The sequence below is a fragment of the Peromyscus leucopus genome, chromosome 9 (genome assembly GCF_004664715.2).
Source record: "Peromyscus leucopus breed LL Stock chromosome 9, UCI_PerLeu_2.1, whole genome shotgun sequence".
Lineage (NCBI taxonomy): Eukaryota > Metazoa > Chordata > Mammalia > Rodentia > Cricetidae > Peromyscus > Peromyscus leucopus.
In genome coordinates, this window is record NC_051070.1 from 76,833,548 (window position 1) to 76,896,758 (window position 63,211).

The 63,211-nt window shown below is 42.8% G+C and overlaps 2 protein-coding genes across 5 annotated transcripts; one reads left to right on the top strand and one right to left on the bottom strand.

Moving 5' to 3' along the window:
- Positions 1-1,795: 1,795 nt before the first annotated feature.
- Cgrrf1 (cell growth regulator with ring finger domain 1) lies at positions 1,796-24,891 on the bottom strand. Of its 2 annotated transcripts, none has more exons than XM_028873586.2 (6): positions 24,647-24,891; positions 16,029-16,168; positions 12,367-12,544; positions 12,088-12,235; positions 2,988-3,095; positions 1,796-2,773 (listed from the first exon to the last, which is right to left on the bottom strand). In XM_028873586.2, the coding sequence occupies exons 1-6, from the start codon at positions 24,748-24,750 to the stop codon at positions 2,453-2,455; spliced, it is 999 nt and encodes a 332-aa protein (XP_028729419.1). In that variant the 5' UTR covers positions 24,751-24,891; the 3' UTR covers positions 1,796-2,452. The 2 variants fall into 2 exon arrangements, with proteins under 2 accessions (XP_028729419.1, XP_028729418.1); XM_028873585.2 differs by having other exon boundaries at positions 12,088-12,274.
- Positions 24,892-33,659: 8,768 nt separating this feature from the next.
- Positions 33,660-45,744, top strand: Gmfb (glia maturation factor beta). 3 transcript variants are annotated; one of them, XM_028873587.2, is made up of 7 exons: positions 33,660-33,825; positions 39,539-39,635; positions 41,045-41,094; positions 41,611-41,660; positions 42,215-42,300; positions 42,998-43,071; positions 44,769-45,744. In XM_028873587.2, exons 1-7 carry the CDS (start codon positions 33,823-33,825, stop codon positions 44,838-44,840), a joined length of 432 nt encoding a protein of 143 aa, XP_028729420.1. In that variant the 5' UTR covers positions 33,660-33,822; the 3' UTR covers positions 44,841-45,744. The 3 variants fall into 3 exon arrangements, with proteins under 3 accessions (XP_028729420.1, XP_028729421.1, XP_037064494.1); XM_028873588.2 differs by having other exon boundaries at positions 33,661-33,825; positions 42,218-42,300; XM_037208599.1 differs by lacking the exons at positions 33,660-33,825; positions 39,539-39,635 and adding an exon at positions 39,655-39,909.
- The last annotated feature ends 17,467 nt before the right edge of the window (positions 45,745-63,211 follow it).

The following is a 63,211-nucleotide window of genomic DNA, read 5'->3' on the forward strand; positions in this document are numbered from 1 at the left end:
AAGGGAAACCAAGGTAATTTATCTTCAGAAATCATTAAAAATAAACAGAAAAATGGATATCGAAATGAGAAATACGATTTAGACTTCAAAGACAGAAAAGTGCAATGTGAAGTGCAGCATGGATAAACCTTGAAAACACTAAGTGATCCCACTTACATGAAATAGAATAGTTCAATCCTTAGCTATTACAGTGAACATCGGCTACCAGAGGCCGAGGGGAAGAGGGGCTGGGACTAAGTAAACACAGAAGTATAGCTTGGGATAGAGGCGTTCTGGAAATGGACAGTGGCCATGGTTACACAACAGTGTAAATAGACTTAATGCCACTGAATGTATGTTTAAAGATGCTTAAAATTGTAAATTCTATGTAGCATATATTTTACTTCAAAAAAAATCTATGAAAAACAGGAGAGCATTACTAATAAAATTGTAGTTACCAAAACTGTACCTCCACAAGAAGCAATCATCTAGGACGATTTGAGTACAAAGACATGTAAAGGACATCAGGGTAGGTGGGAGGCTATCTTGAGGACTCTCCCACACGACAGGGTGGAGCAGGCAATCAGGAATCACGACTTCACTGCTGGCTGCAGCAGGGACTGTACTTTAGACAATCCTGCTTCACTGACAGACTTAGGGCCTCTGCTAGGCGTGGGAATTGCTTCCAGCTAACATCCATGTTCCTTCCCTCTAGGCACACAATACTGAGTCTGCTCCACTGCAGCCCAGACCCAGAAAGTCCGGTGGCTTTTGTTTGTTTTGAGACAAGATCTCACATCATAGCCCTGGCTTGCCTGGAACTCATGTAGACCAGGATGAACAGGACTTCACAGAGGCCCACCTGCCTCTGTCTCCCAAGTGCTGGGATTAAAGGTGTGAGCTACCATGTCTGACTCTAGAAGATATTCATTACACAGCGATTGTAGGTAGAGAAAAGTTCAAATCATTTTATAAAATGAAGAACAGATTTTTCTTGCAAGTGATGCATGGGAATGGAAGGAAATGACATTTAAAAGTGGTGACATGGGCTGGAGAGATGGCGCAGTGGTTAAGAGCACTGGCTGCTCTTCCAGAGGACCTGGTTCAATTCCCAGCAGCCACATGGTGGCTCACAACCATCATTAACAGGATCTGATGCCCTCTTCTGGCATGCATGCAGTCAGAGCACTCATATCTAAAAAACACATAAACTGATGAATTTTAGCTGGCAATGGTGGCTCTGACCACTCGGGAGGCAGAGGCTGGTGGATCTCTGTGAGTTCAAGGCCAGCCTGGTCTACAGAGCGAGTTCCAGGACAGGCTCCAAAGTTACACAGTGAAACCTGTCTTGAAAAACCAAAAATAAATAAGCAAATAAATAAATCGGTAACACAGAGGCAAGGCATGAGTCTCACACAAACGTTACAGAGGCTTCAACATGCCCCTGGGGGTCTCGGCTTACTTGGTGTGACCCACTGTCCTGGGACACCCCCATTTCCCTTTCTGTTCTTAGTCACCATGGCAAGGGTAGTGGGGGGTGGGGTGGGGGAAGTGTCTATCAGATTCAATGCTTACAAGGTGTAATGAGAAATACGGGATACTGGGTTTATTTGGGATAAAAATTGTAGAAAAAGAAAAAAACGTGATTTGTTTCTTTTTTGTTTTTCTTTCTAGCTCTGCCCTTCCAGACCCCGACCTCTGGGTAGACTTGCTGCACAGGAGGAGACGTGAGGTGAGGAGGAGGCGGCGGCGAGGGCCCCACTGCCCTTCCTGGGCACAGCACATGCTGTTAATCTAATCACATCTGACAACCGAGTCTATAACTTAATTATGCACGAGATTTTATTATCCAGGTGTTATGCATCTGCCTCCTGTAGACGAGAGCCATCCACTCTCTGACACATGGGAGCAATCAGAACTGTGCCTTACGTTTATGACTTCAAAACCTACACGACGGAAAAGTTAAAGCATGTATTTATGTAACTTTGATAAGGAAAATTTGAAACCAAATGAATATTTATAAAAACAGATTTCAGAGGCAGTAGAAGGTAAAAAGCCCCTTCCAACTACTTTGTAAACTGGGGGACATTTAATTACTTTCAGCAGAATGCAGTCTTGTAATTTCACTCCAGATTACATCAATGGAAAAGCAGTCGCCCACCCTGAAACTTGGATCTCCTGCAATGTCAAGTGGATGGATTTTCTGAGTGACTTTTCTCACCCACATTACATGAAATCTTCCTGCTGGCCAAAGGCAGATGTTTACATTCTTCTTAAGAGCTGAGTGAGTTTTAGGTATCAATGAAGACAGTACTCCAGTGTTCGACATGCTGAGCAGGAAGAACATCTTTGTTCATTCAAGTACAATTATGACGTGAAAATAGAATTCCTTCTGACAGTCACCACTGTAGATTCTGTGTTATGATCCTAGGGACACCTTGCGTGGACAGTCCACTCTCTGGCTGTGACGGCTTTAGGAGGTTTCCAGCATGTCCTTGTCTGGCTCTTTCTGACTGCAAAGTGCAAAGAATTCCTGCACAAACTGCCGGCACATGGGACACTGCTTGAAGTAACACACACAGCTGTCGCACAGGCACGTGTGCCGGCAAGGCAGGAGCACCCAGTTGACGCCCCCGTTCTGGCACACCACACAGTCCTTGCTGCTCTCCTCCACCGGCTCCGCTTCGCTCCCAGCCAGACCTGCCTTCTCCAACAAGCTCTGCTCGGCCTTCCTGTCTGCAGGGGAGGGGTTGCTGGAGGGGCTGGGACTACTGTTTGCAGACATGAAAAGTTGCTGAAAGTCAAAGAAACCAGTAGAAAGGCCATTGTGAAAAACAGTTACTCTCTGGACCTGGGGGTCACAAAAGCTACTGAAAATTGATGAGCTAGCAAATTCAACATACAGGCAAGAGTAGTTAACTTCCATAGCTAACTAAAAACCACAGTTCTCTTTAAAACAGCCATTCCTTGAATTCTGTAAACAACAAATATTACATGGTATGACTTACCTTAAGATCATAAAATTGACCTTGAGCCAGGAGTAAATATTGATACAATATTCTGCAGGGAAGTTTGTAAGTCTTATCAGGAATATGAATTACCGACACCATGGAAATCTAAAATAAAAATTGGACACGAGTCAGTATTTAACACTCTTTCGCAGAGAAGTGAAAAAATGCTTCTCAAATAAGAGCTGTATTAGAACACTTATATCATTTGTATATTAATTTTCACAGTACTGAAAAGTAGCCAGCCACTGACACATTTAAATTATACTGAAATTTACAGATTCATGGTGGTCCCCATAAAAATATCAGTGTGCTTCACTACAAGCTACAGACATCGATTCTAAAATACTCACATAAGAAAAGGAACATATAAGAATAGGTAGGAGAGCATTCAACAGCCCAGAGCAGCCTAGCCTCATTAAATATTGAATTGTATTGAACTGACTCATAAGTAGATGAATGCAAGAGACAGAAGAAACAATCCAGAAAAAAATAACAAAACAATTAGTTATGTGCAAAACTACAGTGAAGGTGTCATCTCAAAGCACAAGGCACAGGGAGGTTTGGCTTTGTTTTCTTTAAGTAAATAGTTTAGGGACAACTAGTTAACAATCTGGGAAAACATGTAACTGGATGACTGCCTCACAGAGCACAACTAGTGTTGAAGGGTGGGCAGAGACAGGCAGATCCCTGGAGCTCACTGCTAGTCTTTGATTCACCGCGAGCTGGAATTTCAGCCCCTGGAAGGGGTGCCGAGCAGACAGTGATGCTCCTAACCTGCACTTTGCATCCTTTCTGTAGAGCTGGCAAGTGCACTTGTCTAGTTTCCACCAAATGCATTGGTTGAGTGGAAAAGTAACACTTTGCAATCTACTTTCAGAAGCTTGAGCATACCTAGTTCCCAATGTGATTATTATGTAGCAGTTGGCCACCACATCTTCTGATAAGCATTTATAAAACACTTTGTTGACCTTCGGCACCTGGCATCGTCCTAGCTCTGGTTTCTCTCTAGTGCTTTGGTTCCTTGGTTGTCACATTCCTCTTTATATGTCTCCTGGCCTGACAGTTCTGCTGAGTCCTTGACTCTGGCCTTTCCCTCCAGGCTGGTTAGTGCTTGACCGATACAGCATTTGGAATCCTTGAGATGCCTTCACTTATACAACTTAAGTAAAACGATGAAGCTAGGTTTCTTCTGTATCCCAGAATCTAATCAATATATGTATAATTCAGCTATTATTTGCCTTAAAAGGGTTTATTGGGAAATGTTATTATTGTCACTATTTTCTACAGAGAAAATATTTTCCAATTTCAAATAACCCTGGACTTTTAAATTATAATGTTTTTATGTTCAAAATAAAAATAAAACACTTTGCTTTTTCCTGACAATAATACATAAATGGGTAAGTTTCTCAAATTTCTGGTGCTTCCAGGAGCACCAATGGCAGATATTTGATAGATCAAACAAAACAGTGGAGACCACTTTGAGGGTGCCATAGCTAATCAAAGTGAGGCACTCCTCAGTTTCCTGTGCCCGACTCTGGTAAATTTGACTTTCAGATTTCTAGATAAAACTAGTTCACCATCTACTGTTTAGTGACCTGGAGGTATCCCTGTGTGAGCAGGTGTCCTTAGTTCAGAAGATCCCTGAGCTGCTTTTTTCTACATGGAGGGAGGGAGGCCTAGTACTATGTATGACAAGGCAGGTGGAATACGTGATATTTTAATAGCTTGGCAAGTACCCCATATACAAGTGAGGGCATACCAACGCATCCCAAAGATTTGGCTCTCCACTCCCCTCACTGAGCCACGCATCCACTGCTGGAAATTGTGGTTTGGGACTTATCATTTGTAGGTTTCCATCTTTGGGAGCTTTAGACTTTAGGGGCTTTAAGCTTTGAGGATTTTGGCAGTTGGTGGTGTTGGGGAATTCTGGCTGGCATCACACTCCATTATAGGGGTGTGTGTGTGTGTGTGTGTGTGTGTGTGTGTGTGTGTGTCCGTCCGTCCCCGGAGGTCAGCTGTGAGTGTCTTGTTCAGTCACTCTCCACTTACATGAGTGTGTTCTTGTTGTGTGTACATGTGGGTGTCCTTGTGGAAGCCAGAGGTCAGCATCAGCTATCTCCCCCAGTTGCTCTCCACCCTATTTTTTGGTAGGGTCTCTCACTGAACAAAGAGCTCACTGATTGGCTAGACTAGCCAGTTTGACTATAAATGCTCAGCCTGGAAAGAAGTGGTGAGATGTAATTTGAGTGCCAAAATAGTTAAATTCAAAACTGATATAAACTACTGAGGAAAAAAAAAAGAGAATCCATGAGGCCATTGGAATAATAGATATTCAAATAAAGGGAAGGTTCTGGTTTGAAGGAGCATGCCAAGAACTGACTAGAGAGGGCTAGCATGGGAAACAGCAACATCCAAACACCATGGTAAACATAAACGCTGACAAAATCATCAAGGAGTATTAAAGACAGGCAATCTGCATAGAAAAGCAGGGCATCTGCACAGTCCTGGAGGGTCTAGAAGAGGGCAGGGCAATCAGGACCCTGCAGTCCATCTGCCCCATTCCACAGAAAGATACAACAAGGATAGGAGGAAAAGGGGGGAGAGGAATGGAGGTCAAACTCTGTCAGCTTGACGGGAGATCAAGAGAGAGAAGCCCAGAGCATCAGAAAACAAATGACCACGAGACCAACATTTCTATCGCCAACACCAGCAAAGAGCAGTGGGCTTCAGAGGCGGAGCCCTGGAAGGGTGTCCATCACCTTGCAAGGCTCACTGGCCAATAAAGCCTAATTGTGACCCAATTACAAGAAAACCTCTATGCTTACAAAAAGGATGTGTGTATATGGAAGTAGTCTAAAAATGCTGTCATAAAAAGCAAGCAAGGCTGGGCATGACAGCACACCCTTTAATCCCAGTACTCAGGAGGCAGAGGCAGGCGGATCTCTGTGAGTTTGAGGTCAGCCTGGTATACAAAGTGAGTTCTAAGGCAGATAGAGCTATAAAATGAAACCCTGTCTCAAAAAACCAAAGAGTAAAGACAGTCAGAAAAAGCAAGGCTGTGAGCATGCCCAGGTTAGAGGAGACTAACAGCGTGGCATATACCAAACCTGACTGTAGACTAGAAAATACCAAGGTGTGACAGAAGGACATGGAAAATGGAGAGGACATGAGGAAAAGGAAGGAGCCAGGCTCTGATTTACATTTCCAGCTGGCTCAAAGTCAAGAAATCGGCAAAATCAGGGGAGACTGCCCCCAGACAGCAGTGTTCTCTCTGAGTGAGGCCGTAAGTGGAGTGTCAAGATGATAACTATGCTGTGACCGTGGGGTTTATCGGCACTTCTCCCCCATCCCTAACCCTGGACAGTGCACCTCACAGATGACCTCACATTTCCACCTACTGAAGAATTCCTTAAGTAAGCCACGTCATATTTTCAGCTCAATTTTAAACTTAATCTGGAAACTCGGCCTACTCTTTAAAAACTCACTATAAATTACATCACCCGAGTGGTGTAACTTCAAAACACAAAAGCACATGTAGATGGCTATCAAGATGTCTCTCCCTCTCTCTGAACTCGGAACCTTCTTAAATCTAAAGCATGAACTCTTTCTCTGACCTTGTCTAAATCAATCCAAATCTGATTCACACGAACTTGTCTTGAAATTCTCTTACGTGGTGTAAGTCAACACCTCAGCTTCCGGGGGTGGAGACCCTAGGCTAGAACTTCTCTGGAGACATTAGGAAGACCTGGCTGTCTTCTGCTGCCAGAGCATTCTAAATTGACCGGGAGGTTGGAATATAAGCACAGGTGGGATATGGTACACTGAAATTTGTTCAGCACATAACTGCATTATGGTTATATAAGAGAAGATCCGTATTAGGACGTACACTCTGAGTACCAGGATCAAACAGCCACCACCCTCCAAGTTAACTGTGAAATCGGTCATTTCAAATGCACATACGATACCATGGCATTTGCATACACAGGCAGATAATAATGCAGTTTTGGAAATGTCATTAGGCGGCCTGGGTCAAGTACACAGGTGTTCTTTCACTTCTTATTTTTGTAGCTTTTTGAAATCATGCACAAAAGAAAAGCCGTAAGACTACCACAGCTGTAAAAACATAACGTTCTTCACAGGTTTTAATATTGCAATCAGAAAGCCAGGATGGAAGAGAACAGCAACACTACCGCCTCATTCCACACCCCTGACATCTGAGGCAGTGCGGCCTCGGAGGCTATGACCATGACACTTACACACTAACGTATGGAGCTCACGTGATACGGACGAGATGTTCAAATGGACCACTAAAGAGGGCAATTCATGCAGTGCTCCATTTGATCCTTTTCTTTATGTGCTAAAAAGCTGGCAAGACATAGGTGCCTGTTCATAGCTGCCACCTTGGGATGACAGAGTACAGGCGATCACACTTTCTTTCCTTGAGCCTGCCTAGGCTTTCTAGTTTTTTGTTTGTTTGTTTGTTTTCTGCCACAAATGCATGTTATTTGGATAATATAGGAATAAAAATAAAGAATTACACTAAAAATTCTGGCTATTGATTCCTGGTATTCAATGTGTACTTTCTAATGAAGATATTCTCCTATACAATTTATGTAAATGTCGCCAGGTGGTGGTGGCGCACGCCTTTAATCCCAGCACTCGGGAGGCAGAGCCAGGCGGATCTCTGTGAGTTCGAGGCCAGACTGGGCTACCAAGTGAGTTCCAGGAAAGGCGCAAAGCTACGCAGAGAAACCCTGTCTCGAAAAACCAAAAAAAAAAAAAAAAAACAAAACAATTTATGTAAATGTCAAAACCTTGTAATAACAACTCTTGATTTCTTTCATCAACTTAAAACAATAGCAACAACAAACTAGCTCCAAACTGTCCTTCACAAAATGAATTTCGGGCTGGGGCCCTGGCTCAGTGGTAGAATGCTTGTCTAGCCTGCCTGAGGCTCTGGGTCCAGTCCTCAGTACTGGAGACTGACTATGAGGTCAGTGAAATTTTGTTCTGTCACGACGGGAACAGGATCATTCTTGTCTTTATTTAGTGGTCACGAGCCTCAGATAAAGTACTGGGAACCATACATGAGAAACAAATATGAAATATTTAGCTTGCCTTTAAAGAGAACCTGAGCATAAATGACGTAATGACAAGGATGCTCTACTGCCAATACCAGCCCAGATCTGAGAGATAATTAACAGAGAAAGGGGAGAACACCTAGGAGAACATCAGGAAGGCCACACAAGGATGCAGACAGGCCAGGCCGCCTTCCACAAGGGCAGAAGATGAGGCTGAGCCTGGAGGGAACAGGCTGCCCACAGCTTTGGCCCCCAGCAGCTCCATCCCAATTGGCTCAGGCACCTGAGAGCAGATCTTCTCTATATATGTCACCAAATGATGATGAAAATGGTAATCTCCCATTTTTCCCACTTTACCACATGTATGTGGTGATGGGGAAATCTTCCCTGTTCACATGGAACACAAAATAAGAAAAACAAAGAACACTGAATTTCACGAGGAGTGAGGTCAGAGGAGAAAGGACCAACCAGGAGCCGTGAGTCGGGGTGACTAGCATCAGACCCTTTGTTTTGAATAGATGGAAAAAGAGGGGACAGAACTCACGGAAATGATAAGGGACACACCGTGGAGAGAAGGGTGCCACGCCCAGGAGGTAAAGAACTGACAACTCTTGTGTATCCACACTGAAAATGCAATCAGAACTCACCAACTGCCTCATGGCTGTGCAACTAGGAAGTTTGCTGTCAAGTTCTGTGAGGTTCGCTAACATTGCCAGCAGCATCCCCGCCCTGGTCCCTTAGCCTTCACTGTGTCTTCCAATTTATTAGTATTGTGTGTGTGCATGATATGGAGGAGGACACTCAGGCGCCAGTCAGAGGACAACTGAGTGGAGTCACTTGTCTCTTTTTACCATGAATGGGTTCTGGGGATTGGACTCTGTCATCTGGCATACATAACAAGCATTTTATCAGATGAGCTGTCTTGAATGACTTTCTTTCAACTGTATATATCTAAGGTACACAATAGTATGTGCTGGTGTGATATGCATGCATAGCCAAATTGTCATTACAGTCAAGCAAATTAACAAACCATTACTTTACAATGATTCTCCCTCTCTGTGGCAAGAACACCTGTTCTCGTCACAAGCATTCTGAATATCACTAACTGTAGCCTTCATACTATGTACCACGCCTGTAGCTTTACAGCCAGGGACCTGCACTTCTCCATTCCTTCCTGTCTGCCTCTTTTAATTAGGAACAACAAAAAAAGCTTCAGTTTGATTTTTAAAAATAAAATTTGAAGTCAGGTATGGTGGCGCACGCCTTTAGCCCCAACACTCAGGAGTCAGAGGCAGGCAATCTCTGTGTTTGAGGCCAGCCTGGTCTACATAGTTTCAGGATAGCTACAGCTACATAGTGAGACCCTGTCTCAAAACAAATAAATTAAATAAATAAATAAATAAAATGAAATTTGAAATATTTATCTGCAAATAGCAAGTTATATTTTATATATACCTTTCAAAATTCAACACACGCTTATTTCATAAAGATATTCTGATTTTTTGTTTTTGTTTTTTCAAGACAGAGCTTCACTGTGTAGCCCTGGCTGTCCAGGAACTCCCTCTGTAGCCCAGGCTGGCCTTGAAAAGATGGGCTTGCCTCTGCCTCCCTAGTGCTGGGATTAAATGCATGAGCCACAACTGCCCGCCAGCGCTACTCCACTTTTTACAAACGGGTAGAAGTGGGACCATAGCTCAATGGTAGAGCACTTGCCTAGCATGAGTGAGGTCTCGAGTCTGACCCTCAGCACTGGGGTAGAGTGGGGCTGGGATTTCCTCTCCTACGGTTTAGTCTTTAAGACACTCGCTCTAACACCCTAGGTTGCTGCTGAAAGAAAACCACAGGCTAGGGGTTGGGGATTTAGCTCAGTGGTGGAGCGCTTGCCTAGCAAGCACATGGCCCTGGGTTCGGTTCTCAGCTCCAAAAAAAAAAAAAAAAAAAAAAGAAAGAAAAAAAGAAAAAGAAAACCATAGGCTAATTAATGGTAGTGAATATATTTAGCACATTACACAAAAGTATCAAAATGTCACTGCATCTTTACTAATGAGCATACCAAGCACCAAGGAAAGTAGCAAATTGCGTATAAGGGCACTCTTGCTATAAGATTTCCTTCCTTCCTTCCTTCTTTTTTTTTTTTTCTTCTAGACAGGGTTTCTCTGTGTAGCTTTTGGAGCCTAACCTGGAACTCACTCTGTAGACCAGTCTGGCCTTGAACTCACAGAGATCGCCCACCTCTGACTCCTGAGTGCTGGGATTAAAGGCATGTGCCACCACCGCCCAGCCCTTCTTTCCTTCTTTTCTGAGACAAGGTTTCTTCTCTGTGTAGCCCTGGCTGTCCTAGAACTTGCTCTGTAGACGAGTCTGGTCTCAAACTTAGAGATCTGCCTGCCTCTGCCTCTACCTCTGCTTCCCGAGCTGCAACTAAAGGTTTGCACCACCATGCCTAATTCTTGCCGTAAGAGTTCACCAAAAGTTTGTTACATATATGGGTTAAGTTTCTCTTACTGGAAATGCATGGAATCGGGAGGCAGAGGCAGAGGCAGGCGGATCTCTGTGAGTTTGATGCCAGCCTACTCTACAGAGGTAGTTCCAGGACACCCAAGGCTACACAGAGAAACCCTGTCTCAGAAAAACAAAACAAAACAAGAAAGATGTATTTGGGGGGCAGTGGTGACGTACACCTTTAATCCCAGCACTCAGGAGGCAGAGGCAGGTGAATCTCTGGGAGTTCAAGGCCAGCCTGGTCTACAAAATGAGTACCAGGACAGACTCCAAAAGCTACACAGAGAAACTCTGTCTCAAAAAACAAATAAATTTATAGCCAGGTGGTAGTGGTGCACACCTTTTAATCCCAGCACTCGGGAGACAGAGCCAGGTGGATTTCTGTGAGTTCGAGGTCAGCCTGGTCTACAGAGCGAGATCCAGGACAGGCACCAAAACTACACAGAGAAACCCTGTCTTGAAAAAAATCAAAGAGAAGAGATGCTTGGAAGAAAAAGTGGTTCAGATTTTAGATTATTCAGATTTGGGTATATTTGCATATACATGATGTGCTATCATGGAGAAAGAGATGAGCCCCAAGTCTAACCAGGAAATTCATTTGTGCTGTAAGAACACAATAAACTTATAAACACGAGCTAAAGATAATCTTCAAAAGCATGTTTGGTGCACACACACTGAACTGGATGGGTTAGACTTTCCCAAGTGTGGCATATGTCAGTGCTCAGAAGATTCCCAATTTTCAGATCAGGATGTTCAACCTGTGTAAGTTTCTATCTCATATAGAGGGTGGAGACTCAGGGTCTCTCGGACCACTTAGATGCTTTTATGCTCCAAGCAGGGAACTACCAGTCTAAAGAGTCAGTACACAGCTGGAGAGATGGCTCAGAGGTTAAGAGCCCTGGCTGTTCTTCCAGAGGTCCCAAGTTCAATTCCCAGCAACCACATGGTGGCTCACAACCATCTTTGATGAGATTTGGTGCCTCTTATGGTGTGCAGGCATATATGCAGGCAGAACACTGTTTACATGATAAACAATTTTTTTTTTAAAATCAGTACATAGTGAGAAAACAAGATTCTAAAATGACTAAACATAGAGATCCCACAGGCATGGCAGGGACTCCGATGGACCATAACTATGGCCTGAAAAGAGCATACCTGGTCTTAAAATCAAGCACTTCGAGTCATGATGCTGATCAATTCAGTAATAAAAATGTGAAGAATAGACATGTATCCCAAAGGACATTTTTCTAAAGGATGAAATTAATTTAATTCAATAATAATCTACCTTTTATTTTATAAATAAAGCCATGTTATTGCCATCCACAGTGTGGGAGAGGGGGATCAACATACTCTGAAGGTGTATTACAGGATAAATCCATGTTTTAATTTTTCAAGACATGTGTGTCCAGGACCAAATACATGTTTTCAGAAATTTTTTTTCTTATTTCAAAAAATAATTAAGAATCACCCAAATCTTGTAAAAGTAAGGCATTCCGGATACTTTAATTACTTACAATATCATAAATTTCCCGATCATCCTCATCAGCGAGGGTCAACAGAGCTACCAATGGATAGCGAGATCTGGGCACTGGACCAAAGTCTTCAATTTCAGTATCTCTCGGTAATTGGCAATATATTTCTTCTCTGCTGTGCTTTTTAATGCTTTTGAGTATGTAAAGGCAAATTGCCAAAAGAACAAAACTAGATTAAAGAGTCAATAACTTGGTAACATTTTACTGAATCCCAGAGTGTCATTTTTCTGTACCAGTGAGTGTGTCTCGGGAAAAGGATACAAATACTGTTCTCGGTGGAGATAGTCACTGTACAGTGCCTCTTCTAATGCTTGCGGAGTGCTTATCCTGAAGCAGTAAACATGCTTCTGAAGAGCTTCATACAGTTTTTGGACACTGCACCCCCAGAAACATGTAAGACGACTATCTTCAAGGCAATCTGTTGTCAAGGTCATGCCAGCTACAGAAAGCAAACCAGAAAGAGATAGGTGTCACCCAGTGTAGCAGATAATATAACATGGGATAAGGAACACAGGCTTTTTTCTTGTGGACGCTGGCCTAGCTGATGGCAATTTTTAAACGCTGTTGAAGGATATATATCTACAAATATAAAAATGTTAATAGCTATGTAGAATTTGAGCAATACAGCAAACTTTTATTATTATAATTTGTCTTTAAAATGATTGGTCCAATTTTCCTTTTGGTGACTATAACCACCTCTTTCTAACAATATATGCAATCATTGTGTGATTAGCACAAGGGTCAAAACAGCAGAGCAGAGCCATCCAAACAAACCAGGGGGTCCAGGTGGCGATCACTGAAGTAAGAAAAACACTAAGAAAAAACTGAGCGTTGTTATTAATATATACAATGGCACTGTTAATGCCCATCATATGGTTAGTGTTCCACGAGGATATAAAACAGCCTGAGGAAGGGCTAGGGATGCCAACCATGGAAGGTTTATTAGCAATATTCTCCTTTTCTCTTTGCTTTCAACAAAGGAGGTTACAGTGTCAGCAGACTTGGTAAGTGGGTAACTAAGTGCATACAAATTGTATGTGCTGTTTTACTTATGGATTTTATGTTTACATAGCACTTTCAGTGCTCCCAATATGATTTTTGTCTCTCCTTACTGGTGGCAGTTGAAGCATACCAAGTTCAAGGGCAAACTTCCGGTGTCTCCTACTGTTGGGAGGGGAAGCTGCCACAGTCCGTGCTCAGAGGCACGGTGTGTTTGACTAGACCTACATGCAGTCTGGGTCACTGTTCCTGGTACAGCAGCTTAGCTTCTGAACCTGGCCTGGGTCTACCAGCAACTCTGCAGGTCTCAGTGTGCCTTTACTGAAGGCTTTTCTGCTGCTTGTAACAGGAAGTGTGATTTATTGCTTACCTATTTTTAAAAATGTGATCAAGAGAAAATACTGTGAGAAGATATACAAATTCAAGCAAAGGTTTCACAGGATGACCAAGATGGTCCCCTTACTCATCTTCTACTTTGGTGGTATGTGTGACAGCAGTGACACAAGACTGCTCTAATTAATCAAGCACAGATTTTAATTAGCAGGAACTGTATAGGCTACTGGAATGAAATTCTATTTCAAATATTTACTTGATTTCAACCAGGTATTAATTCACTGGCAACTGAAAAGTAATCATACTTTAATGTGTCGCTAAAACTAGCACTAGAAGGTAATGAAAAAGAGCCATAGCATCTGCAGAATTCTCCTCCACACACTCTCTCATAACCTTGACCATTGCATAAGGATACCACCTGACGGCAGGTCAAATACTTCCTTGCAAAACTGCTCTCCCTTTACTTTCCCCACTTCTTCTGCAGGGAGTTTCCCCTTCACACGTTCTTGTTCTTCCAAATTTCAATGCATACACAAAACTGCTTTATATCAATATCATTAACCAAACCTCGGCAGCTGTAAATCAGGAAGTTCAAAGCCGAGTGGGTATGACTTCTTTCAACCCATCCTCATCCTGCACAGCTTCACCAGGCTAATAGCACCAAGTGCTGGAGCCATCCTTGGCTCTGAGCCAGTGCACTGAGCCATTTAATAAGAGCAACACGGGGCGGGAAAGCCGTCCTGCGAGGAGGTGAGGAGGTACATCCTGATGTACAGAGACCATGTGTGAGGATGACGAGACAGGGCACCTGGACAGGAGAGTTCAGGATGCAGGAGATGGAGGTTGGCAAACTGCTCTCCAAATGCTAATGTCTGTTTTGCCTAAGTCTTTTGCTTTATGTCAGCTCTTATTGGATCTGTTAAAATGGGGTGGGCTGGGGTAAGGGGGGTACTTCCAAAGTGACAACAGACTTCCTGAAGCAAATTAATCCAATTCAACTAATATATACTGAGTATCTACCTTAGTTTCAGTAAAGCCTCTATCTGGGGACACGAACTGAACAAAAATCCAAACACAACACTGTTACACAACAAAATCCCAGCAGCCTGCTCTAGCAAACTGAATAACCATTTTCTCATTTGTTGTCAAGTTACATCATATCTGGACATTTGCTACTTTCCTGTGCAATCTGTCAGGTACTTGGGATACAGGGGTGAGAAAAAAAAAATCTGGATTATTTAAATATCTGTGCAGGAAACAAAATAACCTTATAACCACTGTGTAAACATCTTAAGGGTATCGACCTTTCCGTGAGCTTTGTTCCTATAACTTCCACCAAAATCCATCTTCCTTTCCCCCACCAGAAAACAAATAGGGAACACTACTCACTGGTGTTTTTTAAGTGAGTTCTTCCAGTAGCTACACTCCGAGTGAACACATTTGTTTTTTCCATTACGAAGACCGTCGGCACATGGGCACACAGCTGAGTGCTCCACGGACTGGCTGTCTTCATGTGCCCGACACTGGCAGAGTCGGCTCTACTTGAGACTCCTTCGGCCTGAGGAGTAGGGTGAGTTCCTCTGCTCTAGCTCCAGCGGAGCCCATGTTTGACTCACAATGTGATCAGCCCACCCCACTCCCCAGTGTACTTCCGGACTTGTGGACTGGACAGCAGGAAGTCAGGGTTGACTTCTTTATTGGCAGTCCTTACCCAAAAAGCAGATGAGAATTTGTAGCAGGTTAAAATCTAAAGATGCTGAAAGGGGTGGGGGTAGTCATTAAACCATCACTGTATATTTTAATCAGGAATGTGTGATCTCTGCCTTATTTTAACAAAGGAAGTCTCTTTCTTTCTTTTTTTTTTTTTTTTTTTTTGGTTTTTCAAGACAAGGTTTCTCTGTTGTCCTAGCTGTCCTGGAACTTACTCTGTAGACCAGGATGGCCTTGAATTCACAGAGATCTGCCTGCCTCTGCCTCCCAGTGCTGGCCTTTTCTTACTTTTCTCAAAAATAACAGTTGTGGTGGCACACGCCTTTAATCCCAGCCTTTAGGAGGCAGAGGCAGGCAGATTGCTGAGTTCAGGCCAGCCTAGCAGCCTGGTCTACAGAGTGAGTTCCAGGACAATCAGGGGCCAGGGCTACACAGAGAAACCCTGTCTCTAAAAACCAACCAACCAAACAACCAACCAACAAACAAACAAATCTCATATTAGATGAAAATAATGTATACTAAAATACAATTTCAGATTAAAAAATCAGTTGTTCTTAAAAAGGCCAGCAACCTTAAACTTACTGTTTCAGACACATTTGATCATTTCTCATTTCACTGAAGACTACTGAATGTGGTACAGTGTCCTAACAGAACACTTGTTACTAACGTATGAAATATTCATTCTCCTCTGTATGCACACGGGTCTCTGTTGACTACTGGATAAACACTTCCAGGAGAAAATCTATGAACTTTAACCCTGACATCTGCAGTGTTCAGCTCAATGAATGGTGGCAGTTAGTGAAGAGAAACAGAGATGAACACAGAAGGGCTAACGACATGGACTAGGGGTGAGAGAAAAGCTTTGGAAAATGGCCACCAACCTGCTAGTGAAGCTGAGGATGAGTTAGTGATCTCTAGGCCAAAAGGGTTCTTGACTTGTCTCATTTGTTTCTTGAAAGCTCTTGTGATGAACTGGGTCTCTTCTGAATTTCTCAGAATTACCGGAACATCCCAACCAAACCTAAAGAAAGGTAAAAATAAAACATAACTTCAACAAACTTAAAATTTTGGCCACACAAACTCTTCCACACTGAGACTTTTGTTGTTGTTCTTTTTGGGTATGTTAGTTAGTTTGTTTTTGCATTTTTGGGTTTTTTTGTTTTGGTTTGGTTTTGGTTTTTCAAGACAGGGTTTCTCTGTGTAGCTTTGCGCCTTTCCTGGAACTCACTTGGTAGCCCAGGCTGGCCTCGGACTCACAGAGATCTGCCTGGCTCTGCCTCCCGAGTGCTGGGATTAAAGGCGTGAACCACCACCACCACCACCACCACCACCACCACCACCACCACCCGGCAGTTTTTTTGTTTTTGTTTTTCAGATATGAAGGGATAGGGAGATGGATGGGATAGGGATGCACAATGTGAAATCCACAAAGAAAAAATTTAAATTTTTTTTAAAAAATTAGACTTCATTACAGATTCCCTTTAAAAATAAGTACCAGGGAAAGAGACTCAGTCACTTATTTTACAATTGTCTTGGAGAATCAGTCTAGAATTGAGGGAGGTGAGAGGTCTCCCAGAACTGTGCTGTATCATTTGGCTGAATGAATAAGTATGCTCGAGAAAATAAGCAGCTCTTTCCTTTATATTGTGGATAACAATAGAGAACACAACAATTATAGGTGAATTATACTTAAAATAAACAACATGGTCATTATAGAACCAAATCCTCAAAAGAAAGAAAAAACAAATGTTTACTCAATGTACAGACTATGTGTTATGATTTATGAGGGCAGGGTACTATCAAAATATCAAATAGTCATTTAGAATTTTTAAAATAACAAAGCAAAATGTCAAATACAGACTTTCATTCACATAATATACTTTTAAAGGTCATATAAACTATGCAAAAGCATGAACTGTGACAATCCACACAGAACAAGCTTCAAATAAGGAAACCAAATGAAGTATCTAGTAAAATTACAAACCAGGCAAGTTTACTTGACCTAAATAGAGTGCCCTAAAATAAATCCACAGTTGGTGTTCGGTTGGAACCTCCAGCTTCTTCCTGCACAGTCTGAGAAGCCCCATCTCTCTCTCTCCAACCCCCGCCCTCTCAGAGAATCTCCAACAAAGAAAACTGGGCACCAAAAAGCCCAGTTCTGCATTTTGGCAGCTAGGGCACCTCCTCCTCCGAAGTTGCCAGTGGCCCAAGTCCCCACCTAAAGCAGTCAGTTTTTTACCATACTTGGGCACAAAGCCAGCTTGTTATGGACACGTCATCACCCCTCACCAATAGGCTATATAACCTCCATGCTTTAGTTTGGGTGTGTAACTTCTCTGGCCTTGATCTCTGGGACTGGAGAACTCACCAGGCAGCTGCTTTGCTCAAATAAACCTGTTCTTTTACTTTTTAGTTCAGCTTGAACTGCCTTACTGCAGCAGCGGAGAAAGCTATTAGTTGGATAAGGGGACTTCATCTAAACAAAGTGTCCTAACATGATTCCATAGTTGAATCAATGGACTTGAGCTATATGTTCATACTTTGAGTACACCCTCTTCTCCAAATACACAGCACTGACAGGGGGGAAAAAAAAGAAATAGAAAAGAGCCTGTGGAAACCAACAGATGAACTCACATATTCCAGGAAGAATGTATTAATAGTCAGCACTGAAAAGAGAAAATACATTGCTATGACCATGTAGATAATTTTCAAAAATATAAAATCTGGAGAGATGGCTCAGTGGTTAAGAGTACTGGCTGCTCTTCCAGAGGGCCTGGGATTCAATTCTCAGCACCCACATGGCAGCTCACAACTGTCTGTAACTCCAGTTCCAGGAGATCTGACACTCTCTTCTGGCCTCTGTGGGTACCAGACACACAAACAGTACATACATATACATGCATGCAAAGCACCTACACACATAAAATAAATATTTCAAAAATTTCAGAAAGGAGATACTGTATGATTATCTAATATGAAACCCAAAAGAGGCAAAACTAACCTATGAAATAAGAGCAAGGTTGTTTCTGAGTGTACAGAGCAGGGGTACCTGGGAAAGTGCATGAAGAACCTATCAGTGTACAGTACTCAATTTGGGATTGTATAGATGTATTTGGTAACACCTGGCAATTACCATGCTTCAGATCTGCACATCCCATTGCAGGTAAACACCATTTCAAAAGAAAACCTGGCTGCGTGTGGTGGTGCACACCTTTTAATCCTAGCACTTGGGAGGCAGAGTCAGGCAGATCTCAGAATCTGCAGTATGGTCTACAGAGTTCTAGGGCAGCCCATGCTACACAGAAAAACCCTGTCTTGAGAGAAGCTTTAGGTCACTGGGGAGATGGCTCAGTGGGTAAAGAGCTGAGCAGGTGTGAGGACCTGAGTCAGAATCTATGTAAAGCTGGTGTGGGCCTGTGTGTCTGTGTAGTGCTCCAACAGCAAGATGAGGAAATTAACTGTGACCCAGTACAAAGCTTAAGAATATGTGTAAGAATATGTAAGATAATGGCCCAACAAGCTCTAAAGAAAATTCATATTTTCCAATATTTATAATGCTTTAAAAAGTTGACCGGAATGCAAAGAAGCAGAAAATGTTAACCATAAAGAAGAGATAAATGAATCTATAGAAATGTATAAAAATGATGCCAGAATCTTTCTATCATTTTATACAAGTTGATAATCTTTTAACTGGGGACATCTACATAGTTGCCAGGACTGTATTCCATGTGCTCAAGAAGGCTTATAAGATTGAAGAATATACAGACATAGACAATAGTTTAAAACACTCATCTCAGTTTTACAGATGATAAGGCAATATGTGAGATGAAGAATCTGCTGGCCAGGCTGCACGGCAGATCGGACACTGAAGAACAGAAGGGTGTAAATGTGAAGGCACTACAGTGAAAAGTGCCCAATACGAGGACTAGGGATGTGGCTGGTGGTCTACTGCCTACCAAGCATGAGGCTATCGGTTCAGCTCCCAGGAAAACACACACACACACACACACACACACACACACACACACACACACACACACACACACACACGGAGTCTCTGTCTCTGTCTAAAATGAAACAGAAAGAGAAAAGAAAACTGAACAAAAATGAAACATCCAACAGACAATTGTAACCAAAATCTACAAGATACAAAGTATCTTTAAAATATTAAGTGAAGATTAGAGGCAGATTAAAATCCCCAAAGGAACCTCAAAGTTGTTGCTAATATGCCAACATAGTCATTTAACTTATGCAAATGAAGAGTAACTGATGGGGGAAAGAACAAAGACAGTCAAATAAAACCAAACTGTAAAATGGGGGACTTAAATCCAAGCACCCCAAGTATCACATCAAATGCAAATAATGCAAACTCCCTAACTAAAAGACCAAGATAATCAGAGAAATGGAGAAAAATGCAGTACTAGTTATATGGGACATAAATAAGAAACCCCCTTAAAATATCAAGACAAAAAGAAACCAGGGCAGAGATTGTAAGAGGAAAAAAGAGCACTGTTTCATAATGAGAACGGAGTTAACTTATCAGATATAATAATCCTAAATATTTATTCAAAATACTTCAAAATACAAAGCAAAAAGAAAACCACAACTCTGAACCTAAAGAGAAAACCACACAGAGATTTCAATACTCTGAACCAACACAGGAACTGGTAGCAGCAAGACAGAAAATCAGTAAGGACAGCGAGGACTTGAAGAGCAAGCACTATCAGCCTGTCTGGCCTGTTGACAGTTACAGTCACCTCACCAACAAGCAGCGAGGCTCTCCCTCCAGGTCCACTAGAATGTTTACTAAAGACAGCATACTCTGGCCTACAGGTTACAAACATCTAAAATTCAGAACTGGCTAAGAATGAAAACAGGTATCAAATTCTGTGCTATCCTGATAAAGCTGTACTTAGAGGAAAACCTAGAAGCCAAAGAAAAAGAGAAACCTTGAACTGTCTCAAACTTAGTGAATCAAGTTTCAATCAACCAAACGAGTATGTGCTAACACTCTGGCCCCAGAAATCCTTGAGCACATATCCATATAGATGTATCTGACCTCGTAACATCTATCCTTCTCTTACCTTCCTAACAGTACGGTCTCCTATGGAGTGCACAGTTCCTATGGACCAGTGGCCCTCAACCTTCCTAATGCTGCAACCCTTTAATACAGTTCCTCACGTTCTGCTGATCCCCAACCATGACATTATTTTCATTGCTACTCCACAACTATAACTTTGCTACTGTTATGAATTGTAATGGAAACATCTGTGTTTTCCAGTGATCTCAGGCAACACTGGTGAAAGGTCATTTGACTTCCAAATGAGTCGAGACCTACAGGTTGAGAACCGCTGCTCAGACACAAATTTATAAGGGAGGCTGGGCTGTTTCTCACTAGTCAGCCGTCTGTCCTGGTGCAGAGCTCTCGGGTTAGGACAAGGCGGGACTCTTCTATGGACATTGGTTTGGAAAGCAGCTGTTCTAATGGTGCTGCCACAGGGTCTTTCCACCAGGGACACCGGCTTTCTCACTCATGGAAAGCAGGCTGCATCCACAGGTAAAAGGAGCTCAGAGCTTCAGCTTTAAACTGGGCATGGCGGCTCATTCCTCTCATCCCAAGCACTCAAGAAGGAAGCTAAGGCAGAAGGACCAGTCCAAGTTCAAGGCAAGCCCGGTCTACCTAGAGAGTTCTGGGCCAACCTGGGCTACAGAGTAAAACCTGTCTCAAAAATTAATAAATTCCAAACTTTGTTCATGTCTATCTAGATGTCCCCATTCCAAGTCTCAGATCTCCACTTCTTTCTAATCAATAACATGTGAACACTGAAAAGACCATGCAATTCTATGGCCAGCACAATAAAGAAGATGGGGCCCGTTTTCAGCAAGGCAGCTATGGGACACAGAACAAAGGGGTTTAGAGCCCCCAGGAACTCTGTGATTCCCAGAGTGGGTGTGAGAGTTTCAAGTTTGTTTTCTTCCTGTAAATACTCCAGCAAACCCGGGACCAGCCACTACTACCACCAACTGTCAAGGACTATAAAGATTTGCTCCCCCAGGCACCTAATTCAGAAAATACTCCATCACAATCAACCAAAGGCATCTTTATTTAAATTAATTCCAATGCCATTACATGCAACGGGTCACTGGGATCTCATTTCTCATTAGCAGGGAGCTGAAGAATATCCCAATAACAACCAGGTGTCTAGGTTATAATCAACCCAACTCCCAAGCTCTATCTTTGATGGCATTTTGCCCAAGAATCCTCTTCTGAGTGATACTTTATCAGCCATAGTCTAGTCAGGAGACCAAAAGCACATAAACTATTGAGCAGGAAGAAATAAATGTATTAAAAACTATTAACCAGCACTGGAGATGTAACCCAGTGGTAGGGTGTGGAAGCCCGTTCTCGGGTTCCTCGTGGCTTTACCCAGCAGGTCCGAATAGAGGATGATTAGGGTCATGGGCCTGAGTGCAGGTGTCTGAGATGGTCTGCACTTGGCTGTGCTGGGGGAGGAGGTCTTTTGCTCCACCCCTTGGCATCTCTATAAATACCCTGGGACAGAGACAGTCGGGGCCCATTGGAATAGGTTCCAGGCCCTCTCGAGGCTATCCTTTATTTTCTATCTGTTTATCTCCACAATAAGTCCTTCTATCTAATATTTCCTGCTGCTCGCACTCAAGAAAACTCTGGGGAGCTGTGGGGGTGGTGGGTAAACGCCCCACAGTAGGGTGCTTGTCTAGCAGTGGGAAACTTGCCACCAGCTATTAAGTAATGGAAAGTAACTAAGACTTACAGTAACGGAAGAAAAAAGATTTGGAGTTGGGATCCTATGGATCTGCTGCAACTCCAATACAAAGAGATGAGGCTGATGTAGGAGAGTTGAAAACTATAAACTGGGACAGAACACTGCCAGAATGAAGCATTGTTGCTACGGAAGGCATACAAGAAAAGGAACCAGACGGAAACGACGTGCCTCTTAGGGCTGTCTAGACTTCCAGTCTGCATCCTTTCTCGGGGAAGCGTTATCAGTAGACAGCTAGCAAAGGAGAAAGGTGCTTTGGAGTTCTGCCCCAGATTCACTAGCAGAGGCCACAGGAGCGCTGTGGGGCTGACAGCCAATCCCTTACTAAGCTGTGGTGCAGAGGAGGCAGGGAATCACTGCCAAGTCGGAGTCCTGGATTATTTGTGGAAAGCACTTGAGAGCACCTGACTGAGGCTGTTGAGGCTCCCAGAAGCCACTGTGGAGGCTAAAAGACATCTGCTTCCTGCGGTGTGATTCTTTTTCTCTGCTGTGGGATCTAATCATGAGATGCTCCTCGTCTTTCAGCATGCTCACCACACAGGGGAACACTGCACAATGGAGAGAAGCAAATGACCAGAAACTCAGCTGTAAGGGGTAAGAACCCCGACTGTGAAACAGATAACCAATAAAGATCAAACTGCAGACATTACCAAAACAAAATGACAAGGATGAAAAGGATAGTAGTTGGTAGTTTATTTTGGTTGCCTTGGCTGGGATATTAGAAAGATGTGTTTGTAAGGTTAAAATAGTGTCCAAGTCATCATTTCTAGTAGATGGACCTTTTAACTTGCAAATAACATATAAAAAGTTTATCTATATAGCTGAAGCTAAGCTAAGTGGGAAGAATGGTTGATTAGGTTCACCAGGACAGGTTAGGTCCAAATCAGGACGGAGGTGACTGACACTTACTTACAAAGTCTTCTAGCCTCAGCAGTGCTCAGGCCAGACTTCAAGAAATAATACCTCAGCAGAAACTTGCAACACTTATGAAACTCATAATGACAAGGAGTAGTAAAATAATCATTATACATTCAAGCCAACCTGACAGAGCCAGGATTTGAACCTGCGTTTGCCTGACTCCAAAGTGTCTGTCTTTTAAACACACAGAGACAGACAGACAGACAGACAGACACACACACACACACACACACACACACACACACACACACACACACAGATCCTGGCTTCCCTTTACCCTAGGATGCCAGTATTATGTGCAATATGAATTCTACTCAGTTCCCCAATGCTAGAGATAGGTCTAAGAGATCGAACTTAGTGGCCTATTTGGCAACACATATAATGTAATTATCAACTAGATACCAATTTTCCTTAACAGGAAAATTATGTTGACAAGAGTAACACCAATATTATAGTCCTTTAAAAACTGTATGAACACTAATTTTTTCACTTGGGAAACACCTTCCTAATTCCAATTACAAACTTCCTTGAAGTAAATGACAGCAATTAGAACTGACAGGTTGCAGGCGGTGGTGGCCTACGCCTTTAATCCCAGCACTTAGGAGAAAAACAAACAACAAAGAAGCTGGAAGGTTAATAATAATAACACTATGATCCAGGCATAGTGCACACTCCTATAATCCCAGCACTTGGGGAGGGCTGCATATGCTACAGTGAAACCAACCATCTTACGGAGAACAAATAATTTGTGTAAGACTGGTCTTCATGTTGTTCTGCTTGCATCATTCGGGTTTTATGCTGTACCATGGGGGGGGGGGTGTCATCTGGGAATGTTACATTTTTCTTCTTTCCCAAAAGTGGCATCTATTTTCAGAAACTGACAGGGATCCGTGCCTGTCTTTAAAGTAATGATGAATATGTAAGCAGGTGATATTTTTGAGCCTGATTTACAAAGCCCGCTTCGGTCCCAATTTTGTGTGCTTCGGCTCATGTGGTGTTTCTGAAATTCATTCCCTTCCTCACTCTTTTTTTCTTCTTCAAAATACTCCTTCTCCAACTATCGCTCATGTCTCTTCCTCAAGGCCCTCTTTGGGCCATGACTCTTGTGCACTTGAGGGGCTATGAAGGCTACAGCCTAGAACAACCGCGGCAGGCTAGTCCGATGGTTTCAACCAGCCGTGTTTATAAGGGTGGCCTAGACAGGATACAGCCACATCTCCTCAGGAGAAATACCGGAGACACTTCTACCTTGAAATAATTGCTCAGGGGTTATGTAACTCTCCGAGAAGCAAAATACCTCCAACCCACAGAATAACTTACTCCTAAAATCTCGCTACTCTCAAAAAAAAATGTGTTATCAACTAAAGACCATGTCAAAACAGTGGACTGCTTTCAAGAAGCTGTTCCATTACCAAACGGGAGCTACAGAATTCGGGTAAAAGTTCCTCCGAAAGATCTGAAACCAAGCCAAGGGTCAGTTCAAGTCAGGAACACTGTCAAAGCTCCTTCATAACCCGTCTGTGCCTGGTGCGGCGGGTGACTGGTCCTCACCGGGCACCGAGTAGGCCCCCGGCCGGGGACAAAGCCTTCGGACTCTCTGACCCCGCATCAGGACCAAGCTCTGCCCTCCCCCGGGCGGTCCCATCCCACAGGTGCAGCAGGCGGCCTGGGCCGAGTGCGGGCGGTGACGGTGCCCGCGGTGCCCGAGCCACCCGATCCCTCCGCACGGACCCCACACCCGGCCGGCGGTCCCCTCGCTCCCAGCCCTGGACACTCACCATCCTAGTACCAGGCCGGTGGTGACGATGAAGCAGGTGAAAACCACCGCGATGTAGAAGAGCGGCGAGTATTCATAGAGCGTTACCAGGAACACTGCGGCCATCGGGGTCTCCTAGGCTCAGACCGGCCCAGGCCGGCCGGCCGGGACCAGAGCCCGTCCGTATGGCGCCCCGGAGCGGACAAACTTTGTAGGTCCTCACTCGCCCAGGTTTCTGGGGAGCTGGAAGCCGCGGCCACAGGAGCCTGGATGCCAATCACAAGGTTGATAAGCAGGCACGCCACGCCCCTCCGGCTCCCGTCCCGACTATTGGCTGCACGGCGGGGAGGGGCCAGCTCCGCCCCGCCCATCCCAGGCCCCGGGATTGGTGGCCTGCGACAACTCCTCCAGCCTGGCCCAGTTCGCAAATTCCAAACAGAAATTTGGGGTCTACACGGACAAAACTTCAGCTGATACAGATTCTCAGAGGCGCAAGGAATCCCGAAACCCTGCAAACCCTAGGCAAATTTTGGAAGAGGAGGAGGGCCGGCATCGGAGGGGCGGGGAGGGGAGGTTCTACAAAGTGAAATAAACTTACTCCGGTTCTTGTTTGACCTCGATTTACAAATGGTCACGGAAAACCAAAGAAGTGGTCTCTACCGCGAGCGATTTATTGGAACCTTGTCAGCCTTTTGAAAGTAAGTTTAATCAGAGATAATTCGGCAATACGTATTCAAGATTCTCTTAGAAAAAAGAGCAGTTGTTCTCCCACGGCCCTCTTTTATTTATTCTCCTCAAATTAGAATTAGCCAGACCTTTGAGGGCTTTTAAGTAACTAATTTTTGTTTGTTCATTAGGAGACTATTTTAAGTACAGGAAGTAGCTTATAAATGTCTGCTCCCTTTCCTTACCCTTAAGGGTCAGTACCTCACCGTAGCCTCCCGGAAGTCTCTCACAAAACCACATTTATCTCTTTTACTAAAGCCCTAAAGGCCTAGTTACAACAGAGGTGGAGGAAACACCGCCCCCACCACAAATCCCACTCTGTTAGGGAGGAAGAGAGGGAAAATGAGCCTTAGAAGCATGACTACAGGACCCGGCCATACTCCTAAGCCACCCGGAAATTCATGCTTCAAAAAGATGAGTTAACTTTGTCTAATGGCCTTGACCAAATAACTATGCATTTTCTAGAGTACTGCTATTTGAGAAGCTTGTTTCTATATGATTTTTCATTAGTAGATATTGACTTGTGTTTATTTAGTCTGGGCTCAGTTGTTGAAAATGTTTTCATTACTATACCCAGCACTACGGTGAATATCCATAAAGCTAAATTACTTCTTTAGGCTCTATCACTAAGGTAGGACTTTTTAAAATGTGTGTTTTAAACATTTTAGAGACTAGAGTCTAGAAATGCTGTGTCAAACATACAACCACACCATTCCAACTGCAGCTTGAACCAAATTCTTGGCCACACTGAAGGCAACTTTGTTAAAATAAAATAAAAAGGTATCTTTATTGTGAAACAAAAATCCAGGAAGTTGCCGGTAAAGTTAAACATTAAACAGAGATAGGATGTTGCTGCGGCTCAAACTCTATTGAACTTACAGTAAAGAGATTTAAGATGTAAGAGCCTAATCCGAGCACTCAGGGAAGCAGAGGCAGGTGGATCTCTGTGAGTTCGAGGCCAGCCTCATCTATAGAATGAGTTCAAGGACAGCCAGAGAGAAGCCCTGTCTTAGAAAGAGAGAGAGACAGAGAGACAGACAGACACAGAGACAGAGACAGAGAAGAGGACTGGATTGTGGGGGCTCTGACCTAACCAGCAGAATAACCCTTTTGATGGGTTTATAATTCGATGACATTACTATGAAGTGGTGGAATCTTTCAGAGGTAGGGCCTGATTGGAGTTATCAGGTCACTGGGGGAATAGCCATGGGAACTCTATCTTGTCCCTTTCTGCATCTCTTTCCTGGCTGCTATGGAGTGGTCAGCTTGGATCTGCCATACCCTCCTGCTATGATATTCTGCTCTCGCCATGGCCAAGAGACAGTAGAGTCAGCTGGCATACACTGAAACCATTGAAACCGTGAGCCAACTAGACCTTCGCTGGAATGTTGTTACTGGGATTTAAAAACAAACAAACATCATCTACTGGGAAAAGATAAACAGTAGCCAAAGAGCTTTCAACAAGACAAAGGCAAAATGACAGGTTCTGTTAGAAAAGGTACCTGGAGCTATGAGGACTTAACATGGGGAAATGGAAGAATACGAGGTAGAGATAAAACAGATGTTGGACATGAGATCTGACAGAAACAGGTTTGCCAGTCTAAGGAGCAGCCTGTTCCTGTAGAATGCAAACAGACAAGGATAGTTATGGTTGCATCCCAACAACAACAAAAGACCATACGATTACATACAGCATTGTGAGGACCAAGGATGTCGTTGATCGAATACTTGCTGGCATACTTCAAGACCGGGGTCAATTCTCACTACTTAGTGAAGCCAGGCATAGTGGTGCATATCTGTAATTCCAGCCCAAGAGAGATGGAGGCCAGACTCTCAGAAGTTCAGCATTATACTTGGCTACATTGTGAGTCTAAGACCAGCCAGGGTTGTGTGAGACCTTGTCTGGAGAGAGACAGAAAGAATGTTTTTTGTTTTTTTGTTTTGTTTTGTTTTTTGCATTTTTTTTCTAACTTGATTATGCAGTTCTCCGGCATGAACTTTGTAGATGACAACACTGTGTTGAGATGTCAAAAAGTTGGGCACACCTGCCAGTGTAGCACAGACAAAGGCCCGGAGATGGGAAGTTGAGAAACTGAAAGGTTAGGCTGGGTGAAGTATGGAGAACTAGGAGAAAGGTAGGGCCCTGGCCAAATAGGGGGTCTTGCATTTTAACTGCTTACACTACAGCTACCCACTACAATATACCCTAAGAACAACTGAATCACAAGGCTGCCAATGTATCTGAGTTTTCAGTAAATCGCTGTGGCTGGTGTACAAAACGGCTGACAGGAAGGACAGGAGATTGTATGTAAGTAATGGGACACCAGCTACTAGATTATTTCAAAAAGCCAGGCACGGGTCTGGAGAGATGGCTCAGCAGTTAGGAGCACTGGCTGCTCTTCCTAGAGCTCCTGAGTTCAATTCCCAGCACCCACAAGGTGGCTCATAACCATCTGTAATGAGATCTGGCGCCCCCTTCTGGCCTGCAGGCAGAACACTGTATACATAATAAATAAATTTTAAAAAATACAAACAAACAAACAAACAAACAAAAAAGCCAGGCAGGAAAGCTTGGTGACTCTGATTAAGATAGTGACAAGGACTTTTAGAAGAGTGGATTCTATTTTTTCTCCATCTGTAAATAACAGAAAACCAAGAGATATAATTACAATTTCCACTGAAAGTCCAGATGTGGCCATGAAAAGCCAACACTGGGTTCTGTTGTGGGAGGAACCCAGATGCGGCGAGCTCCTCAACCAGCGAGGAAGAACGACCACCACTCGAGGATTCTTCTCAGATCACACTTTATTGGAGCACCTCTTGATTAAGGGAGAGCAGGAGGTGAGGGGCCCTGAGGACTAAAATGCCACTGCTTATAAAGGGAATCAGGCAAACGTGCCGTACTGTGATTGGGTCCCACCAGAATACAAGCACGGGGAGCCACGGGATAGGCTGAGGACATAAGGTCAATTACCATACTCGTGCATCATAGCCAAATATGGAGTTGTTTACAGCTAGGCTACCAGGAAGCCAGCGCCATCTTAGAATGGCGGCTCCCTACACCCAGACTCCTGTTTGGTTCCACTATTCACGGCCCCCATTCCTCAGGTCTTTTCACGGTCTATTATGAAGGGGCCACCATCCTGTCTGTATCCTTGCTACCACGGAGAAGGAAAAATGGGAGACAACTTCATCTGAAGAAGATTCCAGGGACATATCACACATTCCATTGACCACAAGTCAGCTTTGTGTCTGAATTTAGCTGCAAGGAAGTTTGAAAAAAAAAAAACTACAGACTTTACTCAAGGAAATTATGTGTTTGGTTAAAGACTAGAGTTCTAATACTTAAAAGGGAGATGCGGGGTAAAACGGAACTAGAAGGCTCTCCTAGGTGAGGTTTATGGGATTTAATCAAGGCATGTGGGCATAGAAGGGGAGCAGGAATGAGGTTCCGGGTTCTGCCAGGAAAAGAATGTACCCAATCATGCTCTACTGACAGATTCTCTGCTGTCACCCTGTTTCCATTCACCTCAGTTCTTCTCTAAGCATAGACCTTAAATGGAATACACTAACAGTCATCACCACACTGGTGATGGATGCAGGTTTATGCAGCTAACTTGGGAGATCCATTCTATCAGTTCGAACACAGAATTGCAATGAGGAAGTGAAGTATAAGGCCCGGCAAGATTCCCCTCAAAATTTAAGCTTAATTCAAACCAGAGTACTTCACGCTTCAAATTTACCCTACCACTGAAAATACAAGGAGGATGGCATGGCCTTTTAGGTACTGATTCCATAGAAGTGAGAGTACGTGTGGAGGATGGGGCAGTGTTAAGGTTGGGTTTTTCTTAATTAATTAATTTATTTTATGTATACAAATGCTCTATCTGCATGTACACCTTTCTGTCAGAAGAGAGCATCAGATCCCACCACAGATGGTTGTGAGCCACCATGTAGTTGCTGGGAACTGAACTCAGGACCTCTGGAAGAGCAACCAGTGCTCTTCAGCTCTGAGCCATCTCTCCAGCTCCTCCCTGTCCCCCTTTTTGGAAAGGTGGGGACTCATGATGGCTCGGTGGTGAACAGCACTGGCTGCTCTTGCAGAGTCCACAGTTCCATTGCCAGCACCCACATGGCAGCTCACAGCCTTCTGTAATTCCAGTTCCCAGGATTGGGATGCAGTCTTCTGGCCTCTGCTGGCACTTGCACTCATACATACATAGACATAAATTAAAATAAATCTTTTCTAAAACTTTTTTTTTTAAGGATGGGGACTTACTATGTTGCCCAGGCTATCTTGAACTCTTGAGTTCATGCAATCCTCTGCCTCAGCCTCTAAAGTAGCTAGGACTACAGGAAAGCACTATTGTGCCTAGCTAAAGGGACAGCTAATCTTAAAATTCGTGAAATAAACTATGTGCAGATCCCAGAGTTGGCTAGACCTATTGTCTTAGTTAGGGTTACTATTGCTGTGATGGAACACCGTGACCAAAAAGCAAAATGGGGAGGAAAGGATTTATTTGGCTTATACTTCCATATCACTGTTCACCATAGAAGGAAGTCAGGATAGTTCGGGTCACTGCCCACTACCTCCCCAGTGCTAGAGTGACAAACCTTGACCGATACACATGGCTTTGAACTTGGGTCTTTGTGCTTTACACAGCAAGCGATTGATTGAGCCATCTCCCCAACCCTAACTGATCTAGTTTTGTTCTTGAACGCTACTCCCGTCCCAAATAGTATGGGTGTGAAGGAAGAGAGGATCATGGGAACTTACATTTATAAACTGAAGGTCTTATTAATAGTTGGGTCTGGGGTGATGGCTTCCCTGTACACTGGTGAAGGCCTCAGTTCAGATCTCCGGAATCCGTGGGAAAGCCAGACTGAGTGGGTCACCCTAGAGGTTGTGTAGCAAGGTGAAAGAAGAGACAAGTGAATCCCTAGAGGGTCTTGAGCCAGGTAGCCTGGCATGTGCAGCAGCAGGAAGAGACTCCTGTGAAGACTGGCACCTGACGATGTCCTTTGACCTTCACGTGTATACTGTGGAATGCATGTACCTGTGGCAAACACATGTACACAGGGCTGGAGAGATGGCTCAGAGGTTAAGAGCACCGATTGCTCTTCTAGAGATCCTGAGTTCAATTCCCAGCACCCACATGGTGGCTCACAACCATCTGTAATGAGATCTGGCACCCTCTTCTGTATAGATAATAAATAAATAATTCTTTAAAAACAAAACAAAAAACAAAAAAACACATGTACACACACATTGTAGCAGGACAGGTCCATAGGGTCGAGGAAATTGGCTCAGACCAGTTGCCAAGGCATGCACATAACGTACTCCTTATGAGCCAACCTGGAGTCTGCCTGAGGGCCTAGCAACAGTTGCTGTCAGAGTTCCTGATTGTGCCCAGCCAATGAGGGATGACCACACAGACTGGGAGCTGGGAGGAGGATATATAAGGCCTTCCCTGTTATTGAATAAATGAGCTCATTATTTGCCTTCAATGAACTCCTGGTGTCTGTGCCGTTGATGCTGTGCCTCCTCATCCCCCCCCCCCCCCCACCCCGGGGGAACTATTAGAATCCAAGCAACAACACATGAAGATTTTTAAAAAGAATTTTTTTCTTTTTTTTTTTTTTTTTTTAGTTTACACTTCTAAGAATATGGTCTCTTTCAAGAAAATTCTTGTGGTGATATATTGTGTACCCTAATAAAATTTGCCTGAAGAGAACAAAATAAGCCACTAGATTAAACATAGAGGCCAGACGTTGGTGGCATACACCTTTAATCCTAGCCCTTGGGAGGCAGAGATCCCTGTGGATCTCTGTGAGTTCAAAGCCACCCTGGACTACATGAGATTGACTCAGTCTAGGAAAAAAACAGAGCCAGGCGGTGGTGGCTCACACCTTTAATCCCAATACTTGGGAGTCACACGCCTTTAATCCCAACACTAAAAAGGAGGTGATATGGTGGGCAGAGAAAGGTATATAAGGTGTGAGGTGACAGAAACTAAAGCTTTTAGGCTGAGGAGTTGATGAGGTAAGAGGTGGTGGCTGTGGCTTGCTCTGCTTCTCTGATCTTTCAGCTTTCACCCCAATATCTGATCTGGATTTTTTATTAAAAGACTAAATTAGATTACAAATTCTATCTTCCGCCGGGCGGTGGTGGCGCACCCCTTTAATCCCACTCAGGAGGCAGAAGCAGGTGGATCTTTGTGAGTTCGAGGCCAGCCTGGTCTACAAAGTGAGTTCCAGGACAACCAGGACTGTTACACAGAGAAACCCTGTCTCGAAATACAAAAACCAAATAAACAACAAAAATTCTGTCTTCTCCTTTCTTTCCTCCCTTATCTCTTGCTTCTCCTAAAATGACAGTCCAACGACAGCAAGTGCTCATGGGATGTCGTGGTGGGTGGGGCAGGAAAAGGAGGGCTCAGTTCTGTACCATACTCATAGATCCTCACCAAGTTGAAGAAAACTTTTGACTTTCTGTCTAGGCGATACCCAGTGCTGAGATCTGAGGCTCCAGCCACTAACCTGTGTCAGTAAAGCCTGCAGAAACATGCAGCCTCGGAGCTCTGCCGGTCTGCTAGACTCCTCAGGGGTATGTTATATGAACACAAAGATTCTCCTACATGTCACATGCAGGTTTCAGGGGGTATCTTAGGACAGCAGATTAGGCCACTTCTGCTGCTAAATACATCTCCACCATGTTAAAAGTGGTATACTGTCAAATTCAAGGCCTCTCCCCAGGGAAGAGGATTTTCTCTAATACCCCACCAATCTGGATCCTTTTATGACTACACCTTTCCCTCTGCCATTTCAGGCTGGAGGAGGACGGCCAGAACAGGAAGTAAGGCTCTGCAGGTCCTGCAACCTTCCCCCACCCCAGATTCCACAGATCCAAAGCAGAGTGCTTTTCCTTCTGGCTACTTTGTCTCAGCTTCCCTAAGGAGTGGTGTACAGGAAATTCCACTTTACCATTACCAATATCTGGACTTTTAAAAACTGCCAATAGAGCTTCAAAATTGCCTAAGACCCCTTCCCTTGAAAATGTCTGGTTTTCTAGGACTGGTGCGATGGTTCAGCAGTTAAGAGCACTGGCTGCTCTTCCAAAGATTCTGTGTTCAGTTCCCAATAACCACACGGTGGCTTACAACCATCTGTAATGGCATCTGATGCCCTCCTCTGGCATGCAGATGTACACGCAGACAGAACACTCACAGATAAAAATAAATAAATAAAATTTAAACGAAAAGTAGAAATAAAAAAAGAAAAAGAAAATGTCTGTTTTTTTTTTACTATGATTGTAGTTTGGAGATCCAAAACTCTGTTTTTAGAAATCAAAGTTGCTCTTTGCTTTCCTTTCGTCTTCCCTCCCTCCCTTCTTTCCAGTCTTCTCTTATTTTTTTTTAATTATTTTATTACTTTGTGTGTATGGGTGTTTTGCCTGCTTGCATCAGGTGCATGCAGTGGCCCTGGAAGCCAGAAGAGTGCATTGGATCCCTTGGAGCTGGAATTGCACTGGGAGCTACCACGTGGATGAGTTCTGGAGATCCAACCAGAGGACCAGTGCTTTTAACTGCGGAGTCATCTCGAACCCCCATTCTTTCTTCTTTTTGAATTTCTGATGCCACAGTTCTATTAATTTTTTCAGGATAAAAGTTACTTCTGGATGACCAAGGAGAAAGTCCCAAAGGGATATAAAATATTAAAGTATTTTAAAAATCTCTCACTTTTTTTTTTTCGTAAAGTTGCCAACCTTTTCATTCATAGTCTTTCTTGTACCTCATATTCTTTCATAGAAGCACAAATTTAATCTCCGTTTTGGAATACCAATAGTAATAATAAAAAGAAAAAGGTTGTAACTTTTAGTGTCATACTTTAGTTTCAGAATTCAATTTGGCAGTGACTTGAAAGTAAGAGCCCGCATGATCACCATTTATTCATTTTATGAATTCTATTTGGAAAAGAAATGTATTCAGCAAGTTCTGGAAAACAGGCAGGGTCAGGAACGGCACTCTGGGACAGGTTGGAAGGATGGAAGCCGTGCCTACGTTTGTAAAGCATTCAATCTGGAAGTAAGCTGTAATCAACACGCACATTTACCACTAAAATCATTAACTCGGGTTTGTCATCACGAACTTCCTGCCGTGGAGGCTTTTCGAAAATGTAAAGACACCAAGAACCTGTGCACCGAGGCGAGGCTCATTCCGCGGTAACTGGGAGGGCGGAACATCCTTTCCTTTAAAGAGGCCCAGGGGGCCGCCGGCGTACGCGTTTTTTGCTGAATTTTGGGCCTCGCCGCCCGCCGTCCGCCGTCACGTGCGGGCCGCAGCGGCCGCGTAGTCAGGTGGGGACGGCTGAGCCGGGTGCCAGCCAAGGCAGGAAGGGAGGCGGCTGTCGAGCCATTCTTAAAGGGGCCCCGAGAGATCCTACGGCGACGGGCCGCCGACGGCCGGAAGGAAAATGGTGAGTGGCGGCGGAGGGCGGCACCGCGGGGCTGGGCGGGCTGGGCGGGCTGGCCGGCCCTTCCCGACCTCCAGCCGCGGCCTGGAGGACCCCCGCGCCGCGGGCCGGCGGTTGGAACGTGGCCTCCGCGTGCGCAGGGCTCTGGCCCTTGTGGTCCCCGCGGCGGAACGGGCTGGGCCCGAGGGGCGGCGTTGGTGGCCAGCGCTTGGGTTCTGATGGCCTCTTCTGGCCTCGTCCCGGCTCCGTTCTGCTCGCGTCCCCCCAGAGTCCCGCTGAATTGCGCTTGATCTCCGCATTCTTCCAGTCGAGGCCGTTGGAACCCATGTGACCCGAGGGGCTCTGGCTTCGCCTTTAAGCAGCTGTCAGAGATTTAGTTTTGCGGCGCCTGGGGGCCGTGGCTTCTGTTTCCCTTGACGATGGACCCCAAGCATAACATAAAGTGGAGGTTTAAGTCAGTTGCCATCAGGGATCTTCTGGATCCTTTTAAAATACGACCAAGTTCCATGGAAACAGCAACAGGAAGACACTGTTGTTGTCTGTAACTCCTCTCTTGGGAACCGCTTCCATCTAGCTGCTAGATTGTAGCAGATCTTACCGTGGTCACTGAACCCAGGAAACTCGTGGGTTTTCATCATTACGACTTTTAAGCCACATTCCAGGGTGCTGACAACTCAGGTTTGAAGTATTCCTTTCTTCATGCTTCCCCCTAGGCTTCTGGATTCAGAACTCCTGGCTTTCCTCCTACTTCTGCTGATGCATCTGTTTCCCTTGGATTCCGCTCTCCATTTCCTGGTCTGTGCTCAAAAGAGCCCTAGGCTCCATCCTGAGGCTTCATTTTCTATTGTATTTCCCTTTGCTGAATTCCTGGCTTCGGTTACCACCTACTTTGAGTTGACTAGTGAGTTCCTATCTCTGACCTTACTGCTGAGATCCAACCAGAAGTTATATTCCACTTTTTTGTTAATATACTCAGGAAGCATGGCACCACGCCATGCCACAGAGGCTCTTCAGTTTGGCCCAAAAGAACTCGTAGTTTCCCCCTCACATCTGGTCTTCCTCCAGCCAGAATTCTGTAACTTGGTTAAAGGTCCCATTTGTTTCTGCTACACAAGTCATACGTCTTTGTAAGCCTTTATTTCCTCCATATTGAATCTAGCCCAATTCCTATGTAGTGGTTAAGAGAAAGAGCTGTAAAGGTCAGGTTACCTGGTTGCTTCCTGAGTCCATTACCTATACATCGTTGATTTGGGGGAAGATGCTTGTAGCCTGTCTAAGCCTTACATTTCCTGCCAAATGGGGATGGTGTTAGTGTAGGTGAGATGGTTTGGAACATGAAGCAGGAATCAGCCTCATGCTCCAGACGTGGGGACTTAACTGATGTCACTCACTTCTTTATGCTGCTCTGCAATCTCTCAGCTGCTTGTCATCTCTTATCTGAAGTGGTCTTGCTGGTCACTGGTGCTGCCGTGTTCTTCTTGACTCTCTGCCTGTTTACTGCATATCATGACAAATACGATCTTATCAAAATTCAAATGTGGCCATATTGATAGCTTCCGTTTGCTGATGGGATAGAAATCTGAGTACCTACAGGCCATCACCTAGCCTTGGTTCTCGATCCTGTTCATTGTGGGGGCACCTTAGTCCCACTGTCATTTCATGATTTAGGCTGCCATGCTCACTTGAAGCACTTTAGATGGCTTTTACTGGGGCCACGATGTTCTTCACCACACATCAGTTTCAAAGCATCTTGTGGTTCTCCATTCTAACCTTTATCATAGGTGCCAGTTTTGATATAGATTTCTTCTCTACTAGTCTATAATGTAAGCTAGCACTTACACACCAATAAATGAACATTTGAGCTCAACTAAGTATCATTTGCCACCTAGAATTGTTTTTATAGCTTTGTACATTCTTAAACGCTTCCACATGTAAACGAGAGTAAGAGTTGGCTAAGCCTGAGTCCATTCCCTTCTCTCCCTCACCCTTTCCTTTTTAGAAGAGATAATCGATCCTCCTGCCTCAGTCTCTAAGTGCTGGGATTACAGACATGTGCTACCACACCTGGTTTCTGAGTCTTTCTTATAAAATGGGTTTTTGGCTTTGTTGTGGCATTGGGAAGGGAGAAAACACACTGAATTACATACACAGAGTAAATCAAAGCGTGTCTTCACCTTTGCCAACCATCACATCCTGGGGGCACATGAGGCAAGTCTTTTACAAATAGAGTTACACACTGAGTATGTCTGCATGAGTTTCCGAACCTGTGATGTCAAGCTTACATTTGTGGCTCTGATTATCAGGGTGTCAAATTGGCTTTGTCTAAATAAAAATCAAAAGTTTTTATTAGCTTCATTAATTCCATCTTTGATCAAAGTAGATTGAATCAGCTTCAGGCAGTTCCCTGTGACTTAGCATCTCTCTAAAGAGAAGTAGGAAACTGAAAATACATATCCCAGCAGTGGTTATTTTCTGTTGGCTAGTGCCCTTGGCTGGGGTATACTTCCCGATTGATTGTGTAATTGCACATCCTATGATACATGTCACATCTTACTATTAGTAGAGTTCAGAATTTTTTTTAAGTATTTATTTTTATTTCATTTGCAATGGTGCTTTGCCTGCATATATGTCTGTAGGAGGGTGTTGGATCCCCTTGAACAGGAGTTAACAGACAGTTGTGAGCTGTCATGTGGGTGCTGGGAATTGAACCTGGGTCCTGTGGAAGAGCAGTCAGTGCTCTTAACCACTGAGCCATTTCCAGCCCCTGGAGTTCAGAATTTAAAAGACAGTTAAAATGATGGTCATTTCCTGCTTTAGTGGATGCTGTCTTTAATCCAACAGAGGATCAAGCACCTAGGCTTCCATTACTATTTTTTAACTTAAAATTGGAAGCTTTAATGATTTGAGGTTCTGATGAGAAGTGTCCAAATTTTCTTGAAAGAGAAGGGGAGCCGGGCGGTGGTGGCGCACGCCTTTAATCCCAGCACTTGGGAGACAAAGGCAGACAGATCTCTGTGAGTTCAGGCCAGCCTGGACTACAGAGTGAGTTCCAGAAAAGGCGCAAAGCTACACAGAGAAACTCTGTCTCCAAAAACAAAAACAAAAACAAAAAAAGGAAGAAAGAAAGAAAGAGAGGGGGAAACTTCTCTATGAAAAGTCCAAAGTAAGTGAACTTTTTGCAACTTGACTCAAACCAACTGTAAAAAATGTAAAGCAATGAGGAGATCTGAACACTAATTAGGTGAGAGACTAGAATTCTGGGAGGGTTTTTAAAGCAGAACACCTTTACTATGTTTGTGTTTCTGGTGACACATGATGTCTTTCAAATGATGAATGGTGCAATATTGCCAGGTGAATGACTTGTAGCCTCTGGGTAAGACAGTCCTTTGGGGTGTTGTTGATGTATTGTGGGTAGCGAAATGCAGATGGTAGTGATTGGAGCTGGATGATTGATACATAGGATTTCACAATTCTATTCTCCACATTGGTGTGGTTTGGAAGGCTCTTTTCATTAATTTTATTTTTTTCCTTTTTTGGAGAGAGGGTCTCACTCTGTAGCCCCAGCTAGCCCCAAACTCAGAGATCTTTCTGCTTCTTCCTCTCTAGTATCAGCATAAAAGATGTGCACCATCGGGGGCTGGAGAGATGGCTCAGAGGTTAAGAGCACTGCTTGCTCTTCCAAAGGTCCTGAGTTCAATTCCCAGCAACCACATGGTGGCTCACAACCATCTGTAATGAGATCTGGCACCCTCTTCTGGCCTGTAGGGATACATGCAGGCAGAATATTGTATACATAATAAATAAATAAATCTTTAAAAAAAAAAAAAAGATGTGCACCATCATGCCTAGCTGATTTTGCAGTTTTACCTACTAAAGACATCATAGCATGGCATGGTGGCACACAATTGCAATAACTATGCTACTGGAGAGGCCAAAGCAAGGAGGATCCCAAGTTTGAGCCAGCTTGGACAACAAGAGAAGATCCCCTGTCAAAAACCAGCCAGCCGAGGGCGGGGTGATGGATGAGTATTTAAAGTAATTAATTACTGCACAAACACAAGGACATGAGTTTGAAGCCCTGGAACTATGAAGAGTCAGGCACTCTAGCAGGTGTCCATAATCTCAGTGATCCAACAGCCAGGTGGGAGGCAGAGGCAGGAGAATGCACAGAAGCTCACCAGCTAGCTAACCTTGCACATAGTATGCAGAGGGATCCTGTCTCAAATATTGGAAGACTAAGACTAGCACCCAAACTCATCTTCTAGCCTCCATGTGTACACTGTGGCACGTGTATGCCCAAATTCACACAAATATATGTATATGCACATACAGTTTCTATCTATGCACCGGAAGACAAAACCAGCTAACTAAACAACAAAACAGCTGGATATAATACTCATACCCTGGAATACTAGCATTTAGGAACCTGAGGCAAGAGACTTGCAAGTTCAAGGCCAACCTGAGGTACATAGTAAGCTCCAGGCCAACCTGGACTACCCACCAAGATCTCAAAACAAAAAGCAAAAACAAAGTAAAACAAAAATATAAAACTACTTCTGTCCTCTTGTTTGTGGTAATAAATTACACCACTAAAAGAAGAAAGCATTTAATGGTTTTCTTGCCAGATTTCTGGGGAAGATCTGTTAGTGTTTCTTCATAATCTCTAAGCGTTTCTTTTGGCTTTTGTATTTATTTCGTCTGCTTTTGTGTGTGTGTGTGTGTGTGTGTGTGTGTGTGTGTGTGTGTGTATTTTTTCTTTTTCAAAGAAACAGATTTATTGAGTATACTACAAGGGGCAGTGGGCTGGGTAGTAACCAGAGTATTGCCTGCTTTTTTGTCTCGTTGATTTTTTTTAAGACAGGGTCTCTCTACATAGCCCTGGCTGTCCTGGAACTTGCTCTGTAGACCAGGCTGGCCTTGAACTCAAAGAGATTCTGCCTCTGTCTCCCCAGTGCTAAGATTAAAGGCATGAGCCACCATGCCTGGCTTTTTTGTTTGTTTGTTTGTTTGTTTTTGTTCTGTCCTGGAACTCACTTTGTATACCAGGCTGGCCTCGAGTTCAAGTGATCCTCCTGCCTCTGCTCCTCCAGTGCTGGGATCAAAGGTGTGCACCACCATTGCCCGGCTAAAGATTTATTTATGAATGTATTTTATGTATATGAGTGCTCTGTCTTCGTGCACACCAGAAGAGGGCACCAGATCTCATTACAGATGGTTGTGAGCCACCATGTGGTTGCTGAGAATTGAACTCAGGACCTCTGGAAGAGCAGCCAGAGCTCTGAACTGCTGAGCCATCTCTCCAGCCCTCTTTTGTACATTCTTAATAGCTAATGTTATGTCTTTGTATTCACCTAAGATATAAATTGTTCATTTTTACTGTCAGGTTTATTTTTATTTTCCTCATAATTGTGAAACTCCAAAGCAGTAAAATGATTTTCCCGTGTTGCCACACAGTGTGAGATGCTGACACAGGTGACGGCCCTTCACTTCCACATTTCTTCCCTTCCTCTACTTCACATGAGATGCTTGTCAGTGTGTGCTTGGGTTCTGAAGTATTTATTAGCCAAAAAGAAAGTTAAAGTAAGCTTGCATTAGAGATGAACAGGTATGACTAACCCACGCAGATCCAAAGGGTGGTAGATTTGAAAGTTCTTTAACATGCACAAATATTGAAGTCATGACATTTTAAGTGTATGTATCCCCCTCTCTCTTGTAGAGTGAGTCTTTGGTGGTTTGTGATGTTGCTGAAGATTTAGTGGAAAAGCTGAGAAAGTTTCGTTTTCGAAAAGAAACCCACAATGCTGCCATTATAAGTAAGCTGAAGTTGCCTCAAAACTCTCTGACGTTAGTTTGTCTTCTCTTACAGTCCTTTGAATGTGCCGGGCCTCTAGACAGCAACAGTTCTTCCTTCACCTGCTGTACTTGTCACTGTTACCTCTGCAAGTTTAGAAACTGCTCCTTCTGTTGCCATAGATAGCACCCCCCCCCCCAGACGCTAACTGTCCTGATCACTGAGGAATGAGGGTTCATAGTGATCCATGAATCTTTATGTGGCTCCGAGGGCTAACATTTGCCCACACCTAAATGGTAAAGTTCAGCATTGAGCCTTATTCTAATTCTACACTAAACTTTAGTTTCAGGGAGAGTGCTTTACTTGTTTTCATAGCTAATACTTTGTGGGAGATGATTAAGAAAGATGAAGGAAGGTTAAGGGAGTGAAGTCATACTTTTACATAACAGAGATCCATCAGGCAGGTGTGTATCAAATCAGGTGGTGACACCTTATGAATTTTGGTTCTGTTACAAATAAATATTATCATGTGGTCCTGTGGGTCTCTTTTTTTTTTTTTTTTCTTTTTTTCTTTTTTTTAAATGTATGAGTGCTCTGTCTGCATGTATGCCTACATGCCAGAAAAGGGCATCAGATACCATTATAGGTGTTTTTGAACTACCATGTGGTTGCTGGGAATTGAACTCAGGACCTCTAGAAGAGCAGCCAGTGCTCTTAACCGCTGAGCCATCTCTCCAGCCCCTTTTTTGTTTGTTTGTTTTTTTTTTTTTTTTAATGGTGATATGGTTCTTAATGGGGAAAATGTATAATAGTGCCATTTACCCCAACGGACAAGGGTGTTTGAAGTCCTAATGTATGTCCTTAGGATTTAATGTGACTTTAGTGCAAACTCAAGCATAGTTAACTCTTTAGACAGGTAGAAAAGAATAAAGGCATAGAGGACCTAAGTTTACTCTGATTTGGATTTGGTTTATGTCAGTTATATTTGAACAGAAATTGAATTGGTAATTCACTTTCTTAGAATAATGACCATCTGCCATGAAACTGTAATGTTGGAGAAGCTAGGGGTCTTGGGATTTCTTTCTCCTAAGCCCTGGTGAGCTTTTCTTTGGCAGTTCTAACCATGTTGCACATAGATAGTCTCAGTCAGTTAGTCTTCCAAGCCTCCCTTTATTTAGACAGTTGCGCTGGAGTCCCAAAGTTCTCCATCCATGCAGTATGTGTGAGGAGTTGATAAGAGTCTAAATAAGCACGTTCCATGTTGGGAATTCTACCTGGAAATGTAAAGCTAATACTTACGTGTGTTTATGCTGTGTTTCTTGATGTCTTAGTTTTTGGTGCTCCCCTCCCTTCAAATAGACTAAAGCTGCATAGATTGGATAGTCAAGGTCACCAGAATCACACTTTACTTATACTGTATTTTCCTTGTAGTGAAGATTGACAAGGACAAACGCCTGGTGGTACTGGATGAGGAACTTGAGGTTTGTTTAATGAGCTAAATACAATTTCTATATTTAAGAAATTATTGTTGTCCAAACAATGCTATGTTAGTTACATGTACTAAAACAAGTTCTGGGCATCCTTAAATACATGCTAATTTTACATGAAAAGCATGGACTGATTGTTGGTTCCACATTGTCTTGCTGATTTAACTGCCTTCCTTAAAGCGTTAATGAGATCCAGTGTTGGAGGTCTGCACCTAGTAAAGATGAGTGAGCTTCCTAACAGATGAGCTGTGCACAGAGTGGTATCAAACTAACGCCAGCCACTGAGTGTTTAGTAGAATTCCTCTTTCCTCTGAGCTGCTGCTTTGTCACTCAGTGTCTCCTGACAATTGGAACATAAATATAGAAGGAACACTGTCCTTCAGCCCTGTGTTTTGTTAGTAGAAGTAATTTTGTGATGTGATAACAGATTCACAGCTCTGAGCAGAATGGGTGCTCAGTGGATCTTTGGGGAAGGACATGCTTCAAACTTTCTTTTCTCTCTGGTGCCAGGGCATCTCCCCAGATGAACTTAAAGATGAACTCCCTGAGCGGCAACCTCGATATCCTTTTCTAAGTGGTTTGGAAAGAGTTTTATTCGTCACCAGGATTTTATTTATGAATCCATTTGTTAAACTTCCAAAAGACATTTTATATGCCATGAAAACAGAATGGGGGACTGTTGGGAGAAGGAGGGAACAGTGAGGGGGAGGGAGGGACAAATGTGAGCAGAGTACTAAATGTATGAATGACTAAGAAGTTAATAAAAGGATAAAAACATATCTTAAAGGCCCCCCCTCCACATCATGACCACATTAAAATATGTATGCATGTAAGTAGATAAGAAAAAGGAAAGTTGATGTATTAGATTTCTTTTTAAACAATTCTCTTTAAATGTGCACATAGTAAAAACTGAGAAAGAAAAAGTCCACATTAAATCTGGACTTTTAACAAGTTTCTTTTTGAGAAACTACATGATTTTATAATTTGCCTTTGGGGCCTTTTTTGTAGAACGATATCAAAAGTGTGGTGTTTAATGAATAAGGCCATTCACTAGCTGAAGTGTTGACTGTTGCCTGTCTTAGAGCAGTGACTTTCGTTTCTTTAACTTGAGAAAAACCTTCATTGTGTATAGTTATAAATACCAACATGATGATGGAAGAGTTTCCTACCCTCTGTGTTTTATCTTCTCCAGTCCTGTTGGTGAGTCAGTCTCTTTAATAATGTGTACTTGGCTTTGATCCAATTGAACCATCTTCTGCTAGACAGATTTTTGCTATTTATAAAGATGAAATTGTTGAATAGCCTAAATTGAGGTCAGCTGATGTTTGTGTTTGTGCACACACCATGTACACTCTAGAGAGCAGGTACTGTAAAGTGTCTCTCAGGATGTACTTACCTCCGCTGGTTAATTCCTAGAAGTATAATTGTTGAGTTAAATCATACATTTTAATGATTCAGAAATACAATGACACCTTTTAGAATCAGAAGTATAGATTTTAGTCTTGTTTAAGTATGTGATCTTTGTTTGACCATGGTAATATGCTTATGTTTATCTTTTTAAAAAAAGGTTTAGTGATATACCTGTAATCTTGAAGATGGTCCTTGTACTATCAAAATTAAAATAGTGCTGAATAAAGTTTTAAGTGTCAAGACTCTAAAAATCAGAATCTATGGAAACCTAGAACCATTTTTAATGATCTGCTCCCTTTGAATTGTATATCTTTGTGCAGGCAATGCACAGTGGAAGAATCACAGTTTAGCCATGTACATTTAGACCAAAGCTTTTGTAAACTTAGTAGCAAAGGAAATCCTAAACAAATCTTTGTGAAAGATAAAAGTAATGGAAACCATTACCTTTTCAAAAGCTACCCTTTGTCTCTGTGCTGATGTCTTCCAGGATGCAAGCCTGAGCAGCAGATGATGTATGCTGGGAGTAAGAACAAGCTAGTCCAGACAGCTGAGCTAACCAAGGTAGTATCTGTGTTGGACATGCTTCCTTTAGAGTACAGGGTAACAGCTGAGCAGCTGATCCAGATATATTTTCTGTAGTTGAAGCCCTGTCGACTAATGTGGTCCATAGTATAAGGCTTTGTATTCGTGGGAAAGAGAACTGTAGTAATCTTTGAACCAATATGTGTTTTTAAAATAATTCAATTAGAAAAAAATAACTTTCAAAATGTGAGCAGCTTCAGAAAAGCTACTGTAACCATGCATGCATGGTGGTACATGCCTGTAAAGCCAGCACTGGGGAAGCTGAGGCAGAAGGATCATGAGTTCAAGGCTAATTTGGGCCACATAATTACCTTTTAAAAAAAAAAAAAAGAAGGGCTGGAGAGATGGCTCAGAGGTTAAGAGCACTGACTGCTCTTCCAGAGGTCCTGAGTTCAATTCCCAGCACCCACGTGGTGGCTCACAACCATCTGTAATGAGATCTGGCACCCTCTTCTGTGTACATAATAAATAAATAAATCTTAAAAAAAAAAAAGAAGAAGAAGAAGAAGAAGAAGAAGAAGAAAAGAAAAGGTCATGGTAACTGCTAAGCTAGTAAGTCTTTTATACTATCTGCACCCTAATGTACTAGATCTGATATTTCAATATACACATTACTTTCATAACTATGTAATCTCATTCTGTACAGGTGTTGAGATTGATGGTCCTATTTCTGTAAATAAGAAAACAGGCTCACTGGATACTGAGACTTACCCCCAAGCCTCACAATCTGAGCTTGATTCCTAGGACACACATGGTAGAAGCAGAGAACCAATTCCTTCATGATATCCTCTGACCTCCATACACATAGGGCTCATATGTACACGCATGTGCTTACACACAAACACACACACAAATACAGGTGTCATTTTAAAGGTAAAAATAAAGAAAAGCAGGTTCAGAAGATGAATGACTTGCTTAGGGTTGTGTGTTAGTTGGAGCTAAGATTCAAATTTACATCTGGTTCCACATCCCATTTGTGTGCTGTCATACCTCATCTCCCTCTAGCCTTGTGCTCTCTGGACTGTGAATTCAGATTCCTGCTGGATAACTCTAACTGTGGACTTTGAGTGTAGCCTTATCAAATTAGTCGACAGCTGGTGTTAACATCTGATACTAAAACTGTGGAAGATTGGCCTTATGTTTCTCTAGCTCCTGGCTAGGTTGATTTTAGATACGTATGCTTGGCTGTCTTTTCTAATGGGCAAGCTTTACATAATTGCTCTTTTAACATATATGTGCCGCTTTAGAATTTGTGGTTTTAAAAGAACATAGATTTTATGCCATCTTGATTACTACACTTTGGTAACTTAAGTATTTAGTACTGAAAAGAAGGTAAATATTAGCCAGGCAGTGATGGCACATGCCTTTAATCCCAGCCAGCACTCATGAGGCAGAGGCAGGTGGATATCTGTGAGTTCGAGGCCAGCCTGGTCTACAGAGCTAGTTCCAGGACAGCCAGGGCTGTTACACAGAGAAACCTTGTCTTGAAAACAACAACAACAAAAAGAAGTTAAGTATTACCAAAAAGGGACATCTAATTTACTCAGATTAAGTCATGGTCGTGACCAATATGAAGGAAACAGAATGTGGTATTTAATACTCAGTACAATGTAGGGATTTTTTTTTTTAAAGTGATGGAATATGACTTCAGTTTGTTTGTTTTTTCCTTCCTTAAGGTATTTGAAATAAGAAACACTGAAGACCTAACTGAAGAATGGCTACGTGAGAAACTTGGATTTTTCCACTAATGTGAACTTCTGTGTTTCTAAAGTATTTATGTATTAACCTGACCATACTGGAACCAGACATAAATAGTTAATTTATGCCTAAAAATGCACTGTTACTTACAGTCTGTTTCCTGCAGTAAAGAAACTTCATTTGTGCAGTTTGAACAAAGGGAAATCATCTTCATAGTAACGGAACTTTGTGAAGTGTTTCCTTGTGTTTGTCATTGTTAGCTGGACCATTGTTCTCCGGGGTGACTAATTTCTGTAATTTATGATTCGGAATGACTGTTTGCAGACACTATTGGAGGGGGGTATTAGACTGTGATGGACACAGGTCCTCCTTGGCCCTCTCCTGGGCACTGGCAGTTTAGAGTGCAGAGAGAAGAACCTCATCGCTTGGCACATCAGCCAGGTTCATGGGCTAAGGTGACTGATGCTGAGCCAGGAGTCATGACTGCAGAGCCTCTGCTGCACTCCCTAGTCCTCCTTCGCTCTTGGTCTCCTGTAGCTGTTTAATCAAGTGTAGAAACTACATCAATCACTCGTTCTTAAGGTCTGGGAGTTGGATTTTATGGTAGAGTTATGATTATTAGTTTTTCTTCTTAAGGGAAGTAGAATTCTAGTCTTAGAAACTGGTGAGTTATAGAATCAAGGGCTTCGTTCCTGGTTGTGTCACTAATAGGGAGCTTAGAATGTAGCTTGGTAACACTATAAAGCATCTCCTAATGTCTTGTGAGCACTGTTTAAATATGTTAATACTGTGCCTTTGATTTGTCAGCATTAACATTAGCTTAAGACTTCTACACTGCCAGTATTCTAGATTTGGTGAAATTAATACTTTTCTAAAGGGTTCAAGTAAAACAATTTTCTAATATGTATAACTGAAGTTTGTAATAAAACCAACTTGTTATTTTTAAAATTCCAACTGTCTGCCCAAAGTCATGCATATATATGGTAGGTGGAGTTATAATTCGGGGTATATTTACTGTTAGTTTTGTGCCATATGTAAGCATTATTTAAAAGTTTGGTCATAGTTAATAACACATCAATAGATGTCATACCTTTTATTCTCAATGTCAGAAGAAATCCTAATGTGGACAAAGCCAGTCATGTTAGGTGGTGACACCATTGTTAGGAAGCGAGGCTTATAATGTACTTGCAGTTATTATGTTACACTTGAGAAACCATGTCAGAAACTGCTAAGGAATAATTTGATTTGAAGAGACTGTAGAGGCTGACCAAATTTTTATATTAAGAAAGTAATTATTTTGAGCTGAGCAGTGGTAGTGCACACGCCTTTCATTCTAGCACTTGGGAGGCAAAGGCAGACGGATCTCTGAGCTCGAGGCCAGCCTGGTCTACAGAGCAAGTTCCAGCACAGCCAGGACTACACAGAGAAACCCTGTCTCGAAAAACAAAACAAACAAACAAAAAAATCATTTCAAAACTAGCAAAAGCATTATTATGTTGGCACGTGTTCATTGCAAAATATTTGTCTTGTTTAGGGCTCTGTGCCAGCTTTACTGGAGGAAAGATGGTTTTCACAGTGGAATAGGGTGTGCTGTATTCCTAGCTGTGTGGTCATGAACCTGTGTGTCAGGAAGCAGTACAAGTGCTAGAGAAGGTGTTTGCATTGGCTATGAATGGAAATAAAGTTGCTTTATTTCGGTTTCTGGAGAGTGAGAAAACTTCACCCAAGAAGTGTAAGAGTTCACTATATAGGTATTTTGTTATGGGCTAGAGAATAGCTTGCTTATAATCCTACAGAAAGCAAATGAGATCCAAGTAGAGAGTAACTTTAATGTTTTTTGAATGAAGCAAATAAGCTTTTGTTTCACCTGACTGCATAAGTACTCTGTTGAAAGTAATGCTGCAAGAGTGTACATTTTTAATGCAGTTCTTCATTTGGGCTTGCGTATTTGATTTTGGAAATTAGACCTGCCAAACACAGGATCTTACCTCCAGATCTCTAGCAGCAACACAGAGGGTGGTCCTTTTTAAGCTTGCCTGACCCTTCCCAAGAAATGTGCCTTCTGCAAGGCCGCATATTGGATTGGGGCATCAATAGAACATTTATATTCTGTCTGTCCTTATGCAGGTTTGTAAGTCTTACGCTCCAAAGTAGTTCTCAAATATTTATGTAAGTTTCCCTTTACATTCTTTTAAAGTATTTTTATTATTCTTTTTCTACCTTTCCATAAAGAGTATGTCCAGATTTCATAATTCCAGCTTTTACACTCCATGTCTTTCTGGAACAACCATTCCCACTCCGCCTTAAATCTTAATCTTTCCTTTTTGTAAGCCACTCTTTCCAGGAACCTCTTTGTTTTCTAAGTCAGCTTTGGTTTGGAATTTCTGATCTTATCTAAGTTGTGCATAGCATCTAATGTCAGAACCAACTAAGAATCACAGTATGTATTTAATAAGTTTTTGTGACACAGAAGTGACGTATGAAGAAAGGTATTCTCAGGTTCCTGTGCTGAAATTCCAAAATGTCTGACTTTTGAACAGTAATCACTTTGTTCTGATACTGAAACAATTATGTTAGGAAAAAAGCTGGTTGACTGTTTTGTTTAATGGACTTCTGAAATCTGAATTGTCTATCTGGATGCCTAGTGCAGTTAAACATTCTCTTGTGTGAGGGCTGCTGCTAGATTGTTTGTCATTAGTAAATCATTTGTTGCAAAATGTGTGTGAGCATTTTCCCTCCCTTTGTCTCCTATTTTCAGGAGCCAAGCTTAGCCATAAACTGTATCCTGGTCTGACACTTTCACTAACGGTTTCCACTTAGAGGACTTTATTGCCAAATTAAACTTGGCTCTTATCCTGCCCAGATAGAAACTGAGGAAGTGCACAAAAGACATGTTCAGACACTTGTAAAACTTGTGTGACGGCATCAATCTGTATATGGACTAGTGAATAGATATTTTCATAAGGGTTGAAATGCCAATATTTGGGAAGTAGAGAGTAGAGTATAGTCTATCAGTTCTATCGAGTGTTAATATAGTTGTACTCCTTATTTGTTCTGGAGACTGGTAATACTGGAGTCCATAAAGTTTGAACCTTTACAACTTATGTGAAGAAATGTTGCAAACATTTCTGGATGGATCTTATTTTGTATTTCTGGAAGAATGTAAATACTCCTAGGCCTCTTCATGCTGATGGTTCCCAGGCAGATGTTTCTTATTAGGCCGTTTGACATTTCAGATCAGTGATCATATTCCTGTGATGTTTAAAACAGTTACATTAAGCTTGTGGTATTTTTTGCTTTTTAGAATATAAATACTTGAATACTGTTTGAGCTCACTAACATGCCAGGGCAAGTCCCACTGATTTTGATGGTCCAATATAATCTCATTCAGGAGGCTTGAAACATTGGTGGTTTAGTCTCATGGATTGAACAGTTCTCTGTCATTGTTTGAGAACACCAACAACTGGCACCACTTCTTAAGCTGTGCTTTCAGTCTCTGCTAGTTCATACGCATGTTTATTTTGGAGTCTTTTGGTAAGCATGGTGCTTGTACTGGTTTAAATAAAATGCTAACATGAAAGGACTTCTAGTGTTTCATTTTTTACCTGCCTTCTACCATCTCTCTGTAGCTACTGATGCCTGCCTATCAGTTTCTGTGAGCCACATGCCTCTTTAGCAGTTTACTTTATAGGGGAAAACCAAGTAACGACAATAATGAAAAACAGGAATCCTTGGGCAACTTGATGGAAGGAAAACACGATGACATGAAACTTTCTAAAACACAGTCTGATGCAAAAATGACGGATTTTTAAAAATGTCAGTGAAAAGCAGAAGAGGTTGAAGAACCGGTTCCAGATGATGAAGCTAGCCTTGAAAGGGAGAATTAGAAGTTAGGAGGTCGGATTGCCTCCAAGCAGTCCTGTTATTGGAAATAGTGTCATTGTTTATAGTCCTGCATTGAAGACCCATCCTGCTCTAGGGATTGGATTCCAGATTATATGCCAGGGGTGTCTAGTAGAATGGATAAATGCTTTGTGGCGGCTTTACCATATACTACTTGTGATTTAATCTGCTAATTTTCACAATTTGTTTTGGTTATGAAAGGAGTAATTAATGATTTCCTGTCTTTAAGAATCTCAAAAGGATGGGGCTGGAAAGATGGCTCAGAAGTTAAGAGCATTGGCTGCTCTTCCAGAGTTCAGTTCCCAGCAACCACATGGTGGCTCACAGCCATCTATAATGAGATCTGGTGCCCTCTTCTGGCATGCAGGGCTACATGCAGGCAGAACACTGTATACATAATAAATAAATAAATCTTAAAAAAAAATCTCAAGAGAACTGGCCACAGTCCTTATTTCTCAAGTTTGATCACTTAGCTGTGTCAAGGGCCAGTTAGGTGGAAGGTCTGGACACTGCATCTCAGTGCAGTGTATCTGTAGCTGTGTCAAGGGCCAGTTAGGTGGAAGGTCTTACTGCTGCGCATCTTGTGCTTTCAGAATTTTTATGGGGATTGGAAAGTTCGGTTTCCAGCACCTAGGTTAGACACAACTGTCTTGAACTCTAGCTCTGGGGGATAACCTCTACAGGCACTTGGCGTGCGCACACACGAATGAAAATGCTTAATAAAGGAGTTCATGGTTTGAGCTGTTACATGTTAGGTTTGTGATCCACCTGGAATTCGTGGTGTACAAGATGTGAAGAGGCCGAGGGGTGGCTTCACTCACTCACATGTAGACATGCTTCTGTTAAATTAATTGACCATTGAGGTGAGAGTGCACTTCAGATTCTTCATTTTATATCACTGCATATTTATATTTATGTCAGTGTTACACTATTTTGACTTTCCTAGCTCTATTAATTTAGCATTAAGAATATGAGTTCTCAATGATCAGATCTTGAAGTAGTTACCAACTCTGGCCACTGACTAGTACCTATAACTTGGAATCCAAGTAGCTGCAATTTTCAGTGTTCTTTTATCTTTAAAAAATGTTATTGGTATGCCATGTGGTGGTGGCACACACCTTTAATCCCAGCCCTCAGGAGTCAGAGGCAGGAGGATCTCTGTGAGTTCAAGGTCAGCCTGGTCTACAGAGTGAGTTCCAGGACAGCCAGGGTGTTACATAGAGAAACCCTGTCTCAGAAAATAAAATAATATAATATATATATATATACTAACACCAATATATATAATATTATAATATATATATATATATATATATATATATATATATATATATATATATATATATATATATATATATATATATATTGGTGTTAGTGTGTGGATACCCACTACAGCAACTGAATGAAGGTCAGAGGACAACATGGAGAGTTGCTTCTCTTTCTCTACCATAGGTTCTAGGGAAAGTTGTCCAACTTGCAAGAGCTTCTACCCACTGCACTCTTGATAGCTCTTTTTTAAAAGTAATATTTATTCTTTCAGAATCCCATACAATATATTTGATCATATTCTCTCACCTGCCCCAACTCCTCTCGGCTCCTATCCAACAAAACTTCTACCTACTTAACTTCATGATTTTTCGCTCTCTTAAAAGAACGGACAAAAAAGCCATGGAGTCTGATTTGTGTCTGCTGAGCATGGCGCCTGCCTGGAGCATGGTTGATATGCTCAGTGTCGCTCCTTTGAAGAATACTGATGTACCGCCCTCCATCAGCTATCAGCTATGAATAGCCTCTTGGTTAGGGGTAGGGACGTCATGCCTACTCCCTCTCCGTGTCTGGCTTGAACGTACACAGGTCTTGTGCATACTGTCACAGTCTCTGTGTTCATATGTACATCTCCCCTGGAAAATATCTGGAAAATGCCATTTCCTTGAAGTTGTCCACCACCTCTTGCTCCTATAATCTTCCTGTCCCCTTTTCCACATAGATTCCTGATCCTTAAGGGAAGAGGTGTGATAAAGATATCCCAATAATTAGTAAATAGGTGTTTTTAAAAATGGCATGCCATTTAACTAAGCTGTTGGTACTATTTAGATATTATGTTATATCAGGTTTGGAGTATAAATTGCACAATTAAATCACAAATTTTGAACTTTGGGAAGGGCAAGAAGCTGAATTTAACTAAACTTGAGTTTTGTGACTATATCGCAGAAAGGGATTAGTGTCTATAAATGATGTAATCTATCTTGTTAGGTTTTGTTTTACGGAGACAGGGTCTCACTATGCAGCCCAGCCTGGCCTGGAGCTCACCGTGTAGCCCAGGCTGGTCTCAAAATCCTGATGATCCTCTTGTCTCAGCCTCCCTAGTCTTGGGATGACCAGAGTTAGATACCATGCCCAGCTGATGACTTCTTATGAATAAAACAAAGATTCATTAAGAACATTAGGCTTCCAGTGGGCATTTTCTCCAGGGTAACAACAGTTCCACCACTTGTTTAAACAGTGTTTGTGCACTGTTAAAAAATGTTTGAGAATAACCTCAGAGTGTCTTCCAGATAAACTCTGGGGTGAGACCAAATTACCTATATTTTTTTGTCCTCATCTCCTTGTCTTAATTAGGGTTTCTGTTGCTATGAAGAGACACCATGATCATGGCAACTCTTATAAATGAAAACATTTCATTGAGGCTGGCTTACAGGTTCAGAGGTTTAGGCCATTATCATCATGGCAGCATGCAGGCAAACGTGGTGCTGGAGAAGGAGCTGAGAGTTTTACATGTAGATCTGCAGGCAGCAGAAGCAGACTGGACTGGGCATAGTTTGAACATATAGGAGACCTCAAAGCCTGCCCCCATAGTGACACACTTCCTCCAACAAGGTCACACCTACTCCAACAAGACCACACCTAATAGTGCCACTCCCTATGGGCCAAGCATTCAAGTCTACAGGGGGTCATGCCTACTCTAACCACTTCCTCCCCTCCCCGGAAATATGTATATGGAGCTGGGGAAATAGCTTTGTGGGTAAAAGCATTTCCATGCAAATATGATAATCTAAGTTCAAATCCCTAGAACCAGTGTAAAAGTCATATGCATAGCATGAGTGTAATCCCAGTGTTCCTATAACAAGATAAAGACAGACCAGAAAAACCCTGGAAGCTCACCAGCCAGCTAGCCTGATGTAGAAAATGCAGGTGTAGGGGCTGGAGAGATGGTCAGAGGTTAAGAGCACTGGCTACTCCTCCAGAGGTCCTGAGTTCAATTCCCAGCAACCACATGGTGGCTCACAGTCATCTGTAATGAGATCTGGTGCCCTCTTCTGGCGTGCAGGGATACATGCAGACAGAACACTGAATACATAATAAATAAATTTTAAAAAAAGAAAGAAAATGCAGGGGTAAAATGAGGAAAGGACTGACCTCCGTGTGTTCTGTTGAACAGTGAAGGACTGACCTCCATGTGTGCTGTTGAACAGGCATGCCTGTATTCTCACATAGTAGTGTGTGTGATAAAATTTCCAAAAATGTATTTTTTCCAGCTGGGGTGGACAATGGTGGTGCACACCTTTTTTTTTTTTTGTGATATATATTTTTTATTTTTACAGTATCATTCAGTTCTACATATCAGCCATGGGTTCCCCTATTCTCCCCCCTCCCACACCCTCCCCTTACCCCCAGCCCACCCTCCATTCCCACCTCCTCCAGGACAAGTCCTCCCCCGAGGACTGTGATCAACTTGGTAGACTCAGTCCAGGGAGGTCCAGTCCCTTCCTCCCAGACTAAGCCAAGTGTCCCTGCATAAGTTCCAGGTTTCAGACAGCCAACTCATGCAATGAGCACAGGACTTGGTCCCACTGCCTAGATGCCTCCCAAACTGATCAAGCCAATCAACTGTCTCACCTATTCAGAGGGCCTGATCCAGCTGGGAGCCCCTCAGCCTTTGGTTCATAGTTCATGTGTTTCCATTCATTTGGCTATTTTTTTTCAATAATTGAGTAAAACTGAAATTTATTATATGCCACAGTCGTCCTAGGGACCTCCATGCTATATATATAGCCTCTATGGTTCTATGGGTTGTGGTCTGATTGTTCTTTATTTTATATCTAGAATCCACCAATGAGTGAGTACATACCATAACTGTCTTTCTGGGTTTGGGTTACTTCACTCAGGATGATTTTTTCTAGTTCCATCCATTTGCCTGCAAATTTCATGCTTTCATTGTTTTTCTCTGCTGAGTAGTACTCCATTGTGTATAGGTGGTGCACACCTTTAATCTCATCACATAAGAGGCACTGGCAGGTGGACCTCTTGAGCTCGAGGCCAGCCTGGTCTACATAGTGAGTTCCAGGACACCCAGGACTGTTACACAGAGGAACCCTGTCTTGAAAAAACAAAAACAAAAACAAAATTAGTTTTCCTTCTGAAAAGTATGGTAAATACAGAAATATGTAAAAATAGGGAAAATTTATTATTCTACTCTTTAAGATAATTAGCATTTTAATATACACTACTTTCAATTTCCATGTATTTAAAAAGTATTGCATATGATACTCAAATCCAAATGATGATTAGTGTTTTATAATATTATCCATTAAGAACCTTATAAATGCGGGATGTGATGGTACATGCCCTTTAATCCCATGTATGCCCAGTTCTAGCAATAGCTTTGAAAACTAGCAAAACATAAAACATAAAATTGTTAAGTAAGTCATGATGTATGTACTCAAAAATATTAGGAGACTATTTGTAAGGTTGTTTTGTAATGCCCATTTGTGAGCCCCCTCCCCCCGACAGGACCGCCAAGGAGCCAGTTTTCGATGTAAGAACAAAAGGTTTTGTTTATTCAGGCCGGGGCAGGTACCTCCCCAGCACCACTTTACAGTGGGTGAAAAGAAGGAAGGTACCCAGCACTCACTCTAAGGGGTTTATACAGGAAAGGTTCGGGGGTGGGGATGAGGTGAGTATAAGGTTGCTACTTGCTAACAGGGCTCAGGGTATCTATAGAGACATACATTTTTGTTCCCATATGTCCTGTTTTTGTTGACACATTCAGATTTATTGTTGCAGTCCTACACTCTCTTTTGATTTCAACTTCTGATCAGTCGAGCCCATTACTCTTTATATCTTGTTTTGCCAAGTCCAGGATAGACAGATTTATTATCCCAGCCTTATCTTTCTCACAGGTTCAACTTTTGGTCAATTCAAAAAAACACTGGTCAGCAAATACCTTTGGAGGAAGGAGAGGGAAGGGGAAGGAATGTCTTTTAAGGTGACTACTAATTTCTCTCTTTCAGCTACAAATTTCTCCCTTTCAGTTTTTTGTTTGTTTTTGAGACAGGGTCTCACTGTGTAGCCATGGCGGGAACTCACTATGTAGACCAGGCTGGTTTTGAACTCAAAGATACCTGCCTGCTTCTGCCTGAGAGTGTGGGGCATACATGAACTACAAAGATGGTGCTGAGAGGAAGCTAGCCTAAGTTGTTTAGATTAGATACAAATGGTGCTGAGAGGAAGCTAGCCTAAGTTGTTTATACAGAGATTAGATGCAAATGGTGCAGAGAGGAAGTTAGCTCAAGTTGTTTAGCAGAGATTAGATACAAAGATCAGGAGATGATGTCAGTGCATCGACAACTCGTAAACAAGAAAATGAGTTTAGCGTGACCTTTAAAATGATTAGTTGGTTCCTTCACCCCCTCCTAGGGTTCTGAGGTTTTTGTTATAAAAGAGGCTTACTGTCTAACAATAAATGAGTTCTTGCTTGACTTGACTTCCCGCTTTGTCGCTGAGTCTGATTGTCTCTGGGTAAGAGGAAGGCTGGGAAATGGGCGCGCGCGCGCGGCACACTCCTCGGTTCCAGTCCACCTCTTCAGAGGTGACCTAAATTCCCGGTGGGGCAGGACCCCACATGAGAGATGGCTCAGCAGTTAAGAGTGCTTTCAGAGGACCCAAGTTCAGGAACCAGCACCCATGACAGATGCCTTACAACAGCCTGTAATTTTAGCTGCAGGGGATCTAATGCCTGCTTCTGTCCCACTCCACCCCAAGATACCTGCACCATGAGTACAGACACATGCCTAAGTAAAACAAATCTTCAAAACCACTTGTTACATGGCAGGAGTGGTTTTCTGAAGAAAAAAACGTTCTAATATATTTGTCTTGTCTTTGATTCTTATACTCCGTAGCTCACTGCTGTCCTACCTAGTCTCCCAACTAAAGAAGACTGGTGTCACCAACCCAGCAGATTCTTGGACCTCAACCTCACTTATATTACTGTAGCTCCATGTATTGCAAGTTGATTAAAATCAGAGGAAAATATTGCTTTGTTTATGATATTGAGGATTAACTCAGGGCATTGCACATGCAAGGCAAATGCTCATTTACTGAGTGAGATACAGCCCAGGTACAGTTCTCTTTCTCTTTCTCTCTCTCTCTCTCTCTCTCTCTCTCTCTCTCTCTCTCTCTCTCTCTTTCTTTTTGACAGTCTCTCTAAGTTGTCCAGGCTAACTTCAAACTTGAATCTTCTTCATCATCTTTCTGAGAAACTGGAATTAGTGGATATGGCACCATGCCCAGGTCTCTTCTTTTAGAATTATAAATTTAATCTCACAGTGGTTTTTAAATATAAACTGTGAAATAAAGGACAAGAAAATTAGTAATTATTTTAAAGTGTGTGTGTGTGTGTGTGTGTGTGTGTGTGTGTGTGTGTGTGTGTGTTTCTGCATTTGGGTATGTGCACGTGAGTGCACTTGTCTCTGGAGGCCAGAAGAGGGCACTGGTTCCTCCTGGAATGGAGTTTCAAGTGATTGTGAGCTACACGATGTTGGTGCGGGGAACTGAACTAGGGTCCTCTGGAAAAGTAGATACACTGAACCACTGAGTCAGCTCTCCAGCCCCTCAAAATATTTTTTAATAATAAAAGTATATAAAAAATTTAATTTTAAAAGCATACAGCTTACACATTAACCACACCAAACTATAAAATTTAAAGATTAACAAGTAATAAACACAGATACTTTTGCACTCATTTTCTAATCTGATCACCATATTCGGAGGCACAGAGAACAGTTTTTAAATAAATTAATTAAAAAAAAAGATTTGTGACCTAGGAGCATGTGAGACCTAATCAGTGCCACAGCTTTGACAGCAACAGAGTCCAAGGTCATCTCTTAAGGGCCTGTCAGAACTCCTAATCCCAACAGGCATCTTGACACATATTGGGAGACTCATGGCCATAAACTGTGCACTAATTCCTATATTTAACTAATATACTGGCAGCCAGCCCCATACATAGGATCGATGTAAAGATATCTAAAGCATTGACTCAAAATAGTGGATATGGCACCATATCTGCTCTGTCTTCAAAAAGACTCTGAATTTTTTAACTAAGCAAAACCTTAAAAACGCCAACTAATGAATAAGAGAGATTCCTAACACTTAAGAAAATTGCAGCCCGGTAAGGGACAAGCCTACGTAAGACTTTCTGGCAGGTACTTTCTACTGTATCCTTTGGTAAACAATGAGTTGGTGGCACCTGGTCAGGACTCTGCTCCTTACAACCCTAGTGAGCCTGACTCTTAGATCAGACTGGTTGTGGTCAAGTAGACATAAAACTACCCAGCACACTCTGGCTCTGGCCCTTGACTGGCCCTTGCCAAGTGTTCTCCTAGACAAGGACACAGAACTAACGTTCCCTTTGTCCTTTCATTATCAGGGCCTCTGAGAAGTCTTGGTTCAGTCTGGCTCCCAAACACTTGCCCAAGTTGCTTTTGGCCAGTGGTGTTTTATCATCACAGCAATAGAAACTCTAACTAAGACACTGGTAAAAGAGCAGAATGTTCCCTAACCGCTGTTCAGTCTCCTTCCCAGATTTAGTTCAATAAAGAGGACATTGAATGTATAACTTAAGAATCAAACCTATAAAATAATCATAAAGAGAATTAAGCAAATTAACCATGTTCTTATGGGTAATTCTCAAACCAGTTATTGATGCTGTCTTTCTAATCCAACTCCCCCCCCCCTTATAACCAGCAAGGAAGCCAGCCCTTTAGACCACCTAGTCTTGGGACGTTTTTGAGGTAGGCTTGAAAGAAGTGGCTACCTGAAGGCCACAAACTTTCTTTCCTTTTTCAAAATCCTTCTTTGCACAAGAGACACTGCTAGGGATCCTGCCGGGAAAGGAATAGGAGTTGGAAGCAGGGAGTGAAAACATGTGGGGAGTACAAAGGGTCCAGAAGGACATACAGAGGGATGCACAGGAGGGGGTACAGAGGGACTTGGAGATTTGTGGTCTTTCTGGTTTGAGGTGAGTGGAGAGATTTTCTTACTGGTTCCTCAGCCAAAAGGAAGGTCAGCTGGTTGCTTCTCGGCCCCTCTGAGCTAGCAGGTTTTCACCCCAACATCTGACTCCCAAGTCCTTATTGGTAGATAGAACTAGAATGATAGACACTCAGTTAAAAACTTTATTTGGTTGAAGAGATATCTCAGAGGTTAAGAGCACTGGCTCTTCTTCCAGAGGTCCTAAATTCAATTCCCAGCGACCACAGCCAGGCGGGGGTGGCACATGCCTTTAATCCCAGCACGTGGGAGGCAGAGGCAGGTGGATCTCTGTGAGTTCAAGGCCAGCTTAGTCTACAGAGTGAGTTTCAGGACAGCCGAAGCTATACAGAGAAGCCCTGTCTTGAAAAACCAGAAAAACAAAAGCAAAAAAAAAAAAAAAAAAAAAAAAAAAAAAAACCCTTCATTTGGCAGCAGTGACAGAGCCAGTGCCAGCAGGACCAGCAATCCCACCAGGAGCGCTGACTGCAGGGCAGCGGGGCAGCGGGGCAGCAGGGCTGCAGACAGTAGTTAAAATACCAGTAGATTCAGGTGCAGCTGCTAAGCCAAAGGAAAAACAGCAGGGAAGCAACCAATAGTCCTACCCAGCCGTGATGCATATGAACCACAATGACCAGTATGGCACAATAACCCTAAGGGTGCAATATAGTGCCACATATACCTTGGTAGTAACCAATAACTCTGTAATTGGACTTGGGACCTGCTGAACAAGAGAGAAATCATACCTGGTACTGGAAACTTAGCCAGCTATGTAAGGCTAGTGAGGGCATGAATCTTGGAGAACCTACAACTATCACTTTGCTAATCCCAGTATAATCCCTAGCTATACTCTAAATGTGTGTCCTTACACTCATAGATAAGTGTAATTCTCACCCCTCATTCAGGAAACTTCCCTTTGGAACAGACAGAAACCATCACAGAATAATGGAGATATCTACAATATAACTCCCACCCCTAAGGCTCAGGGATCATTGAAGAGGGGATGAAAAGGCATAAGAACCAGAGGATCAGGGAATTTGCTGTGAAATTGTGTTTCCTTTGAATGTGAGAAGCTACATCCATAAAGTCTCAGTGACGTGTTATGGAATACTATTTTAAGTTGTGTTACTTTTGTTTATGTTGCATTTGTTTAACTGTGAAGCTGTGCTACTTTGCCTGTCTAACACACCTGATGGTCTAATAAAGAGCTGAATAGCCAGTAGCAAGGCAGGAGAAAGGATAGGCAGGGCTGGCAGGCAGAGAGAATATATAGAAGGAGAAATCTGGGAGAAGAGAAGTAGCCAGAGAAGGAGGAGGACTCCAGGGGCCAGCCACCCAACTGCGCAGCCAGCTGCGGAGTAAGAGTAAGATTTACTGAAGTAAGAGAATGGGAAAACCCCAGAGGCAAAAAGCAGACAGGATAATTTAAGATAAGGAAAGCTGGCAAGAAACAAGCCAAGCTAAGACTGGTCATTTATAAGTAAGAATAAGCCTCTGTGATTTATTTGGGAGTTGGTTGGAGGGCCCCCCCAAAAGAGCCAAAAAGCAACTAACAACAGAAATGATTTCCTAAACACAAGCTGAACAACATTATATCACTATAGCCTCAGCCCTACGGACCAGAGCACATCTCTACTACTGGGAAAACTCATGGGCCTTTCTGAGCATGGGAGATGGATGCAGAGGCAGTCTGACCTCTGTGAATTTGAGGTCAGCCTGGTCTACATAGCAAGTTGCAGACTAACCATAGCTATATGTTTTGACCCTTTGTCAAAACAAACAAACAAATAAATAAAATAAAAATCCCACAGGTCTTTTTGATTCCTTTCTGGTTCAAGATTCTGGATTCTCTCCTCTGTCGGCTGCTGGGTTTTTTTTAAAGGTGGTCTTTGACTCTTGGAGGGATCACTGTTAGCTCAGATGAGAAAAATCTCATTTAAACTATATATGTATCTTTATACACAAACTCAAATATATTGCATGGATTTTTTTTTTTAAAGTATAGTTAATAGTATGATTCCTTATGACTTTTTCCAGACACTCTTACAATTATTTTGCCCTTCTCTCTTCTCCTGTATATATCTCCCTCCTCCTGCCTAATTAGACCCCCTCCCATTTTCCTGTATCCCCCCTCCCATCAGATCGCTTGTACCTTGCTATTCCTTTCTCTGTCGCACCCTCAGTCCCCACCCTAGCCACTGTCCCTTTTTACTTTCCCGGCTTTTGCAGTTACCCTAGGATATGGACTGAGTGTAGAATTTTATCTAAACTCACTGACTGTACTCTTAAATGGGAAATGTGTTTTATACAAGTCATACCTTAATAAAGTTGACTTTAAGAATGAATACAGATACACAGAGCAGTGTGGAAGAATCTCAAGCAAAACAGAAACTCAAACATTATGTTGAGCCAAGGAAGACAAAGAACACATAAATGATTTCATTCAGTAAAATTCAAGGACCTAAAACATCTCTGTTCTGGGATGAAAAGCAGAATATTTCTTACCTGGGGTGGGACAGGAGGGAACTTCGTGGAATGATGGCAGGGTCCTTTGTCTCCTAGAAGAGGGTGTAGATATAGATGGAAACACGTGCATCTCATTGTGTGTCTCATTGTCCTCAAACTTGACTTTTTTGTAACATTGTTTAAAGAGACATAAAAATAAGAGGAATGTACTGGCCAGTTTCATGTCAACTAGATACGAGCTAGAGTCATCAGAGTGGGGAGCCTCAGTTGAGAAAATGCTTCCATAAGATCCGGCTATAGGCAAGCCTCTAGGGTATTTTCTTAATTAGCGATTGATTGGGAAAGGGCTCAGCCCATTGTGGGGGGGTTTGGGAGGGCACCTCTGGGCTCATGGTCCAGGGTTCTGTTAAAAAAGCTGGCTGAGGAAGCTGGGCGGTGGTGGCGCACGCCTTTAATCCCAGCACTCGGGAGGCAGAGGCAGGCGGATCTCTGTGAGTTCGAGGCCAGTCTGGGCTACCAAGTGAGTTCCAGGAAAGGCGCAAAGCTACACAGAGAAACCCTGTCTCGAAAAACCAAAAAAAAAGCTGGCTGAGAAAACCAGTAAGCAGCACTTCTCCATGGCTTCTGCATCAGCTTCTACCTCCAGGTTCCAGTCCTGACTTCCTTCAATGATGAACAGCAATGTGGAAGTGTCAGCCAAATCAACCCTTTCCTCCCCAACATGCCTTTTGGTCATGGAGTTTCATTGCAGCAATAGAAACCCTAATTAAGACAAGGAATAAATAGATACAGTTTTGCACATATGAGGTTGTTGGCTGAGTCATGTTTGTAAGTTTGTACACCTATTGCTTTCATAATGGTTGTGTAATAGGCACTCCTCGAGCAAAGGCCAGGGTGTATGACACGGCTATCTGATATTGAGAAATCACATCCTGCTGGGTAGTTCAATGCTTTCTCTTTGAACACAGCCTTGGCCTTATGTTTTAGTGAGGTATATTGTACTGGCTGGTTTTGTGTGTCTACTGGGCACAAGCTAGAGTCATCAGAGAGAAATGAGCCTCAGCTGAGGAAATGCCTCCATGAGATCCAGCTGTAAGGCATTTTTCTCAATTAATGATCAATTGGGGAGGGCCCAGCCCACTGTGCGTGGTGCCATCTCTGGGCTGGTGATCCTGGGTTTTATAAGAAAGAAGGCTGAGCAAGCCATGGGGAACAAGCTGGTAAGCAGCATCCCTCCATGGTTTCTGCATCAGCTCCTGCCTCCAGGTTCCTGCCCTGTTTGAGTTCCTGTCCTTGAGTTCCTTCAGAGAGGAACAGCATCCCCCCATGTCTTTTCCACCAAGTGCCTAAAATATTTTTGAAATGGATGTTTATCAACAGCCAATATTTTTGTTAAGACAATGGGGGAGGGGGCATTTTCCAAAAAATTTTAACATTTCTGCTTTGCCGTTTGTGGAATTAAATTATTTATTATAGTTAAAAAAAAAAAGAGAGGAACAGCAATGTGGAAGTGTAAGCCAAGTAAACCCTTTCCTCCTCAACTTGCTTTCTGGCCATGCTGTTTTGTTGTAGTAATAGAAACCCTAACTAAGATATATATGAACAAAAATGTATTGGGTTTCTATTGTGATAAAACCAAAAGCAAGCTGAGAATAAAAGGTTTATTTGGTTTACATGGTTTAATCACAGTCCATCACTAAGGGAAGTCAGGACAGGAACTCAAGCAGGACAGGAGCCCGGAGGCAGGAACTGAAGTAGAGACCATGGAGGAACACTGTTTACTGGTTTACCTCAACTCCCTTGCTCAGTTTGCCTTGTTAATACATCCTGGGACTGACCGTGTGTTCAGGTGTGGCCCTTTCACATCCATCATCAATCATGAAAGTGCCCCCCCCGCCCCCCAGGATTGCCTACAGGTCAGTGTGATGTGGATATGTTCTATATATTCTCAACTGAGGTTCCTCTTCCCAGGTAACTCTAACTTATGTCAAGCTGACAGTAAATAAAATAAAATAAAAAATGGCATGAACAACCAGTTGTGAGCTCTTGCTCAGTGGGTGAGGCCATGGCCCTCATGGCAGGCAGCAGAGCAGCAGCAGGCAGGCAATGGCACCAGAGCAGTTGCTGAATGCTTACATCCCTATCAGCAAGTGGGAGGCAGAGGGAGCTACCTGGGAGTGGCTTGACTGTTGAAACCTCAAAGCCCACCCCAAGTGACACACCTCCTCCAAGAAGGCCACACCTCCTAATAATCCCTTCTAAACAGTCCTACCAATGGAAGACCAAGCATTCCAAATATGTAACATCCTCATTCAAACCACCACAGAGTGCAAATGAAAGTCATTCATCACTCTCAAGAAATGAAAGCTATCTTTTTCCAAGACTTTGGGCTGGGAAAGGTTCCTCCTCTGAGCAACAGCAAAAGGGCCATAAACCCTTGAGCAAACTCTGAGGTCTGCCAGTGAGAAAGAAGTGGGGATATTTGTTACACTTATGATGCTGTGACAATCTGTGACAAACACCTGAGCCCAGCAACTTTAAGGAGGGGAGACTTATCTGGGCTCCTAATTTGAGAAGTTACAGTCTGCATTTTGCTGTGCTAGTGCCATTGTTTCTAGAAGAACATCATGACAGGACAGGGATGTAGACTAGACTTGTTCACCTCTGGCAGCAGAGAGGAATAGGCTAGGGGCATGGTTATCTTTCCAAGACGCATCCTGTCCTAGCCATTGTTCTCTTGCTGTGAGGGGATATCATGAACAAGGCAGCTTATAAAAGAAACCATTTAGTTGGGGGCTTACTTACAGTTTCAGAGGGTTAGTTGGTTATCATCATGGCTTGGAGTGGAGTGTGGCGGCAGGCAGGCATGGCACTGGAATGTAGCTGAGAGCTCACATCTGATCTGCAAGCAGGCAAAGAGAGACTGGGCTTGGCCTGGGCTTGGCTTGGGCTTTTGAAACTTCAAAACCCACCCTCAGTGGCACACCTCCTTCTACAAGGCCATGCCTTCTAATCCTTCCCAAACAGTTTCATTCTAGGGACCAATCATTCAAATATATGAGTTATGGGAGCCATTCTCGTTCAAACCACTATATACCACTTGTGATCTACATCTAATCAAGTACCACTTCCTGCTTACTACTACCTCCCAACAATGTCATCTCACTATGAATCCATCAAGGAATCCATTGATGTATCATTTCCCCAAAGTCCTACTGTAGGTGAAAGTTTTCATTCACCAGTTCCCAAATAACCAACACAGAGGCTTAAGATTAAGTATAAATGCTCTGCCAATAGCCAGCTAGCTCTTACATTTTAAATTAACCCATATTCCTTATTTATACTCTGCCATGTGATGGTACCTTTATTAGCATGATGCATTCCTCTCCTTCTCCCTCTGCAGTGATATATATTCATACAGTGTAAAGGAATATTTCACTGCAGATAGATATCACCTGTCAAGATTCAGGAGGTCGCCCTTGATCAAACCTGATCCATATTAACCTGGAACAAACCCACAGCCTCTTGTTTCCTGTGGAAACAAAAGCAAAACCTCTTCCCCAAAGCATTTTTGACTTCCATTTGACAAATGCATTTTTTTGTTTAACTTCTATTTTAAAGTTAAGATAGCTCTAAAGTATCTAAGTTACTTCAATTTTGCAGTCCTGTTCACAATCCCATGTCTCCTAGAAGCTGTCTTTTACTCACCAACATTCAAAGAATTCAAAATCAACACAATAAT

Bases quoted from the DNA above. Each gene is read 5' to 3' on its own strand.
- Cgrrf1 (XM_028873585.2), bottom strand. From the start codon at position 24,750: ATGGCCGCAGTGTTCCTGGTAACGCTCTATGAATACTCGCCGCTCTTC. The intron at 12,545-16,028 runs GTTGGTGGCCAT...TGCTTTCTGTAG, and splicing joins ATCCTCAGCTTCACTAGCAG to CTGGCATGACCTTGACAACA. The intron at 2,774-2,987 runs GTAAGTCATACC...TTTGACTTTCAG, and splicing joins GTCAATTTTATGATCTTAAG to CAACTTTTCATGTCTGCAAA.
- Gmfb (XM_028873587.2), top strand. The intron at 41,095-41,610 runs GTTTGTTTAATG...CTCTGGTGCCAG, and splicing joins TACTGGATGAGGAACTTGAG to GGCATCTCCCCAGATGAACT. The intron at 41,661-42,214 runs ATATCCTTTTCT...TAACTTGAGAAA, and splicing joins CTCCCTGAGCGGCAACCTCG to AACCTTCATTGTGTATAGTT.